This window comes from Bidens hawaiensis, unplaced genomic scaffold, assembly GCF_021521415.1.
Source record: "Bidens hawaiensis isolate Kalapana, Puna unplaced genomic scaffold, B.hawaiensis_p1.1 tig00045464_1, whole genome shotgun sequence".
NCBI classification, from domain to species: Eukaryota; Viridiplantae; Streptophyta; class Magnoliopsida; order Asterales; family Asteraceae; genus Bidens; species Bidens hawaiensis.
The window spans coordinates 18,174-83,863 of record NW_027498094.1 but is presented as its reverse complement, the minus strand read 5'-3'; the positions used below and the strand labels follow the sequence as shown (position 1 = coordinate 83,863).

The window sequence follows — 65,690 nt, the reverse complement described above, 5'->3', positions numbered from 1 at the left end:
AACCCAAGCATGTCCGAAGGTGCATGAGTTCAAACCCAGACCCGGTCGACAACAGGACCCGGATCTGAACCAAAGAATCCAAGGTGTTTCTTGATTCTTTGTGATGGCCACCAACAGCTCAACCCATGACCGGAATCTGAGTTCCGGTAAGGCGCAACTCCGGTGGATAGGAAGGGTACGCGAAACCCGAGACGCGACATCAGTAACTCAGATCTGGAAGCTCAATATCATGCGAAGTTAAGGTACGCGAAGTTCAGTTTTCGCACGACATGAGAACTACCGTGCGAAACCCATGTGAAAAACTTGTATGCGAAACCCATGCGTAAAACTTGTATGCAAAACCCATGCGAAATCCTTGGATGTACGTGGCCGGAGGTGAAGGAAAGAGGGACAAGTGGCGTGGTCGGAGGTGAGGGAAGGGGGAGGCGCAGGTTGCCGGAAAACTGTTAGGGGCGGCGGTGGTTTAGTGGGGTGAAGAAGCCAAGAAAGAAAAGTGAAAGGGATGGGGAAATAGGTCACGGGTCTTAAGGAATGGGGGTAGTGAAGTGGTTGGTTAATTAGCTCTGCTTGCGGTGCGCACATATGATGCATATATGTGTGAACCCTCGGGTGGGCAAAAGTGAAATTGCACTAATTTTGACGTTATTTTACTAATCTCGTGAAAATAACGTTAAAAGTGACGGACGGTTAATCAGGCATCATGTAGTGGCGTTGATAGCTGAAAGATAAGGGTACATGCACCGATCAGCCGGTGTCCCGATGATTGAGTGCTATGTGCCTTATGTCCAAGGCTTGATGCAAAACTACTATCGAGCCGGGGGTCTCACCGGAAGCAGCCTCTCTATCCCTATGGGGTAGAGGTAAGGCTGCCTACATCTTACCCTCCTCAGACCCTACCATAGCTTTGCTATTGGTGGGATATACTGAGTACGATGAAGTGGTTGGTTAATATAATAATAATAATAATAATAATAATAATAATAATAATAAAAATATGATAATATATATATCTATATAATAATAGGATAATGGGGATAATGATAGATGTTAGTAATAATACACAACAAAAAGAGTTATATGGATGCAAGACATGAACGAAACTCGAACCCGAGACCCGACTCGTCTATAACCCGTAACCCGCCCTACGCTAGACCAAGAATTTATGGGACCCGCTTAAGTAACACTTGAACATAAAAGCTCGTCATATCAAGGAGAGAATTGAAAGAAACACACGGACGGAAGATAAACTATAAAACATTATCGTGATATAATGCAAAGTGTGAAGACGAGGACTCAAGACAAGTTAAGAAGGTGGACTAAAATAATAAAGAAATAAGATAATAATAAATACAAATACAATAATAATGAATGCCGTTAAGAATGCAAACTAATCAAGATGATTCGTTAATAGGATAAAGTTAAGTGCATTAAATGAACATGAGCAGTTAAGGATGGTTACATGTTGGTTGGTTGACTTGGAAGTTAACCCCGTTAACTTAGAAATGAATAACAAGGAATTATAGAGGATTAATACATGTACGTTATTAACAGTTAGTCGAGCTCAGTCGAAGAAAGGCATTACAATTAAATCAGAAAGGAATCATCTACAGGTGAGTTCTAGCCCCCCTTTTTCCTTTAAACGTTTTTGGGGCTGTATGCATACTCCTATGTGAAAGAATAGATATATGTGACTTTAGTAAATGACATGTATCTTGTAAGAATGTGTTTATATATATTAATTTATTAATATATATATATATATATATATTTGAATGTTGAATGATAGCTAGAATAGAAAGAGTTAAGGAATATATCCTACTAATGCTTGTGTAGAAGGTTATACGAATATCAATGAGTATGAATGCTATGTATAGAAGAATGTGTATAGCTTCATGCGTAGAGCCTTCGGCCTCATGCATGCAGAATAAGTTAGGATGGCAAATTCCTCTAACTTTATAGGGCTCGGTTAAGAGCAAGGAAGGCTCGGTTATGAGCACAGATAGGAAGGGCTCGGGTATGAGCAAAGATAGGAAGGCTCGGTCATGAGCAAAGATAGGAAGGCTCGGTCATGAGCAAAGATAGGAAGGGCTCGGTCATGAGCAAAGATAGGAGGCTCGGTTATGAGTAAGAGTAGGAGGCTCAGTTACGAGTAGGCATATAAGAATATAGTTATGAAATGATTGATAGACAGACATAGAAAAAGTAAATAAAGAATTATAAACGTTATGCTATATATAAATGTATGAAAGATGTGATTTGCTTATACATCGTATGTTGTGAAAGTAAAGAAACGTTAGAACTCACTCAGCGTATAGCTGACTTTTAATATGCATGCAGGTATTGTGATGACGTGGCAAGCTTGAGGCGCATACGAGGCTATCCATATTGAAGATCTAGTTGGAGTTAGAAGTATTTTTTAAAAAGTTTAAATTTCCGCTGCAATTTGTTTAGACTTCCGTTGTAACAAACTATGTTTATGAGTAAATCCAACGCTAAAGTAGGGCACCCGGGCTAGAGGCCTTACAGTATTTATTTCCAATTTGCCATATATTTATTACAATTAATATCACTTATATTTGGTTATTCTTTTATAACTTTAAAATACAAACTTTTACAAAATGTCAAATAAAATGTTGAGACATCCTTATTTTTATCTACTTGTTGACATAAATTTAAATCAAAACGGAGTTGGGTCAAATTTTTATTGAATGTTTCAATATAATTTTAACACGACTCGATTTTGAACAAAATTTATGTCGGCACGTTGATAAAAATAAGGACGTATCAACGGTATATTCGATATTTTATAAAACTTTATTCATTAAAAGTTATTCAAAAAAAAGTAAATTATGAGTAAATTTAAATAAAATTATATTAATATTAAAAAATCAAAATCTATGGATCGAATGGGATGCTGAATGAATTGAGTTGAAATTGGTCTGAGACGACGGAATTGAGTTCAAAAACAACTAGCGTTGTCTAAGCATTTAATACAATAACTTGTTGGGGTCGACCGATTTGGTTCCAAATTTGCCGGAACCAACGAGTTTTGAAAAGAATATTTCTTTTAATTCTTAAAACTTATGGATATTTTAAGTTTCATTCTCTCTTCCAAATGGTCATTTTGAGAATTGTCTCTTTTATCTAACAAAAAGAAATTTGAAATTATATTCAATGGTAATACAGAACTAGCTTTTATAACCTCACGCGTTACGACAAGACTGTTAAACCGAACAAAAGCCAAACGGAAAATGTTGACCCACGCATAAGCATTGCAACGTGTTAACTCTTCAAAGCGCCACATTGGGCCCATCGCCCGTACGTATCGGGTGCTTTGCACCCTCGCTTAGACCACTGGATGCGTATTGTCATATAGAAATATTACTATGTGAACTCTTTTCCTTGTAAAAAGCTCACAAATTTTGTAGTTTATCAATATGTGGGAAATTTCTCTTTCATATTTATACCCATGGGGAATGACTTCACTTTCTTCTTTCTTTCAATATGGGATGATCCCACTTTTCTTATTTCATCTTATCTATTGTATATTTTTGGAATTATTGTAAGTCTCTCATCTTTGCTAAATTGTCAAATCTGAACCAAAATTTTTGAGATGTTACACGCAGCCTTATCTGTTCTTCTTGTATTCTCTACTTGCACCTGGTGCAACCTGACGCATTGTATTGCCTCATATTTTGCTACCAGATACTAGTTTAGGGAGGAGTCCTCAACTGCGTGCAGCGCCTACTCATGGCCCTTGCTATGGGGCTCGGTTGTTTTCCGAATCGCATTAAGCGTTCAATGACAAAGAAATACGAGCCGGATCTGAATGGTAAGTAGACATACGGGCTGATGAAGATCACTAATAAGGTTGGGAGGTAGATTCGTTTCATTGCAGTGCGAGGGCCAGAGTCAGAGCATGAGTTAGAGCCAGAGCTCGAGTACCCGACACCACACTATCATGTGACTAGACCAATGCCGCTGATCCCAGTAGACGCGGATGATACGTTACGTGAGCTTGTTATTACCACTCATCGTAAAGAGACTAGGGTCGCGTGGATGATGGATTGAATGATTGTGCGGGTGAGGGAGGAGGGTCATACAGTTCCAGCACAACTGGGTATACTTGTTTCACCATCGCCAGAGGCACAAGAGCCCTCACCACAGTAGTCGTTATTTTATTATCAGATGTTTAGATGTTGATGCATTTTGGACTTTATGCTTTGGACCTTATGTTCGGGACCTTACATTTTGGATCTTATGTTTTGGTCCTTATGATTACATGATTGTTTGATTGCTTAGTTGCAGCCTTGCAGGGCCGGCTTCGAGAATTTAAATGCCTCAGCCGAGCCGAAATAAAAAGGCCCATATGCCCTATAAGAGATAACGAAATATATAAGCTAATTTTTTTAATGACGATTATTGTTATGGTTAGATAAAAAGTTTGGGCCCAATATATTTAAGATGATTAAGATTCATACATATTTTGTAATTTTGTTTTCAAATATATATATTGGCCCCTGAAAATTACGGGCCTCTGATAAACGTCTGGCTCGCACTACCCTAGGGTCGGCCAAGTTGTTTACCATGTTACTAGAACTCCAAATCTATTAAGAAATGGTAACAATATGTATGCGTGTTAATAAAACTGAGAAATCTTTTAATGAGAAAAATATTGTTAACTAATAATTCAATTATATATTTTGTTAAAAGTATAGATAATGGTTAAAGTAAAATCGAATATGAATTAGAAAAGAAATTTCTTAATTTTCTATTATGTTAAAAGGATAAAAATACTTTATAAAAATCAAATAGAATTTTTATTTTAAAATTTATTACAATCCTACTCATTTCCTTTTTCCATTAAAATTTTATGTTAATATGTAAAGAATAGTAGCTTATAGCTTATAACCTTAGGGGGTGTTTGGTACAGAGAATTGGGGGGTGAGAAATGGAAATGGAAACAATTCTCTTGTTTGTTTACGAAAGAAAGAGGTGAGAAATGGAAATAAACCATTTCCATTTCCCTGATTTCTTTTCTCTAAAAAAAGCGGAGAAATCATTTCTCCAGGGTTTCATTTCTCACTTCCATTCTCTTCCGATTAACAGATCCCCTCTCATCGCTATCTCCATGAAACTGGTGGAGAGAGAAACAACAAACCCCAAGCCCTAAATCCAATCGAATCGGATCATCCAGTTCTCACCAACTGTCAAATGCTCACAATTTGCTCCCAATTCACACCGATTCTCGTTCCGGTGAGTGATTCTGTAACTGATTATTGTTCCGATGACCTAATTCCGCTTTGATCCATCTCGATTGGTGATTGATTGTTAGTTGTTGTGATTGATTGTGTAGATGTGGATCTGAGTTATGGTGAATTGTTAGTTGTGCTGGTTTATTGTTGTTTTGATGATTAATTGATGTGCGATGAGTGATCTTATGGGGATTTTGATGTGGTTTTGTGAAATCTAGAGTGTGATAACGTAATTGATTGTGGATTGTTAAATTATTTATGATGTAGGTTGCTTTATAGTAAGAGTTTGTTAAAGGATGTGTGACATTAATGTGATTATTGCAACTTCAATGGCAGCTGAATGTTATATTCTGGTTTTTAGATGTAGCTTACTTTGAAATTGTACATCATATAATGTAATAATGCCTCTTGTAGCATACTGCATACTGAAACTAGTGAATTATTTGTTGGAGATAATTAGTCAAAGGTGGAATAAGGAGTGTATGGTTTTGTTATTACTATTTACAGTTCTTAGAAGGAATATATCTTACTGATTTAGTAGTTTATGTGCATCGTCATCTTGTTTTAGCATATAAGTTCGAGTTAGTTTAACACTGAATGAGGTTTTGGGAATAGTTCTGTGATAGAAGCATATTTTCTTCAGTGGTTAATATGTTTGTTCATGGGAATTGTGCTCTATCTAGGGACTTGATTACTGCTTTTTTAATGCTTAACTCTTGCCTAAAGAGGAAAAGTAATTAGATGTGTCTTGTTTGTGACCATGGTAATTTTACCCAACCTTGTGTGCAAAAAGGATGAAGATAAAAGTTAATGTATTTGTAGTGCATCTTCTTTAATTTTTGTTATTGTAGTGCATACCTATGCAGGTGTTATGTGAAACCTCATTGATTATTATTTTTTCAGGAACACATGTTTGTTGGTGAAATAACTTTGAGGGTCCCAAAAGTGTTTGTGGAGGGTGACATTCATTAGAATATTTGGTTCTCATCAGGCTTAAAATGGCCTCTTCCAGCCTAGGACATGGTGGAGTCGGTACATCAAGAACTGTTGGTGGATTTAATGAATCCTCTACTGCAATAGATCGGTTGGGAAGGGGAATGCTTGAGATGAGACTTAGGGATAAAGTGGAACGTGGCGATGACAAAGTGAGTGTAAGTATAATCGTTTTAATAAACAGTTAAACGGGTTAAAAATATATTCAAAAAATCAAGTTTATTGTTCCAGGATAGTGAACCAGAGATTGTGCATGGGGCGAGTACTGAAGCTGGACATGTAATAAGGACAACAATTGGAGGGCGTAACGGTCAATCTGAACAGGTAGGAAGTGATGAGTTTAAAGAATTAGGTTGTCTGTTTTAGAATTTTGATATGTGCCTACGCATGTAAACGAACACGAACAAAGCATGTTTTTGTATGTTCGTTTAACTTTAACTGAACAAACTATTGTGCACTATGTTTTGTATGTGAATTGGTTTGATCAATGCATATTTTGGTTGGAATTTATGCATCTTTTTATATGTTTTTTATTTTTTAATAAATATTTGTTATGAAAAAAATACTTGTGCTAATAATAAAGTTGATATAATTCTCTGTTTATTTTCTATGTACCAAACAAGAGAAATGATTCTCAGCTATATTTCTCTACTGAAATCTCTGTACTACCAAACAGAACAGTCAATTCTCATTCTCCAGACCAATTCCCTTTCTCTGCAATTCCATTTCTCTATTCAATTTCTCTACAATTCCATTCTCTGTACCAAACACCCCCTTATTGGTGAGAGAACCATTTCCATTATTACTTTATCTTCACAATATACCTTATTCTTTTCATAATATACCTTATCCTTTTCACGGTATAACCGGTTAAAACGGTCAGTACGTACCGTTTTTTAAAACATTTCAGTCACCGGAAAATTTTCTGACTTGTCTTTTTCATTTTTTTTCTCTTATATAGATTGAAAGGTCAAACTACCATAACGATGCCAACTCTCCGGTGGTTCCAACGTGCCCCCGAAAAAGCCGTGCCCCGGCCGGGTGTCCGGCTTGCACCACCCTAGAGCCGGCCATGCTTAGTTGATTATCGCGTATGGATTATTATAACTTTCCTTATTTATGTCTAAGAAGTTTTTCTTTACAAGTGTCATTAATTATAGTAAAAAATTAAAGATAAAATCTTTAAACACGCTAAATAATTCATCACCCAACAACTTCTATTTCACTCGTCATGTATCTATAAGGCGTTGAACAACTATAGTTTTATTATAAAGGCTATATTTCAAAAGATGAGTTAACACGAGTCAAAACATCTATATCAACAAAATAAATTATTTTTATAACAACTATATTTCAAAAGTTTAGATAACTCATACAGGTGTCAATCAAAACAGATAGCATGACAACATCTAACAAACTGTTACCCCGAAACGCTCATGTTGTTCGTAGGTTGTTTGTATGGAGCAAAATGTTTACTTTTAAATTACGTTTTTAATTTTATAACCAACTCGTCTGTTATTTTCAATATTCTGTAATTGTAAAGTAATCTTAAAATAATCCAAAAAAAAAGAGCCTATACTCGTACAGCCTCTATACGAGTCGTATAGCCCTATACGGCTCATATAGGGGCTATACGAATACAAGGGAACAAAACCTAACACTCTTGTCCATATAGCCCTTATACGAGATATATATTTGAATAACTTAGCTGGTGTGTATAACCCAAGCCAAATTAAAAGTTTAAAACCACCGGCCTTGTTAACGGATGATCCCAATTGACCCACGACCCGGCTCGTCAACATTTTAACGAAAACAGATTAGTAGATCCAAATCCACCCACAAAAAAATACATATATAATTCATCAATCAATACGACATCGTTTGACTCGCCGAAAGGAGCCAATAACTAGCCGTTACACAGAGCGTCCATATATCACTAACGTTCACCAGTTAACTCCACTCAGCCGCCACGTCGATGATCATCCATTTCCGTTAAACTCAAACACACACACAAACGCCAACTTTCTCTCTCTACATTCAACTTTTTCGATGGAATCCAACGTTGCCGTTACACCGTCAAAGTCAAAACTACCGGAGGAGAATGTAAACCCTAACGTTACAAGCCCTAATTTGAAGCCTTCGAATTCACCAGCACTCAAATCTGCAATTAAGAACAAGATCTATTCACCGTCTCCGAAGAATAGGATTCGCGAGAGGAAGTTTGTGGTGGCGAAGAAGAATTCGAATAGGGATAAGAGCGAAACCCTGGTTTCGGTTAATTGTAAGTGTACGGCGGGTGCCGATTCGAGCCGGTGTGTGTGTGTGGCGTATGAGACACTTAGGGCTTCACAGGAGGGGTTTTTTAAGAGTCAGATTGAAGGTAGTGTGCAAGAGGAAGTGATTGGAAACCCTAGTTTGTCAATTGAGGGGGAAATTGAGGTTACTGATACCGAGACCGAGACGTCGGGTGAGAAGAGAAGGCGGGAGAAGATTCCGGAACCGGGATCGGGTAGAGTGATGCATTTGGTCAAGGCGTTTGAGAATATTCTTGTGTTACCGAAGTCGGGTGATGAGGATGATGAGAAGGAGAAAAGGGATTCGAAATGGGAGTTTTCGTCTGCTTCGTTTGAGGCGAATGAGCTTTTGCTTACTGTGGAGAATTTGGGGCTGTGTTCGCGTGTTTCGTCGTCTTTGGATGGCAACCGCGGGAGGTTTGTTGTTGTTGGTTAATTGAAATGAACGTGTTTAAGTTTATGTTAAATTTGGTTAATTTTGATTCTGAATTGTTTGTTCATTTGTTTGATAATTGATATAGCTTGGGGAATAGGACAACAAATGGTGGGAGGCAAAGCAGACGCAATGTAAGTGTCGTTATTTATTAAAGTTTTTTATAGAATTGGGATTGTTACTTTTGGTCAGTGCAGTCGATATTGACGATATATCACCAATATAGCAGTGATATATCGGTTATTGGTCCCTTAGCGAAATATCAGTCAAAATATCGGTCAGAATATCGATACCGATAATATCAGCGATATTGACCGATATTGGACTGATATTTGACCGGTATATCACCGATATTCCCGATATTAGTGTTTTAAGTCTTAATTATCAACTTTAGTGTTCAATGTTATTGTTTTAAGTTTTAATCAATTCTTACTTGCCATGATTGCTAGTGTTTTGCAATTTGCAAAAGGTTAACTAGTTAATGATAGGAGACTATATTGAATTATTAGTGTTAAAATGTTATATATATGAATTTTACATGATATTAAAATTGTCGATATCCTACCGATATCTCACTGCAATAACCGATATCCGATATTTTTCCGCATTAACGGCTTAGCTTTTGGTGTATGTTGATTTGGTAACTGACTTTTATCACTCAGAGCTCTGAGTCAGCTTCAACTTTTGGTGGAGGCAGATGGAGAAGGAGGACAAATAGGGCTACTTCCCAGCAACCATTCAAGCTCAGAACAGAGGTTAGCATTTACATTTGCCTGTTTGCCTATGACTGTGACTTTGAATCATTTAGAACTCTAGAGTTGTTAAGAAAAGCCAAGTATATGGTGTTCTCTAGTTAGGATTATTGAATATACACAGTACACTCAATTTATGTTCAATTGCTCTTTATGACATATTTTCATACTTGTTGAAAATCATTTACTATTATTGCATATTTGCATACTATATCCTTTGGCATCTTGACAAGAACAATATTTGGTTAGTATCAGTAAGCCAAATCTGATGGTTACAAGAAATCAATTTTGTGATTAGGAAATAGTGTGCTCTCTAGTTTGGAGGTTAGAATATTTTCTGTATAATTGCTCTTTATGGACATACAGTTCCGTAGTATTTGAAAATGATTTATTATTGCTTATTTGCATACTATATCCTTTGGCATTTTGACATGAACAAGTGAACAACTCCATAAAAATTCATAGAAATTTCCGGTTTTTAACTTGAGTTGTTGAAGCAGATAGCAATAACATTGCCGTTTAATTCATCTTTTAAACATCTTCCTTATTCCTCCCTCTTGCAGAACTCAACATTCAGTAAATTGATAACATTTCTACTTCTGGTTATTTGTCCACCATTATCCTTATTAAGATATACAAGAACCATTATTTTTGCCTCCATTAAGTGAGCATTTTTAATTGTATTTTAAGAGTCAAAACTCTAATATTATAGAACTAGAGTCGAGTGTCAGTTCAAATAATGCAATACATCCACTATCACAGTATCATTGATGTATTCAAAGAGTTCTTACTGCTGTCATTAATTAACAACAATATTTATTACTTATCTGCAGCAAAGGGGAAGGTCGAAACAAGAAGAATTTATGAAAAAGGTTCAGGAGATGATGATCGAGGAAGAAAAGCAAAGGATCCCCATTGCCCAAGGCCTGCCATTCACCACGGATGAACCAGAGGTTAGGAACTCTTCAACAACCATTGAAATCATCATAGGATTTTCTTATATCCTTTTGATCAATTATCATAGGATTTTCTTATATCCCACTACTTTGTATTAATGCTTTACATCCTTTTGATCAATTATCAGTGCCTGGTGAAACCACCCGTTAAGGAGGTTACACGACCAATTGATTTGGTGTTGCATAGTGATGTGAGGGCTGTTGAACGAGCCGAGTTTGACCATCAGGTAAAATAACACTAAAACAGTAGGTCCCGCTCGATTAAGTTCAAAATGATATTACTTTTGGATAACTTACTGTGTTTTTTAACGCAGGTGCAAGAAAAAATATCTTTTATTGAACAATACAGACTGGAAAGAGAGAGATTGCAGAAGGTAAGCTGTCATAGTTCTATGTTTTTATCATTTTATGTTATTCGTGCTTGAAACCGAGCCCGTTAATGATGCGTCTTTGTCTTTGTTGTAGTTGGAAGAAGAGGAAGAATTAAGGAGGCTAAGAAAGGAGCTTGTACCAAAGGCTCAACCTATGCCTTACTTTGACAGACCCTTCATCCCAAGAAGGTAAGAAAAACATATTGATGATTACTGTCACCAAACAAACACATAAATGGCTGTGCAACGGTAAACTTACAGTTGTTTTGTTATGCCGCGTGATTTGTTTATGTTAGGTCAGAAAAGCAACCCACAATACCAAAAGAACCAAAGTTTCACAACCACCCTCAGCATAAGAAGATCAAGTGCTGCGGCAGCATGTTGTCTTGGAGTGATGTGTGTGCTCAAGCCCAGTGACATAGACGGGCTCTTTTTGGGAACTGCTGCTGGTGAACAAGCTTCTTTTTTACTGAAAGAATAATTTTATGTAAATGATGCATAACCACCCTCAGCATAAGAAGATCAAGTGCTGCGGCAGCATGTCGTCTTGGAGTGATGTGTGTGCTCAAGCCCAGTGACATAGACGGGCTCTTTTTGGGAACTGCTGCTGGTGAACAAGCTTCTTTTTTACTGAAAGAATAATTTTATGTAAATGATGCATAACCACCCTCAGCATAAGAAGATCAAGTGCTGCGGCAGCATGTCGTCTTGGAGTGATGTGTGTGCTCAAGCCCAGTGACATAGACGGGCTCTTTTTGGGAACTGCTGCTGGTGAACAAGCTTCTTTTTTACTGAAAGAATATTCTTTTCTATTCAATTTTATGTAAATGATGCATAACTAAAACTGGCTGCAGTTTTGGGTGAACGAACAATGTTGGATTTATTGCACAGGTAATTCGCCTGTGTCATTTTCTTAATGAATCTGGGTTCCAGCTTTCTTAATGTTTTTTTTTGGTTGCCTTTAAATGGTATTTGTGGCGGGAAGCTCAGACCCTATGGACTAATCGGTTAAAGATCACACTACAATTTGCCAAACTAAAAACTCACAAGTTTCATTTCAGTAAATAGGTCTTTCGACTTGTAACAATGGTTTGATTGGGATCATACTTATAAAAATGAATTTCTAAACTGATTGAAGCAAAGTTCACCATGTCCTTAGTTTTGAATCTTTGACATGATATGGCCAGAAATTAGTACAAAGGTGGTCTTTTGACTTGTAACAATGGCTTGAATAAGGGTGTATGTATACATGGAAAAATGAAATGCTACGCTGATTTAAGCAAAAGTTACTGAGTCCCGAGTTTTGAATCTTATACCTGATATGACCATAAATTAGTAAGCTCGGGGTAATGAGCACAAAAAAGGTTACACTATGTTTGGCTTTCTAGCTGAAAATGTGTGACTGAGGCCTTTTTTTTTTATTTTTTATGTAGCAATAGTTACATGAATGCATATCATAACTCTATAGAAAACATATGAATCTGAAAATAATATATATTTATAATATATATAAAAGAAAACCCTAAAATCCTATGTGTCGCGATGTGGTCGCCCCCCCTTTTATGGAAGCTACCAGATTGCTTGATTTTTAATTGGAGGTCTCTCATTGATTTAACCCAAATTCATGGGTATGAGTCTTACCAAAACCAGATAGCTCTTAAACGGGTTATAACATCTCATTAAATTAAAAATTAATCTTACCAATTATTTGATATGAAAATCCTATAAAATAGGGTTATACAAAAATTTAATATCCAATTTAAAAAGAAAAATATATTATTTATAATTAATAAAAAATTTATAGTAAAAAACATAAGCGGGTCATGGGTCACAAATCCAGATAACTTTTAAACGAGTTATAACATATCATTTATTTATAAAACCCTTTCATCATCAAACACTAAGTATATTATTAACTTTCTTACAATAAAGAAAATTAAAATTCAAAAAATAAATATTAAAAAACGAAAAATGTAAAACAACCAATCTCTCAAGCCATCAGATTGTTTTATTTGTAAATGGAGGTTTCTCACGCATTTGACCCGAATTCATGGGTATGGGTCACACCAAACCCAGATAGCTCTTAAACGGATTATAACATATCATTAAATTAAGAATTAATCATACCAAATATTTGATATAAAATCCTATAAAATAGGGATATACTAAAAATTAATATTTGATTTTTTAAAAATATTATTTATAATTAAGAAACTTTTATAAACGGGTAATGGGTATCACCAAACCCAGATAGCTTTTAAACCGGATTATAACATATCATTTATTTGTGAAACCATTTTATCATCAAACCTCACCTATATTAATTATTAACTTTCTTACAATAAATAAAATTAAAATCCAAATATAGATATATAAACATTAAAAACAAATAATGTAAAACAACCCCCGTAATACGGGGGATAAAATCTAGTATATATATATATATGTATTAATATAACTTGCTATAGTTATAAAGACTGTTACATTCATTCTAAATGTATAAGTTTTCTAGCTATTGATCTGACTATTACCATGTTTTAACGAATTTGAAGCTTAATACAATTTTTTTCATACCAGATAGAATACCAAATATTTCTGAACTCTCTAAATTGACCAATTCTATTTTGCGATAAAAACTCGCATGATCTATATAAATAAAGTTTATTATTTTAAAATACAAATAAAGACCGACTATTACCATGATCTATTTGGCCATGGTTGAAACATGGTGGAATTAAAATAGAAAGAACAGGTCTCATAATCATAATCATAGATGTGCGATATTAGGTGGTGTTTTGGTATGTAGGAATGAAAGACGGAATGGAATACCATTGTAAGAGATTAAAAAACTATTTGTTTGGTAAATGAAATGAAATCACCTATTACATAACAAATCTCATTCCTCTAAACACATCAAAATCATTCCTCCACGTCTCTATTTTTTTTTCTTCATTCCATTCTCTTCTTTTACCATACTTTCTCGTCAAAACCACCTGAAAAGCACCACCATCACCACAGCTTGAGCACCACCACCACTACTACTGTTATCATTTTTTATTTTTTATTTTTTGTAAATTTTCTTTGTTTTGAGACTGATATTTTTGTTATTATTATTTTATTATCAAAGTGGAATGGTAAAACAAACCCTCATGGTTTTGATGAAACATGGTGGAGGTTAATGATGTAGTATGGTGGGGCAGTAGAGATTTGGGTTGGAGTCCGTAAAATCTCTAGTTCAAATTCAATCCAACCCACTACACAACTCTGTCTACTATCGTGGGCGTACATGGATTTTTTGCCATTGAATTATTCCTAATAGCCTGATTATATTCAAAAGAAAAAAAATAATAGAAGATTAATGAGATTATTATTATGCAGAGGACTAGAGGTGCACAAAAAACCCAAACCCGGAACCGGACCCCAAAAAAGAACCCGGAAATGGTTTTTTATACTCTGGGGTTAATACCCGAATCTGTAGCCGACCGTACCCGTAGGGTACGGATAGAGTATGCATTTCAGTACCAAAACCCGTACCCGAACCGGACCCGATTTGTACTCGGTAATACCCGAAAACCAAAACCGGGTTTTTTTTAAATACCCGATATAAACCCGGAAAAAAACCTAAAAAAACCCAAAAATAGGATTTTTGCAATACCCGAAAATAGGATATTCAAATACCCGATTTTAGAATGCCCGGTTCTATACCCGGCCCGAACTGAATACATAGGGTATGGTTTTTAGAGACAATACCCGGACCCAAACCCAACCCAAGTATTGCCAATACCCAATTTTCTAACACCCGGTCATACCTGAACTCTGAACCGGGTATTTGAAAAACCCGATGTGTGCACCTCTATTGTTATGTGTTGGAAGTTAAGCCCATAACTTGGCTGAAGAGGCTGGGCCGTTCAAGTCATTGCTTTTCAGTCTAACACCGGCCCAAATTCCGCAAGCATAAATAATAAAGACTGCACCACCATAGAAACCCTAGCCAGTTGGTATATATCTTCTTCGCTCAGGGTTCAACGCAGCAGCAGCAGCAGCAGAAGACACCATGGCGACGGCGAGAACAGTGAAGGATGTTTCACCTCATGAGTTTGTCAAGGGATACGCCGCTCACCTCAAGCGATCCGGCAAGGTTAAATCCATAGCATCTTTTTTAAAACTTTATTTCTTCTAATTTTAGAGTAAGTTAACAGCTTCCTTTTGAATGCATTAGTCTGTAATCTAGTTTCGAGTTACTTTGAAGTTGTGCTTGTTGAAATCTAGTTTTTAGCCATTTTATTTTGTATTTCAGAGTTAGTGTTTATTAGGTTAGAGTCATTGATCTGTTTTATTTAAATAATTAATCAAATGCATATAAGCTGCTTTTAGTTTATTTTTGTTTTTCATGTATTGATTGAACTCTGGTCTGCATATGCAATTTTGTGCTGCTAGTTACTTGTGATACATAAATTTATGTTTTTTTTGGTTGAGTTCACTGTAAACAACATAATAGTTGCATTTTTTAAAAAGATAATCTGGTTTTTGAATGATTTAACTTGAAAATGCATTGTTTTGTAATATTTGTAGACATCTCTAAGCGATGACTTAGGTTTATCGTAGCACTGAATAGAAGAAAGATGGTTCATGGCATGTGGAAGTTAATAGACATGCAATGTTTATTGTTGTCTATGCGTTTGCTTTATGTTTATATATGAAGGGCTTTTCATGAGTCGAGCCCGAGTCGAGCAAGGGTGGTTTTGAGCTCGGGTTTGAAATTAAACGATCAACTTACCTAGGCTCTAGCTCGATTTTTAAGTTAAACGAGTTTAAGATCGAGCCAACAAGCAGAGCCATGACTCGAGCTGAGCCTGGGTCGATTTTGGCTCAGTTACAAAAATGATCCAAATCAGCTTAGGATGTTTCAAATCAACTTTTAGCTAGTTTTGTTTGAGCTTTTATCGAGCGAGCCCGAGCTTCGAGCCTCGAGCTTTTTGAAAAGCCCTATAATAATATGACAGTGAGTGTTTTGTGGTTTTGAAAGCGTATAATTTGTGTTTATTATTAATGAAAATGAAGTTAGGAGTCTTATAAAAGGCGTCTTTGACCTTTGTCGAGCGGCTGAGTGGCTATTGTAGTTAATCATGGTCTGGTTTGTTAAAACGTTTAAGCATTATAAAGAATGGCTGCCAAAATAGTATGTTAAGTTTCTTAATATTTTAATTTTTAAGCTGATTTTTTTGTGATTTTATATTCTATAGATGGAGCTTCCTGAATGGACTGATATTGTGAAGACCGGTACCTTTAAGGAGCTTGCTCCCTATGACCCTGACTGGTATTACATCAGAGCTGGTGAGTTTAGCTTATGCCAATCTAATAACTCATGCTGGATCTGTTTATGTGAATACTTGATTAAAGTTATTGCATTTTTTTTTATTTTGCAGCTTCTATTGCTAGGAAAATCTACTTGAGGGGTGGTCTTGGTGTTGGTGCTTTCCAGAGAGTTTATGGTGGACGCAAGAGGAATGGTAGTGCTCCACCACATTTCTGCAAAAGCAGTGGTGGTATCATTCGCCACATTCTTCAACAATTGGAAACCATGAAGATCATTGATATGGATCCCAAGGGGTGAGTAAAAACTAGTGAAATGATCAGTTCTTGGTTTAAAAATGTTAGTTTGGTATTTTAAATGTTTTTATTTTGTCGTGTTTTAGTGGAAGGAGAATCACTTCCAATGGCCGAAGAGACCTTGACCAAGTTGCTGGGCGAATCGTTGTTGCACCATGAAGAGCTGAATCATTTGATTCTGGTTATTATTTTTGATGTTATGTAGCTTTTTATAAACTTAGCAAAATGAACAAGTTTTTGGTGAATTTTATTTTGAATTGTCTGTTTGTTTTCTTGAATTGGTTGGTACTGATAATTTGAGTTAATCGATAAAATTGTCTGCGGTTTTAGATTCTTCTAGTAGTAAAAATCGATTTTTGTTAAACATGACATGCGTGGTTTGGGATGAACCATCTGCACAGACCAAGTCTTATGGTTTAAACTCAAAAAAGAGTTTATTAAAAGTGTCATGTCATTGCCCTGCATGTAGGCGGTAGGGGTGTTAACGAACCCCTCTTCTTATATGTAGTATTGTAGTGGTTTAACTACAAAGGTTTGAAGTGGTGGATGCTATCATGCCCCAACTAAGAAGCCTTTAGCGCCCCTTGTTGGCCACCACACGGCAGCGTAGACGTGCACAAATCGGTTTTTTTTTAAACCCGGAACCGGGTAGGAACCTGTTTTTTAAGAACCGGGTACAAAATAGAACCGGTTTCTATCAGGAACCGAGTAGGAACCGGACTCGACTTGGTAGGCAAATATCAGGAACCAGTGGAACCGGGTAGGGTAGGAACCGGGTCCGGTTTATACCCGAAAACCGGTTCCAGCGGGTTTTCCTAGTTTAAATCATTTTTGACCGTTGGAAACCGGTTCCAACGGCTATTTTACCGTTTTTAGACCATTGGAACCGGTTTTGAATGTTTATAACCACCCCCACTTACTATATATAGACATACTAAGTTTAGAACTTGTTAACCAACTCCCCTAACTTGTGTAACACTTCAATTTCTTGTTAAACCACTTACCATTACCAATGGCAACCAACGACGAAGTTGTTATGGTTATCGACACCCCGAGATGCCCCGAGGTTTGGGTTCACTATGACCCGTGTGTCATGACCGACACACAGGAGATGGCGCGATGCAAATACTGCGGAAAGTTTTTGAAGGCGGCATCAAATTCCACCATTCGAAAGCATACCAATAAGTATTGCAAGGAAAAAAAGCATTTGGATGCCAAAAAAGGAGAAGCCGGGGAGTCGTCCGGCTTTACAAGTCAAGCCCCCGCTGCCGGTAACAAAGCTTGATGGTCGTGATGGCGGGACGAAAACAACGAACAATGTTTGTTAATTTTAGTTTTATGTTTAATAATGTTTGTACTTAATCGTTTTGCAATAATGTTCGTTGTGTAATGTTCTATAATTATATATATATATATATATATATATATATATATATATATATGTTTAAAAGTAGTTTAAGTGTTTAAGACAAGTTTTTTATTTAACACAAACAAATAACACTTTAAAAAACTTGTTACATTAATTAATTGATTCGTGTTACATAATACATAAATGATTAGAACAAATACAAAAATGATTAGAACAATTACAAAAAATACAAATTAAAATTAGTCGAGTTCTACGACTTCGTCTTCTTCACCCGAAGATTCTTCTTCCATCTCTTGAATTGGATGTTCAAGTGGTATTTCTTCTTCAAAGTTTGCCTTGTCTTATATACGATCCACCGCGTCCAAATGATCCTTTAGGCAAATGCACATCTCTAAGGACTCGGGAGTGAGTTTGGTTCTTCGCATCGATGATATTCTTCCACTAAGTGAAAAAACCGATTCCGAAGCAACCGTTGAAGTTTGGACGCTTAGCAAGTCACGAGACATGGTGGAAAGAATAGGAAATTCGTTTTGCTTTCCTTTCCACCATGCCAAAATGTCAAGGTTGCGAACGTCCTTGACCGTTGCACCTTCTACATAGTTTGCTCTACTATATCGGCCAAGTTCACTAGTTGGTGTGTTACCTCTTTGCCGCTTAGCCGCCGACTTACGAACCGCATTCATCATGTTTATAAGCTTGTCCTTGCATGGCTTACTTGATGTTGCTTGCCTCACAAAAGTCGACTTTGAGCTTGGACCATATATTTTGAAGTAATGGTCATAGATTTCTTGAAGGGATTTGTTGAAAGAATCCTTTGCTTTCGTCGACGCCATCGGATCGATCTCGTGCGCACCTATGTTGTCATATATTTCCTCGATCAACGCCTCAACCCCTGCAACATTTATGTAGGGGTTTAAAGCGCGACAGAAGTAAACACGGGTGGTATTCCTTCAAAATATTTTAGGAACTTCTTCTTTATTGGGTCAACAATGTGCTCGAAAAGGTCATTTTTGTTTTCAAAGTCTTTGAAATTCAAAGAGATGTATAATTCTTGCAAAACCCAACAACTAGTAGGATAGTAAACCCCCGACAATTTAGTTGTTGCGGTTTTAAAAACATCAAGATACTCCAAGAAGTAACCGATATTATCCCAAGCACCGTTTGGAAACATATCGGCTTCGCAACGATCCACAAGCGTTCTATGAAACGCTTGTATAGTTTGTTTTTGGGAAAAAGCACAAGCGAGCATATTACAAGTCAAGTTCCAACGGGTTGGAACGTCCCAGTTCGGCCCCAAATATTTTCTATCCACCGACTTGCAATAGTTTTTGTATTCAAGATGTCTTCTTTTTCCACTTTTGAAAATATCTTGTAACATCAACCTAAATAATCTCAAACCGCCCTCCATGGTTTCGTTGTCAAGACCATCTTGAACAACCAAATTGATAATATGGGCAACACATCGAGTATGAAAAAACTTTTCGTAGCAAAGTGGTGTATATTTTATATATAACTTCTCTACCGCTTTTGTATTGTTAGATGCGTTATCAAACGACATTGAAAAATTTTTTTTCCTCAAGTTAAAAGTGGTTATTACCTCATCCAAAATTTCAAACAATTTTTCGACGGTATGTGAAAACGGAAAGTTTTCAAACGTGATGGTGCGTTTCATCATTTGCCAAGATACCGGATCGATCCAATGTGCGGTCACACAAAGGTACGATTCCGGTAACCCATGGGGTGCCGACCAAACATCACTAGTTAAGTTGACACCCGTTTGTAAAGTGTCAAAAAAATCAATCAAATCTTTTTTGGCACATTCCCACAACTTTAGACAATGACGTCGAAGAGTGGTACGACTTACATGGGTGTAGCGCGGTTGAAGAGTCTCTCTAATCAAGGCCGTCAATTGAGGGTTGTCGAAGTGGTTAAACGGCAAACCTTGTTAAATCACGAACTTCACCATCCTATCGTGAACCGCTTTCACGTTGTAACGAAATATTGCCCCATCTTTACCCAATTCGGCTTGGACCGTGGCGGGAACTTCTTTCAACGCCTTGCAAAATTTCTTCTCGATGTGCTTCTTTAAAGTAGAGTTCGAATCATGCTTTAAATAAGTGCCACACAATTTGCAACGAGCCTTAATGTCTCCATTAAGCAACTCAACCAAATCCCAATTCCGCCATATTTCTTCGTTGCAGTTATGAGGGAGGATCTTTGCAACTCCGGCGTCATCTTCGGCACAAACCAGGTCAATAAAACGGAGTCGGTAGCCGCCGCCTTTCTTTTGCCCTTGTTTTGGCTTGCCATAACAACTAGTTATCGAGTGGTGGTGGAATGGAAGTGAAAAAAATTGGAGTGTAAAGTGTAAACCGATAAGTTTTCTTGATGCTTTTGAGTTGGAGTGGTAAAACAAGTGATCATCCAACCCTTTATATAGTTGTCTAGTTCAAAAACCGGTTCCATAGATAATATAGCCGTTGGAACCGATTCCAACGGCTATATTACTGACGAAACCGGTTCAACGGCTTTTTTTAGGAAAAAACCCGGCGGAACCGGTTATTTCGGGTAGGAACCGAAATCGGGTTGGAACCAGTTCCGGGTAGGAACCGATTTTTTGTCAAATACATGGGTCCGGGTAGGGTTGTCCAGGTATTATAATACGCTAACCGGGTATGCGGTATACCGGGTACGAACCGGAACCGGTTCCGGGTTGGTTCCACCGGTTCGGGTCCGGAACTGGTTTTTTTGTGCACGTCTACGGCAGCGTTTGGTGTCCTATTAAGGGTTTAAAACAAAAGCCCTTTGCCCCTTTTGGCCACCACACGGTTTGGTGTCCGGGCAACACCTGTTACACTCAGTCTTCGTACTATTGGAGTTAGCTGAAAAGTAATAGCAATATAATTTATTTTATTAAACCTAAGAAAAATTAAAACCGGCAGTTTATTATGGTTTGGTTGGTATCTGGTCGGGTGTGAATGAGCTTGAGCTCGACTCCTTTTGACTTACAAGAGCTTGGGCCCGAGTTTAGCTTGTGGGTTCTTTTTACAAGCTTGGACTCAACTTGTTTATTATTTATTAATATTTATTAATTAACTTATAAAGATTTATAAATACTTTTAGGTATTTTGTGAAAAACCTTAAACGAGCCTAAGCTTGACATGAGCTTGTATAGTATGTTAAATGAGCCTAAACTTGACCTGAGCTCTTACAGGACGCACTATACTTATTACTTACCCAAGCCAGAAAAGATAGATCAATTACTCCAATTTTTTTCCAGGACTTTGACAGCATTCAAAAAAACATAAAAGGACAAGAACTTAATGACTCGAAACATGGATCATCGCTTCACACCAAAGCGACCATCCCGCAACACCTCACAGTCTCCTTATTCAGCGACTTGCCTTGAGTGCATTCAGTCGGGATTATAAATGTAATTTAAACAAAAAAAAACCCAAATCTGTAATTAACTAACTTTTATTCCACACCATTGCACATTACCAACAGAACCAAACATCAACAGTAAAAAAAAAACACAAGTTTTAATTTTTAAACACCAACAACATATACACGTCCCAGATACAAACGCTGAATCAAACTCGAAACCTACTTTACTTCCAATCAAGCATATCCAACAACCAGAGCACTTCCTCCTCAGAATTCGCAGCATCACAGAAATCCATTTCAATCCCAAACACATCAATGTCACCGTCATCACCATCCTCAATAAACAACAAAGCAATCCAAGCACGAATCCCCGACACAAACGGGTAAGCAGGCGAAATCACAAGATAATCATACGCTAGTGCCCGACACGATGACCGCTCAATATAGTCAAACGTCGCGTCATGAATTACAGACGCAACTTTATTAGTATCTTTTCTCGCCACAAGCACAGAAACACTAACTGATTGTGAATAAGGAACCGAAAACTGTGGTTTCACAGGCAGTGTTAGTTTGTACTCTGGACTGATCCCAGGTGGCGGGGTCCAGTTGCCCTTCTGGAGGGCAGGCCCCGGGACAACCTGTGAGAAAAGTAAATTCCCGTCCGCCCAGAAGTCGATGTAGAACTCGAGGTCTTGTAAGGAGATTCTTGGAGGAAGAAGGGTTCGGTTGTTTTCACGTTTGTAAAAAGTTTTGAATAGTTTTTGATAAGTTATAGGAGGCGGCGAGTTCTTACAAGTTGACGGCCATTTTTTGGCACATACACATTTCCAAAAGTAATCATCTTGAGCTATGTTTTGCCATTGTTTACATACTGCCATACACGCAGCTAAATCAGTGCCTTCAAGTAACGGGAAAACCGCCTTTAGTATCTCATCAGACGCCATGTCAACGAAGTTTGCGAAAAATCATGAACTCGATCGTCCTTCCTGCAAATATATATATATATATATATATATATATATATATATATATATATATATACTCCACGTCAAAAATGTGCAAAGAGAGAATATTGTGTGGCATTTTAGAAGCTAAAATTCATGTTTAATTGTTCCAACCTAATTGTAGCTGAAAGGCATAATCTATAATGGTTGTAAAAATCGAACCTAGGCGCTGATTAGTCCCCGATTAATTGCTATCATAGTTATTAAAAGCCCTCGCTTTTTGTGCCTAGGCTCATTTTTCAGGCAAGGCTCAATAAATGCGCTTCTAGTGCCTAGGCGAGCGCTTCGGTATTGTCTATACCAAGAACATGAGAACATAAAAGCCGAGCAAAAGAAATGCAAGGCGTGCTATTGAAACTTAGATCTAGGAGTCAAAGGCATCATACTGATACATTTTGTTATTCAAGTTTTGGAATCACATTTGAATCTTGACTATTTTAGAACTTTTGGTACTAATTAAATGATATTGTTATATAATAGCTTTTGTTCATTTTATTTGAAGAATAGTATTATTTTTCATATACATAATATATTTTAAATGTTTTATTTAAGTGCACATATTTTTCCTCAGGCCCTCTAAATTTCCCCCCCTTGCGCCTAGTCCCTAGGCAAGGTTTACGCGCCTTGAGTGCGCCTAATGCTTTTGATAACTATGATTGCTATGTTGTCAAAATCGATCAAAATTGAAAATTTCATATATAAAATTCGGTGCACGTATGTATATTTGACAAACTACGTATAAACTTATTCAATCCGATTAATACATATTACTCTCGATTAACTGCTAGTCCCTACTCCACCGCGCCTGGCGATTTTAAAGTGAATGAGAGCATAAGATTACAGAATCAGGTGAAATAATCAAGTACAATAAATTGAATAACAAGCTTTTGGAATAAATCGTGCAACTTTTAATGATTGAATTAGAAGTGAAGACCTAAATTATTGATGAGTAGGGAGTTAGGGCATATCATAAAACACAAAACTTATTGTTGGATCAATTAACTAAACTAAAATTAGGGAAAATTACAGGAATTAGATAAGATTACACTCAGCATCGAATTCGGTAACGTGTTAATAATTACTTTATCGGATCGCAGACAGAAAACCCTAGAAATGTTTATTATGAAACAATTGTGATTAATCAGGAAAATGAATCACTAACTATTTTGATATTGATGTAATAATAATAATAATAATAATAATAATAATAATAATAATAATAATAATAATAATAAAATCACACCTGAAAGAAAGTTGCTATGGAACCTCAGGTTGGATAGAGGAAGAAGATGACGACACAGGACGGAGAGTTGATGGTGAAAACGCCTAAAACTAAAATAATAATAATAATAATATTAATCACTATTCATTTTTCCATAAATAATTATGCAGCCGACGCAAAGCGGCCCGTTTTATTTTTAATTAGTTTGTACATAAGTTGATTAATATTAGTAACTAGGATGGGTTAGTACTCAAGCATTATCGGTCCCGGGCGTTGAAACGGTAAGTCGACGGGAATTCGGACGATTTCGGTTACATGCGTTATGATATATCATAACTAAAACAAAAAAAGCAAGAAGGAAATAAAAAATGAGGCAGACAACGGGGTGGCATCGGTCGGTAAAATTCAGACATTGGTATATTCCTGGATGTTGAGTCTACGCAAATTTGGTCGGTCTTTGTCATGTTTTTTACAATGCCAGAACTAAACCTTGACAAAAGAAAAAAACAAAAACAAAAACAAATTGGCATTTGATCAATTTTCTTTAGTTTGTTACGATATCAGAACTAAAACAAAATATTGTGAGTCAGCGCGAATTATGTCGTTTTTCGTCGTTCGTTACGGTATCAAAACTAAAAAAAAGAAAAAACAAAATTTGCATCTGGTCAATTGGTCGGTATACTAGAACATAAAAAGGAAAAAAGACAAAAAAACAAAAAATCAAAAACAAAATGTTGTTGACCATTAAGGTGCCGCAAAGTGACCCAATCAGATAGTTGCGACACCAAAGTCGTGTTTTATTATATATAGTAATTACTCATTAATGCTCTTTATCACAATTTTTTTCAACGCAAAATACCTTTGTGTTTGTTTGTGTTACGTGTGTGTATGGTGTGGAGTATATATAAGGACTTGGAGATAGAGGAGCCTTTGAACTCAATAATTCAACTTTAACCCCATAAGCCATAGATAGACCTCTCTGTGGCGTCTAGGGTACGCGTTGACAAATAATTTGTTACATGCAGGTTATCGTATACCCAATCAGCCACGGATAGGTCTATCAGTGACCTATATGTGGATAGTATGGTCAACCTGTGAATACCAAATCATATGCCAGGTTGTATCCTATACGCCACGATAAGACTATCCGTACACATAAATAACAAATGAACTTTTTTCTATCTAACACCATTTCTTTGCACTTTATGGATCATAGAGCCCATTGCGCACATAACCTTACTTAATACATTGAGCTTGTTATAGATACAAAAACAGTCTGTGAAGTCCTCCATTTATTATTAGAATGATAGTCAAACCATGCATCTCATTCCTGTATCCAGTCAATAAAACCATTGAGATTTATATCAGAATGACCACCTTTGCTAACAGCAACTTTAACCTTTTCTTTAAGATCAGTAGCTCTAAATTCGCATTCCGTGTTTTCCAAAAGCCGCTCGATTTTATTCCTGATTTCTTCTCCTGAAACAATACCCCTTTCATCTTTTTGTAACTCAAATCCAATATTCCAAACTTCACAAACGTATCTTTGGTTAGTAAACTGATCAGCAAAGTACGGCCAGCACATAAATGGTATGCCACTACTAACACCTTCCAAAACCGAGTTCCAACCACAGTGGCTCACAAAACAAGCCACAGAAGGATGGCTCAAAACCTGTTGCTGAGGCGCCCAACTAACTATCCGCCCACGATCATGCATTCGGCTCATATATTCTGTTAGATAGTTATTGATCATTTCTCCAACCATGTCTTCGCGTACAACCCACAGAAACGGTCTGTTGGTCAGTTCAAGTCCTAGTGCCAGTTCATGAAACTGGTTACGGTCCATAAGTGTGAAGCTGCCAAATGCAGCATAGATGACCGAGCGGGCTGGTTGTCGGTCTAGCCATGTGAGGCATGTTGAGTCTTCTTTCCAGAAGTAGCCGGTTTGTTTGGCTAGTCTGTTGCCCTTGCTAATAAGGGGCCTATTGGTGTGATCTCGGGTAATGTGGTTAATGTTGCAGGCTCTAGCTCGTAAGCTAAATTGCAAATAATGCGATCTACGAGTTTTATAAACTCATTTGCTTTGACCATCAAATTGAAAAGATCATTTTGTGTCTTTAGGTCACCAATGCAGACCCATGAGAAGTGTGCAGGGTTTATTGCATTGCAGGGTTTATTGCAGGCATGGTTGGTGCTAGATGAACCATCTCTTTTTTCACGGGAGTGCCTGCAATCGACAGGGGTATCAATCATGGACCATCTTTCGAAAAATAGGTTGGGCCGATTTGGGTCGACTCAAATTATACAAAGGGTCAATTTGGACTACTCAAATTTAAGGCCCGTTTGTAAACAAGCCGACCCAAGCTGGATCGGCTTGTAAAACAAGCGAAGCCCGAGTCAAGATCAGCTAGGCTCGTGGCTCGCTTGTTTAAAAAAAATTTCTCGTTTTAATGAAAAAAATTATTTAAAAAATATGTGTATGTAAAATATTCTGCTATATTATTAAAAAATACTAAAAAAAAATTTGTGTGTGTATTTTTAACTTAAAGCCATAATGACATTTTTAATGAAAAAAAAACTTATTGAAAATTCTCATTTGGCTTGTTTAAAAGTAAACGCTGCATTATGTGTATGTAAAATATTATGCTATATAAACTTGTGTTAGTAAAAATAACTTTTTTAAACTTAAAAAAGTTTAAAAATAAACGGGCTGGATCCACGAGCCAGGAGTTTGTAAATGAGTGCGAGCCCACCCTGGCTCGAGCATCGGCTCTTCTCAACTCGTTTACAGCCCTACTCAAATTATACAATGGATCAAACCGTGTCAATCTTATAAAGCTTGCTAACTTAAAACGGGCCCCAATGAGTCAACACCACCCACGGAAACTGTTTTGTCGTCACCGTCACCAACATATTGATACTTTTCTAAAAGACCTTTTTTGGCCCGTTACCCAATCCGACCCTCCCCACCCGTTTTGCCAGGCTTAGTGATCACCCTTGCTGTTAATGACACCATCTTCTAGTAACTCGGGGATGCTAAACAACGTTGCCATGATCGCAGCCGCTGCGGGCCGGAAGGCTGCTCTTCTTATTTTCATCTTCTCTGCAACTCCAAAGGCCCAACCCATACAATGGTCAGCAACAATGCATGTAACTTCATCACCATCATTTCCATTAATCTTTTCAATTAGCTCTTCAAGCTTCGCAGGCATGACTTGGAATATTGCATCCGTTGGCTTACCAAAATCGTTCCTATCTTCTGCAGCTTCCACGCCATCCGGAAGTGAAACAAGACTTACTAAATCAGTAACACACTCATCATTGGATGCTGCATTAGTGACCAGGTTGTGAGTGAAATCTGTGTTAACAAATGCCACTTTGACACCATGCTCGACTAACCGATGCATAAGCTCCATCATCGGGATGACATGGCCTTGGGCCGGATAAGGTACAAGTACAGCATGCGGCTTTCCCATATTTATTTTTATTATATGTTGTATATAACTATATATTCATATCTACTGCTATTTTTATAACTAAGCTCAAGTTTGTCCTGCCTAACGCGTTATAGATTCTTGTAGCAGGCATACTCAGTTTGTATCATTTTCTTTGTTTTATCTGTTTGTGTTTGTATCGTCTTCGTATTTTTTTTATTCATCTTGCTCTTGTCACATTGTCTTCTTGTATTGCTGCTGATATGCTTGAGGTATTACGCACATCGGTTTGCATCATTGGTACATTTTTGTTTAATAAGACTAATTCTAAAGCATAGAATTTGAAGAAGTGATTTATGCCTGCAAATGCAAACAATGCCACAAAATGCCAAAACACTATATTGTATATGTTGAATGGATAATTTCAATATGTTTGTTTTTCATGATCAGTTTTCACAATTAATAGGTTTGATTTCTTTATTAACTCTTGGTTTTATTAAAGAGAATTGGTACAAGATATCGAATAGGACATGAACCGAACTCGTATTTGGCTAAACACCCAAGCACCTTTATTGAGAAATTTCACAAAACTCAAAATACAATAATGAAACTCTGCACGGTTTATATAGACCAAATCTAAACACGTTCGAGTCTAACAAGGATTCCGAGGTATCACGAAAACATTTTTTGTTTCTGTTTGTGTTTCTAGAAAGATCGTTATGTTTTGCACTTGTGTCGATGACTTCTTTCTCAATTTTATGCGACATGTGGTACATAAAAACACCCTTTATTCTCTATTGGTGATGGCATTGTAGTGGCCGGGTGTATTTGTAAAATGTAGGAATCAAGAACGGCTTTATGAATAAATATAAATGTTGAAAAACGATTCCAATATTTACCACCCTCAACTTCTCAGGTTGGAACCAACAACCTCCTTAACCCGAGCCCGAAGTGGGCCAGGTTTGGAAAACCACAAAAAGAAAAGGTAAAAAAAAAATATGTAATTCAAAAATATTATAAGATGACTTAAATAAACTCATGTATAATTTATTTTTATACCAAATCAGCCTATTATTTCATAATAGTGGTCATGACTAATGATTGCCACTTGTAGTCACTTGATAGGTAGATAGGTAGGGACAAACGATAACTTAGAGAACCCTTTTGATATTACATACTGTAATTTCGGTCATGGCGAGTTAACCATGGCAATATTGAGTTGTCTCATCCTCTGGTCGTAAATAAGTATACCTATCATTAAGTTTGCTAAAGATAAAAGGACATGGTTTAGATGTCTTGATTAGTTTTAAATAGCTTAATGCATTGGTTTAGTCGTCTCACTTTGAGCATGTTTTGAGTTTCAAAACAACTTATTGACTTATTAACTTTTTTGAAAAGTCAGGATTTATGACTTTAAAAAACAACTTTTTAACCCTTTTAAATAGTAAAAATAAGAAAGTTTTTTTATAATTGTCAAACAATTTTTTTTATTTTTTATTTAAAAAAAAAGCCAATAAGCTGGTTTCAAACGTATCCCCAAACTAGCCAATGATGAAGTGTAGCCATTGTTTTTGACAAATAGTTTCCCTATTATGGTGTTTGGTATGAAGTAGACGTGACAAATAATTTTAATATTTGGTGTTAGGTGGGACCATATAATGATAAGTTGATAAGTTAGGTTTTAGTATTAAATTCATATGACATTCATTAGGATGTGTCAACAAAACCCAACTAGATGTAAACTAGGAAACTTGAAGATTTATTTTATCTTAAATATCTCGAGTATTATTTACTTTCATATTAAACTAGATTATTGACCCGTGCACGACACGGGTGAAAATATAGAAATCGTCTAGTAAGCATACATACAATTTTAAACGACTAATTATTTTTTAATATATTTTTTATAACAACATGATTTTTAATTGCAATGCATATTCATGCAAACAAAGTACTTAAATTCATAAACTTACAAAAAATGACTTTATATAGTATAATGTTTACGAAGAAAATTTAAAACTTTAAAAATAAACTTCATAAATTTTAAAAACTAATATTAATATAAAACAAACAAACTTCACTAACATTATTCTGGAAAGCAAACAAATAAGAAAATAAGCATCCAGGGAAGATTCCCGATAAGCATCCAAGAATGATTCAGGCTTCTTTTATTCCTGGACCGGGAACAGAGTTGACGACATAAACATTCATATACCAATCTAACAAACATAGTGACTAACTGATTACGAAAACTGGTTTTACATTTCATGTGAAAAGTCCTGCACCCTCATAAAATGAAGCACATTCAAAGCTCATTTAAGAACCAGAACCAAATCTAAACCTTTTTAAAATGACATGTTTTGACCAGAACCAAATCAATGCGATTTTAAAATGACCCATTGAAACCAGAATGAAATCGATGCCTTTTTGTATTGACTCGTTGACCCGAACTAAACTGATACCTTTTTAAAATAACCCGTTTTGATCCAAGCCAAAGCAAATAAAAAAAAAACATTTCTAAAATGACCCATTTTCATAAATGAAAATAATAACACACTTGCAGATTAAGAAGAAAATGAAGGGTAACACATATAACGTTCTTACCTTTTGAAATCCTTTCTACCAAATGCGAATTCATTATTAGTGACTGTGAAGATTCAAAAAAATATAAAGCTTCAAGAACTTCAAAACACTTGAAAGTTGAAACCCATGTGAACCTTTCACTTATTTTGTGAACCCTTCATATTATTTCATTTTTCAATAGATACTAAAACCAAATAGATACTAAAACCAAATACTGAACAAACTAAATAAAAATTGAAACGAAACTAAATTGAAAAAAAAAAAGTAAAACCGAAAACCTAAATAAAACCAAATACCAATAAAACTAAAACAAAAACCGAAATGAAACTGAAAAACTAAAACCGATAAATCTGAAACCAAACCAAAAACAAAAATTGTAAAAACCGAAACAAAAAATGAACAAAGTTAAACCCGTCTAAAACGAAACTGAAACGAATCAAATTTATAAAAACTAAAACCGAACAAAAACCAAAACCCGAAATGAAACCAAAATAAGAATAGCTACCATGAAACTTTGAAAAGAAAAACATGATAGTTTTTAATTTATATTGAATTATATATTGAATGTGATTAAGTTGAATGTAATTTAATTTAATTTTAAATTATTTTATTAGTAAGAAATTATGAGAATAAATGTTATTTTTGAAAATAGTTATTGTTTTAATGGTATAGTAGACTATTTTCATTATATTTTAAAATTCTTTAATTGAATAATTTAAAGAAAACAAGAGCATGCAATTATGTAGTTTTAAATAGTGTATGGAAATATTGCTGGGTGTTCCGGTTGAGTTAGTTAAAGCGTCATGCCATGTCACTGTCACATAGGCTTTAACTAACTCAACTGATAGCTCGTGTTTTGTGGTTTGACTAGGCATTAAATAAAAGAAGAAGAAAAATGTGATTAGTCATTTGAGGTGGTCCCATCATCAAGCTTGTGCCCACGTTAACATCCCAACCCGGCGGCGTGATGTATCCGGCGTTAAGGGTCAACCATCTAAGCATCACGCCGATTTAACAAGTTTCACAACGAGCAGCCCTTATAATTCAATGGACCAGGACTTAATTTGGACATGGAGGTGATCCTTAGACCTTAGTAGTGCGAGAAACAGTGAGCATGAAATAGAAATATCAAGTCTTAAGTCAAAGCTTTATGATAAAAGATTTAGGAAAACTTAAACAAACTTTTTTGAGATTAAATGTTGAACTTATTCGATCAAACGAATGAAGAAACCAAACCCGACTTGCATAAACCTTATGCGACTCTTTTTATTAATTAATAATAAACGAGAATGGAATAGTAACAAAACAAATAAACTACGTCTTATTTATATAAATAAGCTACATGAAACTTAAAGAACAAGATAGACTCAAATTAGAAAACCTAAACCACTTCTAATTCTAAGTATAATAAATTCCATAAATAATAACGTAGACACCAAGTCATTCAACCTGGTCCCTGAACTTTAACCACTTTTTGAGATCTTTCGTACCACCCTTATAATTTTTGTATTAATCATTCGGGACTTTCAAATTGGTATTTCATCAAGTTTTACGTGGCCGGATATAAAAAGTATTCATTGACCAAGTCAATACATGCTTTGTCCTCTTATTTACACAGCCTCCTATAAGTTAAAAGTGTCCATCGTCCGAGTCAATACATGCAATCTCAAGGTTGCTTTAAGGTTTACTTAGATATCTTAAAAGTTCACTCGGAAAAAGGATTTTTTTTTTTAAGAAAATTGAGTTTTTGAGTTAAAAGGGTATGTAGACTCTAACTAGGAAGATGTTTTTTTACTAGAAAGTGTGTTACTGTTTTTGCATATTTTTAGGAAACAATTTAATTTCCTAGAAAAGCAAGAAACCAGACATTATTTGGTTGTTAAAATTTTTGAACGATTTTCTTGTGGAGTAGAGATGAGCAAACGGCACCCACTTATTAAGGCTTTGGACCGGTATTTTAATGAATTTTTGCTTTTGATACCGGTACCAATTTTTGTAGATTTTTGGTATCAGTGTTTTTTTAACTAGTGCTTTCACTAGAGCTCATCCATAGTCATAAGTTGCTTGTTAGCTTGTATTGTGAGTTGGCGACACTAAAGCAGCTACACTAATAGCTGCAAATCGTGTATTCGTGATCGAACTAAATATTTTGAGATTGACTTACATTTCTTAAGACAAAAGATGATGGTTTCTGTGGTGAATCAATCTAGATAAAACTGCTAATCTTCTTAGAAAAGGGTCGTCGAGGGAAAGTCACGAGTGTGTAAAATCATCTCTTGTGGACTGCACAATAGAAAATTCTAACATTGAACAGTCCGAAGCTAAATTGAGGGGCCGTGTTCAAAGGTACGATTTACTTCCATATTTAACTAAGTAGTGACCATGTTATTAATTGTTCTTTAATTATTTTGTACCTTTGAACACGGTAGAGGCATTTACACTCATTTGTTTGTGATTGTAATGGCGTAGATTCTAGTTCTTTGATTTTGTTGTTTTTGATAATCTGTAAATAAACAAAGTTGGTCTTAAATAAGATTGGGAGATTTTTTAAATCAAGGTTTTGTACAATAGGCTTCTCATAAGGAGCTCTAAAGCTTTGCTTGGATACAAAGCTTGCTAATTATACATACATTTAAAAAAAAAGCACCTGATTGGCAATATCGATCGCTATGTGCTAAAGACCACATAGGACCAGTTGACATACATTCAAACACATAGCAAATATACTAATTTGACCTCTATTAAGGTCCACTCTGTCACTGTCAGATTCCTAGTACCATAACTTTATTACCAAGTTAAATGAAATGCATACCTGTCTTGAGCCTTCATCGCGGCCTTTAATCGCTCATGTGCACAAAAGAACGTTATATACTATGTTGTCAAAATTAGCTAAAGATGGGCCAAAAGTGCAGTTAGACAAGCAAAGATAAGCCAAAAGTGCAGTTAGACAAGCAAAGATAAGGCAAAAACAAGACTTGTAAAAATAACTGTCAGAGGGGAAGACAATTATGCCCTTGGGGTACTATTTTGGGCATTGGGCTAGCTGTGACATATCTTTGAGGATGTAACTTAGGAGCACCAGAGGATGACGGGTCGGGTGCAACCATTTGAGGCCGGGTATGGAACTTTGCAAACCGGTTGATCACTGAAAATCTCTCAAGATCTTGTGACTCCATTCTTATTTCCACTACTGATCCTCCATTCTCCACCCTTAACCAATTTCATGTAAAAGAAAATTACAAGCATGCCCTTCACAAAAACATGATTAACAATATCCCGTATTCTAGACATTTAAACTAATATCAATTTTCTTTTTCTTTTTTTGTGTTAAGTGAGAGTAGCCTCTCTTTCTCCTTGGAAAGAGGAAAAGTCGACCTCGAGCCAACTCGTTGCTCGTCAAGCTAGCTCATTAACTTTTTTTATATTAAGAAAAAAAATCCACACGTAGATATACAAAAGACCGAAAAAATATAATTTTCTAGCATGTACATAAGATAAAATTTATATAAGTAGAGAATTATTAAAATTATATGTATTATTTTGTTTTTCTTTTTTTAAAATGAGGCAGATTCAAATATTATATGTATTATTTTTGTTTTTTGTTTTCAATATTTTATTTGTTTCTACTATTGTTATTAAATATATTAAAATTTCGGGTTAAATTTAAAACAAGTCAATCGAGCAAGCCAACAAGCCGAGCCAACACAGGCTCGGCTTGTTTTTAAACCAGCTTTTTTCAAGCGAGCCATGAGCTTATTAAACAGCATTATTTGCTTGTTAAGTATTTCAAGAATGTTGGTTGTGTTTATACCTTAAAAGTTCATCCTCCAGCTTTTTGGCTCGGTCAATGAAGTTTTCAACAATTTTGGAGAGATTTTGATCACCACTGCCCTTGGATATTGTGCCCTTCTCTGACAACCTGGACCGCAAAGTTGAAGAAAGAATCTAATCAAAACAATTGATAGATCGATGGTGCTAAAGTTTGCAACTTTGTTGTATTTCAAACAAATGAAAGAAGGAAAATGAACTTTGATGTGTAATTCTTACGAGTGAGATGTATCAGAAGGCGTGTGAGAATGGTTTGCCAAGCTACATGCATCACCAAGTGCTAATCTAGCAGCAAAATATGATATGGTATTGTAGCATGTACTAGCGTCATCTGAAAGAATTGCAGCTGGTGCGGGTCGAAACAGCACTTGCATAAGCTGAGTTGTTAGTATTATTCTTTTCTTTGACATAATGCGAAAAATCACATAATGCGAAAAATCACACCTTTTCAGGTACTCGTTTGGCAGCCTGTGCCCATTCTAGTTCAGCAATGCTACATAAGAAATTTGTCACGATTAGGTCATAATCAAGATGCCACATGTGCAACAGGTATACAGAAAAAGTAATAGGCATGTGGGGCCCACCTTGTATTGTGAGGCCTTGAAGAACCCTTTGTGGCTTCTTTGTGCCACGGCAGAAGCTCGTACGTAGGAAATTTACGTTTCTTTGATTGAGAAAGAAGCAAATCTTGATTAACAGCAAGTGAGCTGGTTCCAGTTACTGGCCAAACACTCCCATATTGACTTGTGCTGGTTAGATTCATTTGCGCAAATGAACTGTTTCTATGCAGTTGAGAACCATCTTGAAGAAGAGGGTGAGACACATGTTTGCCTAGTTGACTTTCTCTAGATGATGGCCCAAGCATGGTTTTATAGTTTTCATATACTGAACTGAGCTGTGACATGGACATTAGTAGAGGAGCTTTAATGCCCGAATCAACTTTTTCATTCTTCATTGCACGTCCTGAAAACGATTCTTCCTCAAAATGGATTTTACCTTCTTGCCCTTTTGTGTAATCAAAACCTTGAGAATTCAGCACATGTCCACTAGCAGCTTCTAATAACTCATTGGCTCCTTTGGCACACATCTGGTTGTCTGGCTCCTTTGGAGCTTCAGAAGCAGTTTCTATCCTGCTATTTGCCACGTCAGACGTTGAAGGGGACCCACTTGGAGCTTTTTGCAATCCCATACCAGAAAGATTCTGCTGTACCCATGTGTTTGACTGCCTTGTTGAATTAGCCTCAAATAATGATGATCTTTGACCATCTTCGCCCTTTAATGGAAATAAGAATGAATCCGTAAGTGTGATACAAAATAATAATAATAATGTTTGAAAGTGGTACATACCACTTGTTGGGAGAACTGAGATAAGTCAAAGTAATTTATGGGGGGCCTTTGACTTTGTGGGCCCAACCTCAATCCAAAGTATTGAGGGGTAGAAGAATTGCTGGATGGAGTAAATGCATCTGTAGTTTCAGTTTTAGGCGTCTCGTTTACTGGGGGCAAGTCTGTGTATGCTGACTGTGTACCATGCTTATACTCTTTGAATGTATTCACCTTGTGAAGAAGCTCAAGCATGTGGCGACTATCATGATAAACCAAAACATATTATTTGAAAAGTAGTTTAGATAATTGAAAAAATCGTAAATAATACACACCTAGTCTGAGAATTTAAATCAGCTGATCTATCCACATTCGCAGATATACTATTAAAAGTTGTCACATCTGATGCAGATTGTCTCTGATTATCAGGCAAGAAACCCTATAAAAAGATAACAGAAAAACAGTTTATTAAGTATTTTGGCATTGCAATATAAGTTATACCATACACATATCAAATGCTGCTTATTTACCTTTTCAAACTCTCCACTCAATCCTTGATGCATTTGTAAAGGTCTTGAACTTAAAGACGGTGTGCTTTGAAAAATGTTATTCTGCCATAAAGATGGATTTTTTCCATTTTCGATTAAATTAGACGGCTGATTATTATCATTTGATAGTTCTGGATTCTGAAAACTCAAACCACTCCATTCTTCTTGCACGCCTGTATCAGTACTCGAGGTTTCTTCAAGTGCAGACTGCATAAGCGCACTCCAACTGCCACTTTGAACCGAAGGAAAACTTTGCGTATTATCATTATCCTCAAACATACTCCCAAAACCTCCCACATTGTCATCTTCTGTAAACAAAAATTTCTGTTCCAATGGATCCAAACTAGAAAACTCCTGAGATGGGTTGATAATGTCTTGTTCTTGATCAATTCCTGTTTGATACAAAGCATTAAACTGATCATTCACCTGTTCGCCAGTGGGTTCACGAGTTGGTCCTTGAAATTAGAAAACCGGTTAAAACTAAGTCCATCAACTGGCTGAGATGGAAGACTCATTGACTGCAGGATTTGACTTTGAGCCTGTGAATAAGGTGATCCGTTTTGAAACCCGTGTACCAAGTTTGTATTACCAAACATAAACATTTGGGATGGATCACGAACCGGTGTTCCATTAATTAAAGGTGCGTATTGAGCCCCGGAAGCTTGCTTATTTTGTAACAAAGATTGTTGATTTAAAACATTTTGTTGTCTCGAGTCATTCAACTCTTTAAGTTTCTTTTGCCGCTGGAGTTCTTCTAGCTGCTTAAACATAATTTGCCGCTGCAACATTTGAATTTTAATATAACTGAGACTGATGTTTATTAACCACTGCTTGTAATGAATAATCAAACCCTTCCTAAACTATCTTATGACAGAAGTTAATGTTTATGTCGCCAGCCGTTTATACATCTTGGATCAAGAACCTGTGGATATAACTTCTGCAAAGTGCAAAAAAAAACAAGCATGATGACTAGTATAATGAAAAGCATGAAGAAATGATAGTTAAATCTAGCCACATTAATGAACCAAGACTTATGCTTAATGATGCTGGAAGAAACCATCATTGTAAGCTAAAGTAAGAGCAATAATTACTAAAGCACATACTACAAATCATAAGAATTTTTAAGCTTACACAGAAAGGAAAGCCTCAGCTACTCATAATCAAAAGATTCAAAACAAAACAAAACAAGAAACTCCCAACTCCATTCAGACATACTACACCCGATCATAAAGGAGTTGTCGACCTTTTTGACCACGGTAGCTTGCTTCTTTCTTGCAAAAAACATAAAAAAGAAGCACCGCATCATGATTAAACAGCCACTTTTGAACAAAAAAAGTCCAAAGTACAATAATATTTTTTGCATTCACAATCTCATACTCAAAAGTCAAAAAACACTTCAATAGTTCAAGTCTCACAAAGCATAAAAAGCCAACCAACCACAAACAATACACCTCAAATCTTTATGCCCAACAATAAGCACAAATTAATTTTACAAAACCCTAATTCCAACAAAACTTACACAACCACGAACACACATTACAAACAACTCCACGGCCCAAATCACCACCACAAATCAAAAAAACAGTGAATTCAGACCTCAAACCCTAACATCACACCTACCTCCAAAATCCACCAATAATGCAAAAGCAATCATTACCAATTCCAACGGCTGCCCACTAATCAAACCCTAATTTAACGTCACAGATCAAAAATCAGCTCAATTCAAGTCCAATTTGAAGCTAAAGCTAAAACTAAAACTAAGGGTTTCAAAACAGTGATCCAATTGAAAGCTAAAACACACACTTACTTACTTGAAGATCAAAGAGAAGCAGTAATAGTAACAGTAGTAGTAGCTGAGTCCACCTTCTTCCTTACTGATACATACATATATCTATATATATATATGTATGTATAGGTATACATGTATTGCAACTATCAACAACACTCTTTCTCTCACTAAAACCGATGAGCGAGAAAGATGGACTCTTTTTCTTTCTTTCCTTCAGACATTATTATTATATTTTTATTTATTAGCTTCGGTTACGAGCCTGAGGTTTGGAGGTGTAGATGTGTCGGTGTGGTTGCGGTGCAGTTGTGTGCAGGTTTTGTGGGATGTGATTCGTTGGTTTGGGGGAATAGATGGATCGGACGGTGGTGGGTGGGTGTAGCCGTGGACGTGAGGCGTAGGGGATTGGGTCTTGAATGAAGACAAGGAGTGTGAGATGATGGGTTAGCTGAACGCGAGTTTGTGCGCGTGGGGTAGTGAGGAATCTTTTTCCTTTTTTCTAAGCTTCTTTCGTGAAAATTTTACAATATGATTTTTTATTTAAAAATATTTTTTACCCGTTTTTTTAGAACGACAACTCTTTTATTTAGACGGCCGTACTATTTATGTTCAGAGATCTCTGATTCTCAACTTCGGTCAAACTATGTTGTCTTAATCAGGCTCACGTTGGTTTCAGAATTTGGCTTTGACGTTCCCCCGGGAAACCATACCGCCGACTGCCACTTGGCAGTCGTTGTGCCACCACAAAAGCAGAACTCTTTGACGTAACACACAGCGGGGACGAAGACCCGGGTGGGCTCAGGGTTCTAACTGACAAATTAAAAAATTATTAGAGGTTTGTTTTTATGGTTTTTTTTATTTTTATTTATTTATTTATTATTATTATTATTTTGAAACTATACCGCTGACTGCCACTTGACAGTCGTTGTGCTACCACAAGAGCATAACTCTCTGGAGTATCAAACGGTGGGACGAAAACCCGAGTGGGCTCAGGGTTCAAACTGACAACCTTTGCATAAGGCCTAGCTCAAATCTTTAATTGCCAATATCCATCCAAAGTGACAAAGGTAGGATTCGAACCTAAGCCTCCTACTGAAGAATCTAAGCATCCTACCACTAGACCACAAGCGGGGGATTAAAAGATTTATTTAATAGAGGTTAGTGTTTATACTTTTTAACGCCTCCGTAGTATGGTGATATCACACTTAGGTCATACACAAAATGAATAATGATTATTGTGAATCTTATGAACATTGCACGATGCTAATATAAAATAATTCCATGACGAGTGGTATGGTGTGTACATGTGAAAGGAGACACTTAAGGTAAGCTAGTGTGTGCTATAATATTGTTATAACCGTTGTCCTGTAGGATAGGATGAGGAGGCTCGGTTGCGTTGGTGGACGAGATAATTAGCACGGGATGTCACTTAAGGTAACATGTTGCAACATTTGTGGCGTGTGATCCGCTAGTTGAATGTTTGTCATTCCGCGTTATGGTAATGAACTAGCTCGTGTGGTAGGTATTATGGTCATGTGTCTGCAGGTTAAATTGTTGTCATTCATAATGCATGCATGATTTTGGTGGTAGGACAGCGCTTATACATGGGACAATTGACTAAGGCTCACCCTTGTAGATCTCAAGGAGAAGACAGTATGCTTGTAAAGACATGCTCGTGAATCGTAATAGGAGATTGAGTATTGATGTTGGTTTAAATTCAAAACTATTATCAGTTAAATATTATAAATTCTTTCACCTTTTGTTAATTATTATTCATTTAGTGCGAATTAGTCTTTTTCTTTATACGACTATCGACAAGAGTAATGAATTTGTCTTTCTCTGTTCATGTTTTATGATTAACTCAATTAGCAACATGACAAGAATTGTTTTAATTGTGGTAAGTAGTTTAAATTATTAACCTTTTCTTAGTTACTAAATAGTAAATATTATATACTTAATGTTAAAACTTTATATGTGTGTGTATGTAGGTGTGCACCGACGTGTGTGCGTGCACATGAGATTGTTTAAATAAAAAGCGCACCTATATTAACATCAAAAAATCAAATACTGAAGAAAATAAAGGTTAGACCTTCGGAGAAAGGTTGATGCTCGAATCTATGCCAAATTGAAAAGTTATTAGTTCAATTTACAAGTCAACATTAGTTTTTATTAGCTTAGGATACATTCAAATCAAGAGTAAACTACAAGGGGTCATTTAATTTGCCAAATTCTTTCATGGACATTTTCCCTTGATAATCATGTTTGTTTCACACTTTGATAAAATTGAAATTTGAATGTTTTTCTATAAATTCCCTCATTCCTAAGAATGTTACTTTCATTCCATTTGGTCAAGTGAAAGTTTACTTTCCTTTAGAATTCATTAACGGGGTGTTTGGTATTCCTTAATCCTCTTATAATTTTTCATTAAGTTAATAAGTTATAAAAGTGTAACTTATGAAGCTTTTTCTCTCATAATATAAGCAATCACAAAACACCCCTTAACTATCACTAAATTGCCCTCGTTTTTTTCTTGTAATATTTGTTGAGTGTCCGTTGCATTCCAGACCAACACACAAATCACAAATCAGTGTCATCTCAACTGAAACGATCAGAGAAAAATAATTATGGAAGAAGGAATTTGAAGTAAGAAATCTCCACTAAATTGAAAAGATGTGAAGAATTTTCAGAAAAAGTCCAAAGCTTAAAAGACACGGATTTAAGGTTCTTCAAAATATTAGCATCAGGGTCCTCAACCTTAGGCTTGGAAGGGTTCAAGGCAAGCTCATGTTTTCGTCACACCGGAGAAAAACGTAAGATATGGGCTGAAACATAGAAGAACATCTTTCCAAGAGAAGGTAAGACCAACCGTGCCTAAAATCAACCAGTTTCGTAACAGGTTTTCTCAACGGTGAACCGGTTCCCGTTCTTGGCAAGTTAAAAAATCTTTGATACATCAGTAATATAGGCTCGCAACCAAGGGAGCGACAAACAATCTCAAAGTGTAGTATCCTAGCAACACCAACAGGAGCCAATTGGCCGAGACAAACACCATGATATTCAAAAACATCGAGGAAGAACTTGAAAAAAGGTTATTGGAGTTTGGATTGGTTGAAGTATCGGGTGTAAAGGGCAACCTTGCTTTGAGGGCAACTGGAAACAGGGGTCGAAGGTTTGAGTAATTCTAGCTTAAGCTCAGCTCCTGTCCCATATTCCAAACAAAAAACGGCCGAGTTCCGCTTGGGTAAGCTTGGAAAACTGGGTAGTCATGTCTGCTTTGGAACCCATGACGGAAAGAAGAGTAGAAGGAAGAAGGATCATACCTTTCTTAAAGGAAATACAATGGTTTAAACCGTCGGAAGAACAAGTTATGATCCGAGGGATTAAAGGCGAAGAAAGTGGAAATGTTGCAAATGGCGGTTCTTAAGGAGTTATAAATAAATTTTTTGAATTTCAAACCCCCAAAGTATAGGGGCAGATGGAAGGATGTGATCAACTATAGGGCTAGCTGTTACCTTAGGTGATATGATGAGCTCTTGCAATAAGTATCAAATCAGTCAGTCACAGCAGGAAGCCGCCACCAAACATAAAGTAACAATAATTGATGCAAATTCGATACGAGAAGTTCCTGGCTTCTAGTCCTAAGCTTCAGACTATAAGCTCCTAGCTTCCAAACCATATGACGAAGGAAAAATTTTCCAGCTTTTGGGCTTCAATAAACAGGCCCAAAATAGCAAAATGAGTATATTCATTGGTCTATGTCCATTGTGGGATTGGCGCCACTGAGCCCAAAAGCATTAACTACCCAGGGGGGACATCATGAAGAAAAGATTTAAGTCACAAGCATTCATACTTACTCTTACCACCTCATTATTGTAGCATATCATTGATTCTCACGTCGGAGGTTGATCGTAGGAGACCCCCTCCTACGATGAGACTAGCTAGTCGTGTTTTCTTTTGATCTTAGCAGGTTAGGAAGCCCTATTAGTGACATACTCTTGGACCGCCGTACCTTTATTGTTATCTATACTCGTTGTAGCAACGAGTGGCGTCCATCATGGGACTGGCGCCACTTAGAACAAAGATTCCGGTAGTTTCAGTCATATTGTTCTCAAGTATTATTTTTGTATGGCTGGAAAAAGTAACCTTAACAAGAGTGTTCCTCCGAACGATGATTGGCCTCAAGCTAACTCCACGCCGGAGGAGGATATCGACCACGTCAAGTACTGATATTACAAATACAAAGCGTCCACCCATTGACAATGCTGATGATTTCCACTTAAACAGTCATTTCTCAACAATTTCCACCATTTAGGTCCCAAACTTTTAGTAAGATTCATTCTCTCTGATAGAGACCGATTCTAGATGGTCAATCTCCTGATACACCCGTAGAGTGGATTAGGCTCCAAGAACAAGAGAGAAGAAGAGAAACCAAACTTGAAATAATTTTCTGATTATTTTTCTTATTAAAACGATTACAATTTATAGAAAAACAAATACATAAAAATAGAAAAAGATAAACCTAGGAAAACCTAGTTATAATATAATATGGAAACTAAATAATAAACAAACTTAATTAAAATATTAAATTCAAATAATATAGAATCATGTATCGTATCACTCTCCCACTCGGAAGCCGGCACAATATTTACCTACTTTGCAATGTATCTTACTAAAGTAGATAATTTATTAAAAAAAAAACTTTTTTTTCAAAAATTTTGGGGTTGGGATGTAATATTCTGAAAGAAGAAGTGAAAAAATGTAAATGTAACGAAGTCTAAAACCCTGATACAAACGTGTGCTTCTTCTTCTCCGTTGGTTAATTAAAACCCTAGGGTTCTGTTCGCCGATTTCTTCTACAGAGTCCTTTGAAGATGGATATGGATCGAGAAGATGAAGACGCTCTTCGAAAAGTACAAGTGCGATTCGTCACGAAGCTTAAGCCGCCGTTCAAAGCCCCTGAAACCTCCATTGCTCTTCCTTCTAATCTCACCAGGATGGGCCTCTCTGCCGTCGTTAATAACCTTCTCGATTCAGGTTACTCTCTGTCATTTACATTTACATTTTCATTATTACGTATATGTGCTTTAATTTTGCAAATTAGGCTTCTAGGTGCTACTGTTAAGATACTTGATTTTGAAGCTTTTGATTATTAATAGGTTTTGAAGTTATAGATTATTATTAGAAGGCAAGGTGTAAGCTACAAATACAGCAAACAAAAGCGAGTATCAAATGAAGTTTGATGATGTACAGCAAGTAAACATTAAAGTTAAATAAAACCATTTCTTATCTAAATAACTTATTAACATCAACTAATGTCTACTCTCCAACCAGCGGACATTCTTGTGTTTGGACGGGCGGGCGGCCCAGGGGGAGCATGCTTGTGTGGACCTTACTGGGTGTCCCCTCTTGTCGAGCTTAGGGGCACTGGGTTTGTTGCTAGGAAGGCCGTGTTAAAGGCAGAAACAGGAAAAATTGCTAAGCACGAGAAGGCGTGTGTTGAGAATCAACACGCCTTCATTCCTTTTGCTTTCGATACATTTGGGTCTCTTGCCCCCGATGCTGCTACGTTAACGAAAAGAGTTAAGCGGGTCATGCACAGCAACTCAATGACGCTGAAGAACGATAAGTTTGTTTTCAGTAGGATCGGTTTTGCTGTTCAAAAGGGGGTAGCGGCGCAGCTCGTTGCCCGCTTACCTGCATCTCTTGTAACTGGATCCTTTTATTTTTCATAAAGTTGAATTATGCTAAAAAACTAATATATGGAGATGATGGATCTGAAACAAACACAAGTTTGGGAATATTCACTTGACAAAACAAATTCTTTGATGTTAAGCTGGTGAAGGAATTAGTGATCATGCTATTATAATAATGAAAGCATTAAAACCCTTGCAAAGCAAAATTTACCAAAAATCCCAAGTAATCAAATTCAAATTTTCAGCAAAACAACATTTTCACACAATCAACAGACTTGACCACATAATCAAACAAAAATGGAAAGCAAATCAAATTAAACAAAACATTGCATACCTTTTGGATGCAAGTTCAACGATGCGCAATAATGGTTTTTGTTAATCGAAATACATGTTGCACGGGATTAAAACTTAAAAGAGACCTAAAAATAAGGCTAGTCATAAAGTGACGTGTATGAAGTATGAACCAAGCCCTACACTCTCGAAACATATTCAGTAAAAAAATCATGTAAAAAGCGAGGATCAAACGCAACAAGGACATCATTCAGTTAAAGAATATTCTCACAAGAAAGAATCGAACGAGCTACTTTTGCTTTATCAACGCTGACATCTCATCAGTGAACTAGAACCGTGTGTTTGACATGATAACCGTGATCATTCAATGGCACAGTTTTCAAAACTGCATGATTAATATAGATTATAATTAAATCTGCGTCCACTTGTATGATGTCAGGAAATGATGATTGGAAACATGAACCGTTTGATTTTCTTATCGGTGGCGAGTTTATAAGGATGTCACTCAAAGATTTTCTTCTTGCCAAGGGTATCTCAGCGGTATGTTATTTATCAGCATGCTTGTTTTTTAAGAAGCTAATGATTCTTTTAAACTGTAATGATATATGATCGCAAAATGTGTTAATCTACAGGAAAAAGTTCTAGAAATTGAATACATAAGAGCTGTAGCTCCACGCAAGGAAGAAGATCCTTTATTACACGATGATTGGGTTAGTGCAGTTGACGGTTCAAGTCGGTTTATTTTGACTGGTTGCTATGATGGGTTAGGAAGGTAAGAGCTAAAATGTTGTCATAGGTTTTTTATTTCTATAATTCTATGACGATTTAGTTTTTTCTCTATATTATTATAATAAAACTAAAAAAGTGTGTGTGTGTTTTTTTTTTAAATACAATTTAGAATATGGGAAGGCGCTGGCGTTTGTACACATGTTTTGGAGGGACACGGTGATGCAATTACATCAGTTGGTATCGTGAAGACAACAGGTACGATATGTTCTGCAAAGTTATAAATTCATTATATTGGTTATTATGTACTTGCTGAATAATTGAATATATACAGTTTTATGAATGTTATTGCTTACTGAACATACAGAAGATGATGACACCAATCTTGTTGCCACTGGTTCAAAAGACAAGACTGTGAAACTTTGGAAGGTAATTTTGTAATTTCAACATTTTTTTTCACTCATATAACAGATTTTTGGAATTAACAATGTTTCCGCTTTATAGGTTTATGCAGAGCCACAAGCAGAGAACATGAAGATTGCAGCATTTAGAACTCTTCGTGGGCATACTGCTGCTGTGAAAAGCGTTGCAGCACAACCGACTGCTGATATGGTTTTTTTCTTTTTTTGTTTTTCATATTTTTTTGTGCATATATATGTTTACATATGATTTATAGGAGACTTATTTTAATGATTATGTAGCTGTGCTCTGGTTCTTGGGATTGTAGAATCAATTTATGGAAGACTGAGCCCACTGAAGGAGACACTGTGTCAACAAAGAAAAGGAAGAAAGGCAGCAAGGAAGAAGATATTCAGTCAGAGGTAATTCAAATATTTAATAATTTCATCTTTTTTGGATTATTGTCAACTTAATTTCTCTTCTGTGTAGGGAGAAGCTGTATCTACACTTGTAGGACATACACAATGTGTATCATCAGTTGTTTGGCCCGAACACGGAACCATTTATTCTGGATCATGGGATCACTCGATTAGAAGATGGGATGTGGAGACTGGGAAAGATACATTAAACATGGTATGCAATTAAATTTCTTTTTGTCTTAGGTTACACAATTCACTTTTGATCATGAACATTTTTATTACATGTGCAGTTTTGTGGGAAAGTGATTAACTGTATCGATGTTGGTGGTGAAAGTTCTGCTCTTATTGCTGGTGGTGGGTCTGATCCTATTCTTAGGATTTGGGATCCTCGAAAACCTGGTACTCTATATTATTAACATGCACACACAAAACATAAATTTACACGATCGACCCTAAAGTAGTAGTTACAAATGTAATTTAGGCACGTTGGCTCCAAGCTTTCAATTCTCATCACACACATCTTGGATAACATCATGCAAGTGGCATAGCAAGTCTTGGTTTCATTTGCTTTCATCATCTTATGATGGGAAAGTCATGTTATGGGACTTGAGAACTGCGGTAATTCTTTTTTAATATTCTTCATTAACTTGTCACAATAATATGTATACCTATACTTATGATCTTTCATCTATGATACGTGTTATAGTGGCCAATGGCTATAATTGATTCGCATGAGGATAAAGTGCTATGTGCTGATTGGTGGAATGGGGACAGCGTGGCAAGTGGAGGGGCGGATTCAAAGCTAAGAATTTCTTCTGAAATTTGTATCGCGTGATTTGAAGGTATACTCAAGTATTTGAATAATACTAAGTTATATTGGTTGCAGCATATTATTTAACTGACTTGCATACATGTTTATTTACAGGTTTTATGGGATGCAAATATTGCACAACCGACATGGAATCGGAGATGTTGTGATGCAAGTATTTTGAATGTCAGTCATGTAATACAACTAAGAATTATTTTCTTCACAATACAATTTTGCATATTGATTAAATTTTGAATCATGGCTGTGTTGACAAAACTTCTCTCATGTACCAGTTATACATTTATATCTTTATATAAGACAAAACTTGTTATCTATTTAATTTTGCCCAACTAGAAAAATGGGAACATGTTTTAAATGTCAAGTATTGTTTGGTTAAATAAGTACCAGCATTATCCTTACGATCTTCAATGATTTTTGTAGTGGATTGCTTGCTTATTTGATTTTTTTTTCCGACCGTTTGTAATTTTTGGCATGATTTATACAAACAAACTTATATAATTCTTAAAAGTAGAGGTTCCGACCAGATCAAAATAATTGGAATAAGGTTTTTTATTAACCTGTTTTGAGTACTTAAACCCGGAATCGACCCTACCGATAGAGTACAAATAGGGTATATATTTCAATGTCAAAATCCGTACCCGGATTTAACCAGATCTGTACCCAAAAATACCCGTTAAGTCGTAAATTGGGTTCAGTTCAATACCCAAAAATACCTGGAAACTGGATTATTTAATACCCAAAAACCGGGCATTACCGCTGATGTCAGGCCTGGCCGACCAGACCGTTTTCCAATGGCTTTATAGCCGTTATAAGGTCCCGTTTTCCAATGGCTCGTTTTAAGGTCCTTTTTGACCGTTTTCAGCTGTCCAAACTATATATACTTATCAAAAACTGTTTGACTAAACCGATCAGATTAAAAGTTAACTGTTTGACAAAAACTAAACAGTATATTTTACTTTTAAAACTAAAATGCAGGTTTTATTTTTATAACTAACCTGGTCAAATTAAAAGCCAAAATTTTGTCAAACATAAACCCACATATAATGCAATAACTTTCAGGCAGCAGCATGTAATTACCATATTACCAAATAACAAAAATGATCGTGCAACTTAATTAATTATACCCAGGGGTAGTTCGGTCACAGGTTTGGAATTTTTAGTAGACTTGTATCGGTTGACACAAACTAGTCAAACGGGTCAGTTTATGTCCAGGGGTATTTCGGTCACAGTTTAGGAATTTTTAAAAGACTTGTATTGATTGACACAAAAAAGTCAAACGGGTCAGTTTATTTGTTTATATGTTACCCATATTGAACTTTTAAGTTTTTATGCCAAAAAAATGGACTTGAAACCAGAAAACAGAAGTGCAGCCCCAGATAACCAAACTGGGTTTTGAAAATAACCGACCGGGCTTTTATATGCCCGGAACCGGGCATAACCAGTTTCAGATCTGGATTGGGTTTTTCTACACCTGAAAATCGGGTATTAAAATGCACGGGTATAGGGTACCCGATTCTATACCTTACCCGGTGACACCGGGTATGGTTTTTCAAGTCAATAACCGGTTCCATTCCGACCAAGTTATAGTCAATACCCGGTTATACCCGGAACCGGGTATTGGAAAAACCCGCAACTTGCATCCCTACTTAAAAAGGGTACCATGCCATGTTATATTCATGTGTAATTCATTATTTTTGCATTTATTCGTCTTTAAAGAACTCAAAAGAAACAAGGGCATATTACATAACATATCTTATAATGATATAAAAAATTATGTTACAAAAGGTGTGCAGTAAACGAACCAATAAGTTCTAGAATACATGTGAACCCGTGGGCCAGAACACGGACTTCCACGGGTTCACGAGCCTGGGGCTCGATCTATATACCCGAACCACAAATACAATATCACCTTCTATGGAAGCTGTGTAATGATTTTGGAACCCCCTCGAAGAAATCCAAGATATAGTTCTCAAGATCATCAGCTGAATACCTAATATACTTCTCACTTATATGATTAACATGCCTACCAACAAAAGTTCTATAAGCTTGAATCACCTTAAGCGACATCGAGATCCTCACATCCTCACGAAGTTGACTATTCGGTATTGACCATCCGGTTTGACTTTTGTAAATCTCTTCAAAGGCGGTGTAAAATGCTTGCAACCTATCTCTAAGCAGATTTCTCAAAGCGGACCCCGAACTACCCGAATTAGATAACCCATCTTCTCTAAGAAAGTTCAGAATCGAGCTCCACGTGGCCCGTTCATAACTCATTGCGTATTGTTGAAACTTCCAGTTGCGTTTTCTAATCCAATCGTCACCGAGAACATTTCTTAGCTCCGAGTTTTTAACCTTTTCCGCCATGTAATTAATATTATTCATCATGAAAAGATGTCCCAACGCCTCGTCTTTGTATAACTTTGACTTTTCTTCGAGGTTACATTCGAGAATCGACACTAACGACCTAAAATGCAATGCCATTGGAGTTGAAGGCGTGCTCCCGTTATCTGTATCATCATTACCATTATTATTCCCAGGACTTGTGTCGGGTGAAGAAGAAGAATCTTGGCCGTTGACCGCTTGATCATGGTCTTTCAAACAAGCGTTTAACAAGTCGCTGTAATCGGTTAACGCTTTGATGTAATTCATAACATATCGAGTGAGATGGTGGTTCCCGCCACCCGGGAACGCGTTATTCGACGTGTTGGACCCAACTGCGTTCTCAAACTCGATAAACGTCGCTTTCACACATTCACCGACGCGTATCAGAACATCTTGGAACTCGGTTCTAATGTAGGACCCGCTTTCATCCGAGTACAAACCCTCGATATCGGGCATAAGATCCGCTAACACTTCATACATGTCAAGAATCCTTAAAAGTTTCTCGGGTTGGTGGGGCCCAATCGAGATCGCTTCTGCAAAGTTTAAAAGCTGCAACATTGAAGCTTTTGACGACTCGGAGAAACAAATCGAGCTCACTGGCTCGGATTGAATTTGACCGAAAATCTGCTCACATAAAAACTTTTCACTTGCGAGATACTTCCGTACAAAGACCCTTATACCCTTCGTCCATCTTCGTATTCTCGAGTTTAACGAAACCCATTCCATTTTCAAAACATCTTCAATGCTCAATTTCTCAATTTCAAGAATACGAAGACAGACATCTAACGCATCTTTACGAGCACTAATAAACGCTTGAGAACATTCTTTCCCATAATTCGAATCAAACATCAAACTAGCAATGCTTCTTAAATCAGGAATCACTTGTGGATTAACCAAATCCATAATAAAAACCTCAGACCCACGGCTCACACTATCTCTCTGAACCAAATCATCAAACGACTCATCCCCAAATGAGACAAGTGAGTTTTCATCTAGACCATCATCTTCACTAGACCGAAAAGATAAATGCTCAGGCTCAAAGTTTTGCCTGTTATGAACAAGCATATGCCTAAACTCCTCCTCAATCCTAGCCATAGACATTTGAATAACCGTGTTAACAGTCCTCAAAAGGTCGTTTCCGTCTTTACTCAGATTCAAACTCTCCAAACTCTCGGCTAGTTTTCGAGCCTCGTCGACCGTTTTTAAATACTCTTTCGCTTCTTCAGGATCACACTCCCATATCATCGATTCATCCGCTTCCCAAGTCATTATCTTTTCCCGAATCGAGTTAACCCGTGCCCTGATATCACTAAACTCTCCATCTTCTCGCTCTTCATCATCTTCATCTTCGGTCGCAGTAACCCTCATCACAGACGCCAACCGAACGCTTAACTCCACCAGGGTTTTCCTTGCTTCATTACTTATTCTCTTGTTGTCACCCAATACCTTCATAATAAGCTCGGCAGCCGCAATCAAACTCTCGTCTTCGGTTGCTTCCATCATGGGTTTACACCCTCCCATAAAAATATAACCAAAAACAAATAAACAACACACACAAAGACACACTAACCACTTAATCAACAACCAAGAAAACCCTTAATAATCATAAAGAGGATTTTCGTCGAACACTTGGTGTGCAAACTGCAAAGCCAAAAACAAAACAAATGATTTCACCTTTCAGCTCAAAGCTGAAAGATGAATATTATCAAACACTTGGTGTGCAATCTAAAAACCAAAACCCTAAACAAAATCATACCCAAATCCCAAATGAAACAAATAGACGATCAAAATCAAGAGAAGAAAAGAATCGAAATCATTAACTGACCAATTTGAACACGAAACGAAGTACGAAGACTATTGTTTTGTTGTTGTTTGTAAAAATCGGAGCTTGATTTGTCTTGGGTTCTTTGTAGCCGGCTGTCTTGAAATGATTATTATTATTATTATTATTATTATTATTATTATTATTTATTAGCGTCTTCTAATTTGGGAAATTACGTAATTGGGGTTTGACCTTTCAAACGGCAGTCAAGTCTAAGGCTGAGGGGTGTGGGGCGCTAACCGGGGCGCTAGAGCCCCTCCGCTCGCGCCTCGGGGCGCTAACCCCACACCACCGGGGCGCGAGCGCGGAAATCCAGGCAGGCGTGAGCCTGGTCGCGGGAGAAGAGAGAGAAAATGGACGTTGGGAATGGAGAAATAGCCATTGGGACCCGGTTAAATTAAAAAAAAAATATTTTTTACCTAAATAATACCCCATTTCATCTATAAAATACCCCATTTCACCCATATCAATCACCACAACTTCAAAATAAAACCCAAAAAAAATAAAAAAAAAATTCGCTGGAGCCCCTGCTGGAGCCCCTCCACACCATGGCCAGGGGCTCCAACGGGGCTCCAACACACCCCTTATTCAGTTTCTCTCTCTGCCACACGTCATAATATTATTGGCTGGAGCCCCCACTGGAGCCCCCATTAGAGCCCCCCACACCCCTTAGCCTAATAACAAGCAGACTGCAGCCGTTTCCGATGTGACTGACTGCTGGAAGTCTGCCTACGTGGCGCTTGTTTATTTACCATCGAATTCACATCTCCCAGAAATTGATAGTTGGACCGGAAAGTCAGACGTACCGGATTACTACCAGATCTTTTTCATATTGGCTTTTTAACTTTTTTTTTTCAAGTTAGTAACTTTAGTTAATATAAAAATAATGGTGTTTAGGTATCTGACACGGGAGTAAATAGGATTATGTGTCCAGCTATCTGAGATGACTGGATTGGGTTCTTCTCTTCTAGTGGCAGTCCACGTAAGCAACGATGTGAAAGTGTACGGTGACTGGATTAGCCATCTGAGATTGCTAGATCCAACCTTATTCCCTTACTGACACGTGATAGCACCATATGAGACCAGCTATTTTTTTAGAACGTCGACTTTCTTGTATTTAGGCAATGAAGGATTTGAGCTAGACCTTGTACAAAAGGTGTTGGTTTAAACCTCGAGCCCATTCGAGTTTTCGTCCCGCCATGAGGTGGCACAACGCCTGTCAAATGGCAGTCGGTTGGTTTTTCGGGGGAACACAGAAGCCAAACTCTGAAAGCTAGCGTGAGCCCAGTGAAGACAACATAGTCTGGTTAGAGTTGAACAACGAAACTCTCCAAATTTGGAGAGTGTGGTAGCTTAATACAAGAAAGTCTGTTGTTTTAAAAAAAATAGTTGGTCTCATATGATGCTATCACATGTCAGTAAGGGAATAAGGTTGAATTTAGCCATCTCAGATAGTTGATCTAGTCACCATACACTTCCACGTCGTTGCTTATGTGGATTGCCATTAGGAGTAGGAGGGAGGAATCCAATAAAGCCATCTCAGTGACTGGACACCTAAATCCTATTTACTCCTTTGTCAGATACCTAAAAACCATTCTTTTTATATTAAAGCTACTATTTTGATAAAAAAAATCGCTTTTTAGTGTTTGCTTCAACGCACATGTTTATTCCAAATAGGTCTGTTCAAAAAGCTTGAGGCTCGAAGCTCGGGCTCGTGGCTCGTTCGAAAAAAGCTCAATTAAAACTAGCTATAAAAAGTTAATTTGAAACATCCTGAGCTGATTTGGATCATTTTTGTAGCCGAGCCAAAATCGACTCTGGCTCGGCTCGAGTCATGTCTCGGCTCGTTGGCTCGATCTTAAGCTCGTTTAACTTCAAAATAAAGCTAGAGCCTAACTAAGTTACCTCGTTTAATTTTGATCCCGAGCTCGAAAACACACTGGCTTGACTCGGGCTCGACTGGTGAACATTTCCAAAATGGTTCTAAAAAATCTTGAATTTTTTTGTTTACTAGTCGTACAAGAAACAAAGAAAACATAAAACGATATCACATAATTGTAGTCATGTTTATAAATTATTTCAATTAAATCACTTATGCATTATGCTATATTTAAAATGTAGTAATTATATCAAAATAGAAGACATAAATAAAATAGAGAAGATGTGAGGGGTCGGGTTTTCCAATATACATAGTTATATGAAAAAAAAATAATAATAACATGATAATTGTATTAAAATACCTGAAATCTACGTCACAAGTCTATATCAGCAAAAAAAAAATGCTAAAAAAGCCATGTTAAAACTTATAATTGAAACTAGAACATGAAAACTGAGTAAGTTAATTGAGACGTTTTTAAAACTTGATGGCCTAATTAAAACACTTTTAAAACTTTGTTGTTATTTATAAATAAATGTGTTATGAATAAATGTAACTATGTTGCTGTTTTAAATAGTTGATACTAGTGTATACACTTTAATATGTAAAAGTAGAGTTTATACAATTTTTGTCCATGTGGATATTTTCTATTCGTTCTGTAAACCTCAAATAAGAATCTTTGGGTGTTTTAGAGTTTGTAGTTATTATTAACAGGTAACTTTGTAGGTATTTAGAGCCGTATATAAAATCAACATGTCGAGGTTTAAAATTTAAACCACATGGTTGAAAAGTTGTTTTTTTATACTTAAAATCAACTATGCCAGTGATGTCAATAATAGGTATTAGAAAAGCAACACGCATACCATATGTTTTGTTTTTTAAGTAGGATCATAATAACAAGATTTGGAGAATAATATAAAAAACTAGGGTACAAACAAAGAGTAAAATGTCCCACAATTTCTAGTTTTAATTGGAGAATATCACTAAACTGGTAGTATGTTGATTCACTCACAATAATAATTTCATTTATCGTGCTTATCGTTAATTACTTTTATGTTACATTGGGATTGTCCACATGACTTGGAACATATTGTATATGGTATTGAAAAGAGATGTGATAGTAGCTAAGCAGTTAATGTGGAAAAATATCGGATTCGGTCAATGACCGATATCTGAGATATCGGTTATCGTAGTAAGATATTAGTGGGATATCGGTAATTTTAATATTATGTAAAATTCATATATATAGCAATTTAACACTAATAATTCAGTATGGTCTTCTATCATTAACAGATTAACCTTGTGCAACTTACAAAACACTAACAATCATAGCAAGTAAAAATTGATTAAAACTTAAAAAACTAACATTAAACACTAAAAGTTGATAATTAAGACTTAAAACACAGATATCGGGAATATCGGTCAAATATCGATCAATATCGTTGATATTATCGGTACCGATATTCTAACCGATAATTTGACTGATATTTCACCAAATGACCGATAATCGATATATCATTGACATGTCTATGATATAACGACGATATCGACTGCATAGCTATCACGAAAACAAATATTACAAATAAGCGTTGTTTGCAATCAATGTTACATTATACCATTAACATCAACTGCTACATTATAAATATTATAATATATTTTAGACATTATTAACTTATCAAAAAGCGATGACATATTAGTATATTACGTACCACCAACAAACATATTTATTTAAAGTTATGTTGGAAATGTACAAACTTCTAGAAACGTGTGGAGGATGATTGAATATTTGAATCGTTGTCACCGTGGAGACGACTTTTGGCCACCGGCCCGCACCAATCTCTAGTAAAGTGCCAAAACCGTCCCTGAGGTTTAGTCAGTAATGCGATTTTAGTCCAAAAATATTATTTTTTGCATATGAACCACTAAGGTTTCCAACTTCCTGTCAATTGTGTCCAAACCGTTAATTTCGTCAGTTTTTTAATGTAAAATGAAGGGTAAATTTGTCTTTTTAAGATAGTTATTTGAAAAAATAATAAACAACTATATAAGCAAAACCTAATAAAATAATAGAGATGGGCCCACCCCATTCATCTTCTTCAAAAACTCCCGCCCTCTGTCATGAATGTCAATCTTCGACTACTTCGGTTGGCCGCCTCCGGCCTTAATCTCGGCTTGAAGAGGTAGATCCCAGCAGAGCCCAGTTGGTCCCGCAAGACTCACCTTAAACAGGGACGTCTGCGCAAAGGCCATCTGCTTCCGCAGGACCCACCATGCTCAGAGAACCTTACGCGCAGTACGCAAGCTGTACACGCAGGGAAAGCCTCCCAATGGTGAAGTACCCCGCCTGTTCCCGCAGTTGCGGATACAAGCCATCAGGGAAGGCTACCCGCAGACAGCAGGGCTACACGCACAAGACAATAGATACTTCAGTAGTCACATGAATGAATGAGCAAGACGGGAACAATCCCGCCAAAATGAGCCAGTCCGTATGATTCTGAAAGATCTTCTGTACTATACCTACCAAGGTATGGATAGGACAGACAATCTGACCAGAACAGCCCATGAGCCAATCACAGGGTGACAGCTCACCGACAACAGTACGAGGAGGAGCACCCTCTAGTACTGTTTGTCACTATTAGCCGCTGCCTACTCACCAACCCTTACTGCAGGGCGTGCGCAGCCTACAGTTGGTGAAATAGTGTTACTGTTGGCCGTAACCTATTCACCAACCAGCATGGCCTGCGCATAATCCACAGTAGGTAGGACGTGCATAATCTACAGTTGGAGGAATAGTGCAGCCGACATAGTTACTGTTGGCCGTAACCTATCCACCAACCAGTATGGCCTGTGCATAGCCCACTGTTGGTAGAACAGGAATACTATTCAGCCGGCTGTACCTTCTAGGAAACCTACCTTCGGCTATAAATACTCCAACATCTTGGAATGGTAAGATCATCTGCTATCCAGTTATCTAGCAATCTCTTAATATACACTTATATTCAGAGCAATCTAGTCTGATTCTCACGCCGGAGGGTGGTCACAAGGAGGAACCCCCCCCCCCCATTCTCAGTGACGAGCTTACGGTGTTTGTTTTGCAGGTCTCCTGAAGAACAGCCTTCTCAGCTAGACCTCATCCGTGGGAAACATTACTTAAACCCCAGATTATCTATAATCTATCCAGGGTTCTCTTAGTGTTTCTTCATTGGCGCCATCCGTGCATAAAAGCTAGAACTAATTTAGTTTTTTCGAATTTTCTGAAGAAATGGTTAACGTTACTCCGGTCCAAAGGCCAGTAACCGACCAAGAAACCCCGGTAACAACCCCAGCAACTGGGGGGAACACCGGCGGTTATACAATCCTTACGAACACTACCCCGACTACCCAAGCCGGGGCAAGTGGAGTAAATATTCCACTGGGGTTCACCGATACCCAGCTGGATAAACGAACGAGGGTCCCTCGCCAAACACTAGACCAAGTGAAGGCGTGGGCCGAAGAACGTCAGAAAGAGTTCCAAGCTGAGTTGGAAGAACGCTTGCGTTCAGTTCAACAGGCTGACGAATTCGGCAGTACTCGCCAACACCTCATTATGAACAGCGAGGGCGAGTACTCAGACGAGAGGGAGGAGTCCGATACCGAAGCAAACCCTCGCCATAAGGCGAAAGGGAAGCGTAAGGAAACGGACTCCCAGCCAAAAAGGAATTTTGGGGAAGCCTTTAAACCAACAAATGCGGAGAAAAACCCGCGTGACTTCTCCAAAACCTTTAGACCAACTGCTACGAATGCAGGAAAGTCAAAATTTGCAAGGGACATTGCGGAAGCAATTGCCCCAAGAAGTGCCAAACAAATGTCCAACATTGGCACTTATGATGGTCTATCCGACCCAGATGACCATTTGAACAGGTTCATTGCAGGGGCTACCGTCAGTAACTGGACGGAACCCACATGGTGTTACATGTTCCAGATGACTCTGGTCGGAGCAGCCAGGGCATGGTTCGACCGTTTACCGGTCCACCACATATATGACTGGGCGGACTTTCAGAATAAGTTCAGCCAGCACTTCAGCCAGCAGAGGAAGTATACTGAAGAGCAGTGGACGATCCTCAACTGCGTGAGAGAGGAGGATGAATCTTTACTAGACTTCATCACCCGCTTCAACTCCAAGAAACTGAGTCTGGGCAACGTAAGTGAAGATCTCGTTCGCAGCCGCTTTCATCCAGGGCGCCGAGTACCCAGAGCTTATCCGCACATTAATGGGTAAGGACGGCATGCCATCCACATGGGATGCCATCATGACGGCAGCCAAGCGCTTTGCCGAGACGGAGAAGCAGCTGGGAAGAGATCTTCCCCAGAGTACTCACCTCTACACGCAGAGGACAAGGGAGAACAACGTTAGGACCGCCCGGCAGAACAAAAAGAGGCGGCTAGGTATTTGGCAGTCAAGGGTAAACTTTGACACCTCATCCAGCTCTCGCCCTCTTGTTGGTGGAAGGGACAACACACACCCTTCAAACCGAAAACACCGGTGGACGCCACTCACCAAGAGCGTCACGGAGATATTTGCCACGGAAAAATTGCCATGGCCAAAAGCCCCATTGATCCGGCAGAAACCTAATGCGGATCAAAGCAAATCCTGTGATTTCCACGGGACAAAGGGTCATGGTACTGAAGAGTGCACATCCCTGAAGGATATTGTTGAGACATTTGTGAAGGATGGAAGACTTGCACATCTCGTGGCATCAATCAGGAAGGGAGGAAGAAATGACAACCGGTACAGAGGTAACGGACGAAAGCCCGTCGACATCAGCATTAACATGGTTCATGGCAAGGTCGGAGGAAGAAAAAGACGAGCGACAGAACCATGCGCGTGGAAGGAAGCTGAGGTGCGCTTCCCGCGAGTGCCAGGAGGCCCCAGCAAAGAAGGCCCCATCGTCATCAAAAGCCAGCTGGGGCATTACATCACTTCCCGCACTCTTGTTGACAACGGCGCTTCGTCGACGGTGATGTACAGGCAGTTCTTTGACAAGCTGGATGATGAAGACAAAGAACGCCTGGAAACGGTCTACGCTTCAATGGAAGGGTTTGATGGCAGCACAGAAACCCCCCTGGGTATCCTATCTTTCCCCGTTACTCTTACCGATGAGAATCATTCACGCACAGAGGACGTGGATTTTGTCGTGATGAGAAAACCACACCACACGTACGACATCCTATTCGGAAGAGACGGGATGGCAAGATTCAACGCCGTGGTATCTTCAGTCCACGGCATGATGGGATGGCCAACAGCTGAGGGTGTAGCGATGATCACTGGCATTCCCCAGGTATGCATCGCATCTGTCTCATCTAAACCCAAACCAAAAATGGCCAAACCAACCATTACCAAACCGGAAAAATGGGCCTTCAATGGCAAATACCCCGACCAGGCCGTTACCATTGGACCAACAATCGTTGATCCCACCCGCACCTTACTCAAACGCCTACTGCAGAAAAACGCTGACATCTTTGCGTGGACACCAGCTGACATGACTGGTGTACCCCGAAGTAAGGCGGAGCATAAGCTCAAGTGCGATCGGGCTGTTACGCCAGTCGTACAAAAGCGCAGAGTAATGGGGCCTGAACAAACTAACGCGTGTAGAACCCAAGTCAAGGAACTCCTTGACGCAGGCATCATACGCGTTAGTAGATATCAAACATGGGTTGCAAATCCCGTAATGGTACCGAAGAATGACAAACAATGGCGCATGTGCATAGATTTCAAAGATTTGAACAAAGCATGCCCCAAAGATTGTTATCCGTTACCAGAAATTGATCTTAAGGTGGATTCGTTGGCACCATTTCGCCTTAAATGCTTCTTGGATGCGTATAAGGGGTACCATCAAATCCACATGGCCGTAGATGACCAGGACAAAACCGCGTTTCGGACGCCCGATGGTACATTTTGTTATAAAATGATGCCCTTCGGACTTAAGAATGCAGGGTCCACGTACCAACGCCTGATGGACAAAGAGTTTCATGCCCAAATCGGGAGAAACTTGGAAGTCTATATGGATGATTTGGTCATCAAAAGCCCCGAGCCAGAAGCGATGTTGAAAGACATTGAAGAAACTTTCAACACGCTCAGAAAGATAAACATGAAGCTCAACCCGAGCAAGTGTTCATTTGGGATGGAAGAAGGGAAGTTCTTGGGAGTCATTGTTACTAAAGATGGCTTCAGAGCGAACCCTGAAAAGGTCGAAGCCATTGTTAAAATGGAATCACCTACCACCATCAAACAGGCCCAGACACTGAATGGACGACTAGTCGCACTTAATCGCTTTTTGGCAAACCATGCGGATAAGTCGTTTCCTTTCGTGTCAACATTGAGAAACTGCTTAAAGAAAACGCACTTCCGCTGGACACCAGAAGCGGAAGCAGCTTTTCAGGAGATTCGGTCACGCTTGATCGAACTCCCAACACTTACAGCACCACAAGCGGGAGAGGAGTTAATCCTATACCTTTCCGCAACAGATAGAGCAACCGGGGCAGTACTGCTAACAGAACGAAAAGGCATCCAGATGCCAATCTATTATGTTAGCCGTGTACTAACAGACGTAGAAACCCGGTACTCTACCCTCGAAAAATTAGTCTTAGCACTTATACACGCTTCACGCAGGTTAAGACGATATTTCCAGGGCCACCCAATCACCATTCTCACCAACTTCAAACTCTCAAACGTTCTAGGCAAACCCGAATTATCGGGACGTCTAGCCAAATGGGCAATTGAATTGGGAGAATATGCAATTAAGTACAAGCCAAGACCAGCCATAAAGGGCCAGGTCCTGGCCGATTTTATTGCAGAAGTCCCCGCTACGCGGGAGAAAGAGTGCCAGGAGGAGGCTCAACCCTCCCCAGCACAGGACATCAACGATATCTGGCGACTCTATACTGATGGAGCAGCCAACAACGAGGGTTCAGGCGCAGGGTTAAAATTAACCAACCCAGCGGGCCAAGAATATACTTACGCTATTCGGTTGGATTTCCCAAGTACGAATAACGAAGCCGAATACGAAGCATTCTTGGCCGGATTGAGAATTGCGCGTAAAATGGGAGTGAAAAACTTGGAAGCCCACGTGGATTCCATGCTGGTGGCCAACCAAATAAATGGGACGTACACGGCTGTGAACGACACAATGGCCCTGTACCTCGCCCAGGCAAAAACCCTTATGCGTGATTTTAATGATTGTAAAGTCATACACGTTAAGCGCAGCGAAAACAAATCTGCGGATGCGTTAAGCAAGCTTGCATCACTAGCCTTCACCCACTTGGGAAAGGACATCCGCATTGAACTCCTCGAAGCACCATCAGTCCCGCACAAGGAAATTTGTGTCATCCAAACCGGTACAGAAACGTGGATGACACCAATAATAAATTACCTTGCAGCAGGAACACTACCAGAATCAAAAACACAGGCAAGAAAACTACACTGTAAAGCACTAAATTATCAACTCATCAATGACAACCTTTACAGACGTAACTTTCTTGGCCCACTTTTAAGATGCGTGGACAACCAAGATGCTGACTACCTCTTAAGGGAAGTACACGAGGGCATCTGTGGAGTTCACGCAGGTCCCCGCGCTGTTGTGGCTAAGCTGAACAATGCGGGATACTTTTGGCCGGGGATGCATATGGATGCACTGGCATACACTAGAAAATGCAGGTCTTGCCAGCTTTACGCACCCAACACGCATCGCCCGAAGAACGAACTTGTTCCAGTCACTTCTTCGTGGCCATTTCAGAAGTGGGCCATCGATGTGACAGGCCCATTTCCCACAGCAGCAGGAAATGTTCAGTTCCTAGTGGTAGCCATCGATTACTTCACCAAGTGGATAGAAGCAAAACCTTTAGCCCAAACAACCGCAAAACATATCAAAAAACTTATTTGGGAATTTATTATTTGTCGTTTTGGACTTCCACAGAATCTGGTGAGCGATAACGGCACCAACTTTGCTGACAAGAAGCTACAGCAGTGGCTGAAAGAACTTCAAATCACCCACACCTTTACCTCAGTGGCACACCCGCAAGGTAATGGTGAGGTGGAAAGAGCAAACAAGAGCATCGTCGATGGCATAAAGAAAAGACTCTTGAAACACAGATCCGGCTGGGTGGACGAGCTCCCGCACGTCCTTTGGGCAAATAGAACGCTGAAAAAGGCCAGTACGGGGGAAACCCCGTTCAGTCTCACTTATGGCACTGAAGCCATGGTCCCAGTCGAAATTGGTTTACCCTCACCAAGGGTCTTGATCCAGCCAGAAGACAATGATGCGGAAAGACGGTTAGACCTTATGCTAACCGAGGAACGCAGAGACTTAGCCGCAGTGCATGAAGAAAATTACAAAAGACAAATGCAAAAGTACTACAACACGCGGGTAAAACTCTGCAACTTCAATGAAGGAGACTACATACTACGTAACAACGAGGCTTCAAACCAAGAGCGCCCAGGAAAGCTGGCCCCGGTCTGGGAGGGGCCATACATTATCAAAGAAGTCCTGGGAAAAGGCGCATACCGGCTTGAAAGGCTCGATGGCACTCCTATCCCAAGAACATGGAATGGAGCTCAATTACGCAAATGTTATATGTAGATCAATTCCAAACTTGTAAAGAAAAGGCCTAGAGCCACTTCTAATGGAAATGATTCTCCTTACACAATGTGTTGATAGCCTTACCTTTAACTTATGAACTTCCCATGTGCCGGTATTCACCGCACCAATGCGTGAAGAAGTAAGTAGTTGCGTGTGGAAGGCGGCAAAACCCGCATAAACACAACGCTAAAAATGTTAAAAAGTTCTAAGGAAAACCTACACGCAGGTCAGTGGTAAGTAAAGTTTAGCCATCCTTGTAAGTGCAAGTGACGGTCTTACCCGCACAATCACAAGCAAGGAAGCAAAACTTCAACCTATCATCTACCACGTTCAAAGGTTAACTTACTCTGAACACTTAGAAAATTTCAAGGAAAAGATGAGGAAAACTTCCACGCAGGATAAATGTAAGTTTAGCCATCCTACTAAGTGCAAGTGACGGTCCTACCCGCACAATCATGAAAGAGGAAGCAAAAATAAACTTATAATTTACCACGTCAAAAAGTTAACTTATCTAAGTACTAAAGAAATTGCTAAGTGTAAACATGCGTAAAATAAACAAAGGACAAACACATTCTTTATTTCATCAACTTGAATATTACAAACATTGCTGGGTATATACCCGCATACAAAAGAAGTACAAGAGCAAATATCTACGCTAGTGGTGGAAAGGGATCTTTTGGATCATGCTTCAGGACCACTCCCACTTGGACCCGCACCATCGGCAGAGTGTGACGGTTCAAGGAAAGCTCTAAGGACAGCAAGCCCATCATCAGCAGCAGCAATTTCATTCACCTTCTCCACCACCGGATGCGGGAAGGCAGCATACTGGTTCACTGCTTAGTCATAAATAGTTTCGGTATCCGCATTATACAAAGGGAAGTTGGAAGGCGGGACGCCTTTCTCAGCAAACCCTAGACCAAGCCGGAAGCCGGTCCGTTCCCCATCCTCATGAGAAGCGTTGAGGGCTGCGCTCATAGCATCGTTGTAAGATGTCTCTGAAAAGACCCGATGCACAACCTACAAAAAGTGTACAAGTATAAGAACTTCTATCCTACAAAGGAAATCGTGACGACATAAAGCTAAAATACCTGAGGCAACGCTTCTCGAAGAAGCCATTCCTTGACAACCAGAGCTTGGGTGCAGGCGCGTTCAGCTTCGTTCATATTAAGATTGGCGAGAAGCACATCCTTTGCAGCGGCCTCTTCAACGCCCTTAAGCTTCCGCTCGGTGTGCGCAAGCACACCCCTCTGGTCCAGGATCTTTTGAAGCTTCTTCGCATCCTCCATAGCCAAGGCATCATGAGCCTGTTGAAGAGCCTCTAACTTAGCTTTAAGTTCTTCATTCTCCAGGCGGAGAGGCTCAGCAACAGCTTCAGCCTTGGTGGCCCTCTCGGTCGCGTTCCTCGCAGTCTCCTTAGCTAGCCGAAGCTGTTCGTTAACAGCTTGGGCAGCCTTGGAGCGGGCCTCGAGTCGCGCTTGAACCTCAACCTCGAGGGCCTTGAAGGCCTTCTCCTTCTCCGCAGATGCTGCGGTTAGTTTTTGGTTCTCCTCCCGGAGAGCACGCGCCTGAGATACTTCTTTAACGCGAGCTGCTTTCAACTTGTCGTTTTCACGACAAAGCAGCTCGACGCGTGGCTGCATCCGGGCCAGGAGAACCCGAAGCTCGTTGGTTAGCCTACCCTCCTGGTAGCTAACCATGGCTTCCCCCAACGCACCATGGGGAGCAGCGTGGCGAGCCCAGTCCACGCACTCCACAGGTGTGCGAAGGGTTGTTCCTCGGCGAATGTTCCATCTTGGAACATACACTTCATTGGAATCCGACACTGCAAAAGAAACAAAGCAGTTAGGAAAAGATGATAAAAATTGCATAAAGGACAAAAGAACCCTACGCACCTGTAGGGTCGATCACAGGCCGATAGCCACCGAACCCATCACCTGAACCTAAGGGAAATCCATCCAAAAGGTCAGGCAGATGGGAAGGTAACAAAGATCGGCGAGAAGCCCCGCGCGTACCTGAAGGTCCAGCCGTCGAGGCCGATGGCGGAGGCGGCATGGTTTCCGCCGCAGTCGATGGCGGAGGCATGGTGTCCGCCGCGGACGCCGCCGAGGAGTCAGCAGCAACAGTAACCGCCGGCTCGGTGAACGATGCTGTAAAAATTGCACTCACCGCCGGCGGTGACGTCATCTCGGCTGGAACAGTTGGCTCAAAGGATTGAGCAACTGGACCAGCGGAAGCAGGCGAAGGTGCCTGGGTCGACGCCTCAGGTAGGCTGACCGAGCCTACCGTCATTGGCGGAGAGGTACTCCCCTGCGCTCCACCCTGGAATGCGTCAACATCCACGCCTGCAGAAAGAAGACAAGTGTTAATAAATTTATGAAGTATGATAAATCTACAAAAAGAAGAATGTTTATACTTACGGGTTTTCTTGAGCCTGAACGTACGGACGGGCGGGGATGATCCCGATGGAGCCGGTCTCTTGATGCCGGTCACCGTCGTCGTCGGTTCTCCGGAGGTAACAGTCGTAGCCTCCGGAGCAGTGGTCTTCTCACCACCGGGGTTCCCCGCCACCTCTTCATTATCTGACTCGGTGTCAGATAGAAGCACCGGATCAGCTGTGGAGGCCACCTTCTCCTTCCCTTTCCCGCCGGCAGCCTTCTTCTTCCGCACTAGCGGGGACCATCTGCGGATTCCTCAGAAGAAGACAGGATGTAAGGAATTCCAGCAGCGGGTACAGCATTGAGGGGTTGAGGATAGAATATCGCCTTACCTTGCCGCCGGTGGCTCAGGATCTCTTGGCCCGGCGGATAGACCTCCACAAACCGATCCGCCATTTGTTCCAGGATGGGCAACTCGTTCTCGTCTAGAGCACGAGTACCCATCCGCGCGGGACCGTCAGCTTCCCGCGGGTACAGGAGCGACTCCAAGTTGTTCCCCTCTGAAAGAAAATAAACAGTTAGAAGATAAACTCGTATAAGCAAAGAGAAACGGAGCATACCGTAAGGGATAGAGTTCGAACCGTATTCGAGGACGATTGGAACCTTTTGCGCGTCAGCCTCTTTCCACACTCGGCTCATCCCCAACATCACCATCCCGGACTCCAGAAACCGGAAAACCGGAGATTGGACCCGGGATATCCTCGAAAACCATTCCGCCTCCTGGTAGTTGGTGGCGTGAAGGCTCGGAATTGCTTTGCCATTTTTAAACTTCATGGCGATGGGGATGACGCGGGCAGAAATGTAGAAGAACTCCTGCTTCCACGAACGGAGACTGCGCTCGGTTGCACAAATCTTCAAACCCTTGATACGGGTTGTCAGTGTATACCACCCCTGGATGCACCTCCAAGTGTAGAAGGTCATCAAGCGGTCAACATGGGACTCGAAGCCCAAAATCCGGCACACCCACTCGAAATGGCGAATCTTGGCGATCGCCATAGGGTGCAACTCGGTCAGATGAACACCGTGCCTCTCAAGGACACGGTAAACAAACTTTGTCAACGGGAACCTAAGATTCCCGTAGACAAAGAATGCTGCATAAACCCCGATCTTGCCTCTGGGGGCATCGTACACGGTCTGATGGGGTTCAGGAAACTCAGGCTCGAAAGGATCGAGCATGAACTTCCTAACAATGTACCGGTACTGATCGCCGGGCAGAGCACACTGGCACTCACCAGCAGTACTCTTGTCATCGGCCGAAGACTCAAGATCACGAGAAGACATTGTGCAGAAAAAAGAAAGTGATTTCGGGAAAATGCTAGCCTGAAAAGGGGAGTATTTGCCGGAAATCGCTAAAGAAGAAGAAGAGAAGGGTGAAAGTGTGGATTGCAAACAGCCCTCTCCCCCTTTATATACTAATCGCAATTAATGCGATGAATTTAATGCGGAGGAGAGAGAAATCGAAGGTGCAATGAAACTATGACACGTGGCATAAAGCAGGCTGGCAACAGCTGTTGACAGGACGTGTGCCAGTAATTTCGCGGCCACGCGCCCGAAAAATCGCGCCCACGCGCCTGAAAAAGAGACTGGAATGACCATATAATGTCACGTCACCATAACTTCCTGCACGTCCTGACACAGTCAGAAGAAACCGTCGCACGACGTTTCAGACGTTTGGACTGTTCCTATCTTTCTACCAACTCTTCGAATTTTGAAATTCAAAATTCAAAAAAGATTCAAAAGTAAGCGGGAAAACACCCCTTACCTTGGCAAACAAGTAACCGTAAGACGGATGCAGGTACAGTGTTAAGGCAAAACCCTTCACATACCTAGCACCCGCAGGGAATTGAAGCCAAGAATACCTTGGCAACCAAGTAACTATAAGACAGGTGCGGGTACAGTGTTAAGGCAAAACCCTTCACATACCTAGCACCCGCAGAGAATTGAAACCAAGAAGGATTTTCTAGGCAATGCTTGCGGATAGAGGAATAACATCCCCGCATAACGGGAACGTCGAGAATTATATTGTTTGAAACTCCGTAATGGAATTGGTGGTCTTAGCATAATTGATCACTATGTTGAAAACCACCAGAACCTCATGGAGACTATATACAAGTGAGACTCAACGCTCCTGCCTTGCGAGAAGGTTACATACCTACCCGCATCATACCCAAAGATCAAGAAAAAAAAATCGGGAATTTTTGCAAGTGACACTAGGAAACCCGCGGGAAGAATCCCCACGGAGAACCTTAAAACTAAAAAGCCTTTTCAAAACCCCTTGCTCAAAGTCCAAAAGTTCACCTTACTTTATTAAACATTCATGAGAAGAACATTGGACTGGGGGGACTTGAAGAGGTAGATCCCAGCAGAGCCCAGTTGGTCCCGCAAGACTCACCTTAAACAGGGACGTCTGCGCAAAGGCCATCTGCTTCCGCAGGACCCACCATGCTCAGAGAACCTTATGCGCAGTACGCAAGCTGTACACGCAGGGAAAGCCTCCCAATGGTGAAGTACCCCGCCTGTTCCCGCAGTTGCGGATACAAGCCATCAGGGAAGGCTACCCGCAGACAGCAGGGCTACACGCACAAGACAATAGATACTTCAGTAGTCACATGAATGAATGAGCAAGACGGGAACAATCCCGCCAAAATGAGCCAGTCCGTATGATTCTGAAAGATCTTCTGTACTATACCTACCAAGGTATGGATAGGACAGACAATCTGACCAGAACAGCCCATGAGCCAATCACAGGGTGACAGCTCACCGACAACAGTACGAGGAGGAGCACCCTCTAGTACTGTTTGTCACTATTAGCCGCTGCATACTCACCAACCCTTACTGCAGGGCGTGCGCAGCCTACAGTTGGTGAAATAGTGTTACTGTTGGCCGTAACCTATTCACCAACCAGCATGGCCTGCGTATAATCCACAGTAGGTAGGACGTGCATAATCTACAGTTGGAGGAATAGTGCAGCCGACATAGTTACTGTTGGCCGTAACCTATCCACCAACCAGTATGGCCTGTGCATAGCCCACTGTTGGTAGAACAGGAATACTAT

The 65,690-nt window shown here is 38.8% G+C and overlaps 5 protein-coding genes, 1 long non-coding RNA gene and 2 pseudogenes across 7 annotated transcripts; 4 read left to right on the top strand and 4 right to left on the bottom strand.

Annotated features, from left to right (window-relative positions):
* Window positions 1-5,106: 5,106 nt before the first annotated feature.
* Window positions 5,107-6,654, top strand: LOC143595680 (uncharacterized). The gene is made up of 3 exons (XR_013146565.1): window positions 5,107-5,256; window positions 6,159-6,406; window positions 6,480-6,654. It is a non-coding gene; the product is annotated as an uncharacterized LOC143595680 (long non-coding RNA).
* Window positions 6,655-8,297: 1,643 nt separating this feature from the next.
* On the top strand, window positions 8,298-11,471 carry LOC143595675 (microtubule-destabilizing protein 60-like). Its single transcript, XM_077074636.1, has 8 exons — window positions 8,298-8,959; window positions 9,064-9,109; window positions 9,638-9,730; window positions 10,561-10,680; window positions 10,812-10,910; window positions 10,998-11,057; window positions 11,149-11,243; window positions 11,351-11,471. The coding sequence occupies exons 1-8, from the start codon at window positions 8,298-8,300 to the stop codon at window positions 11,469-11,471; spliced, it is 1,296 nt and encodes a 431-aa protein (XP_076930751.1).
* Window positions 11,472-15,046: 3,575 nt separating this feature from the next.
* Window positions 15,047-16,985, top strand: LOC143595679 (small ribosomal subunit protein eS19z). Its single transcript, XM_077074640.1, has 4 exons — window positions 15,047-15,192; window positions 16,298-16,388; window positions 16,481-16,664; window positions 16,751-16,985. Exons 1-4 carry the CDS (start codon window positions 15,109-15,111, stop codon window positions 16,821-16,823), a joined length of 432 nt encoding a protein of 143 aa, XP_076930755.1. The 5' UTR covers window positions 15,047-15,108; the 3' UTR covers window positions 16,824-16,985.
* Window positions 16,986-21,492: 4,507 nt separating this feature from the next.
* Window positions 21,493-22,389, bottom strand: LOC143595678 (F-box protein At5g39250-like). The gene has a single exon (XM_077074639.1). The coding sequence runs from the start codon at window positions 22,362-22,364 to the stop codon at window positions 21,645-21,647; it is 720 nt and encodes a 239-aa protein (XP_076930754.1). The 5' UTR covers window positions 22,365-22,389; the 3' UTR covers window positions 21,493-21,644.
* A 2,531-nt stretch (window positions 22,390-24,920) lies between these two features.
* On the bottom strand, window positions 24,921-27,122 carry LOC143595674 (UDP-glycosyltransferase 83A1 pseudogene; annotated as a pseudogene). Its single transcript, XR_013146564.1, has 2 exons — window positions 26,642-27,122; window positions 24,921-25,873 (listed from the first exon to the last, which is right to left on the bottom strand). The product of XR_013146564.1 is annotated as a UDP-glycosyltransferase 83A1 pseudogene (transcript).
* A 5,469-nt stretch (window positions 27,123-32,591) lies between these two features.
* LOC143595672 (uncharacterized) lies at window positions 32,592-36,293 on the bottom strand. The gene is made up of 8 exons (XM_077074635.1): window positions 35,345-36,293; window positions 35,150-35,253; window positions 34,839-35,076; window positions 34,076-34,764; window positions 33,936-33,984; window positions 33,711-33,892; window positions 33,475-33,582; window positions 32,592-32,873 (listed from the first exon to the last, which is right to left on the bottom strand). The coding sequence occupies exons 1-8, from the start codon at window positions 35,639-35,641 to the stop codon at window positions 32,654-32,656; spliced, it is 1,887 nt and encodes a 628-aa protein (XP_076930750.1). The 5' UTR covers window positions 35,642-36,293; the 3' UTR covers window positions 32,592-32,653.
* Window positions 36,294-42,006: 5,713 nt separating this feature from the next.
* On the top strand, window positions 42,007-45,523 carry LOC143595677 (ribosome biogenesis protein WDR12 homolog). The gene is made up of 11 exons (XM_077074638.1): window positions 42,007-42,182; window positions 43,572-43,672; window positions 43,765-43,904; window positions 44,031-44,116; window positions 44,226-44,287; window positions 44,363-44,470; window positions 44,560-44,679; window positions 44,747-44,890; window positions 44,967-45,075; window positions 45,158-45,294; window positions 45,383-45,523. Exons 1-11 carry the CDS (start codon window positions 42,020-42,022, stop codon window positions 45,509-45,511), a joined length of 1,299 nt encoding a protein of 432 aa, XP_076930753.1. The 5' UTR covers window positions 42,007-42,019; the 3' UTR covers window positions 45,512-45,523.
* Window positions 45,524-47,200: 1,677 nt separating this feature from the next.
* On the bottom strand, window positions 47,201-49,514 carry LOC143595676 (exocyst complex component EXO70E2 pseudogene; annotated as a pseudogene).
* Between the last annotated feature and the right edge of the window lie 16,176 nt (window positions 49,515-65,690).

What these genes read in the sequence shown, in the direction of transcription:
- LOC143595677 (XM_077074638.1), top strand. Translation starts at nt 42,020, where the DNA reads ATGGATATGGATCGAGAAGATGAAGACGCTCTTCGAAAAGTACAAGTG. An exon ending in CACAACCGACTGCTGATATG is followed by an intron (nt 44,471 to 44,559) that starts GTTTTTTTCTTT and finishes ATGATTATGTAG; the next exon opens with CTGTGCTCTGGTTCTTGGGA. An exon ending in GGAAAGATACATTAAACATG is followed by an intron (nt 44,891 to 44,966) that starts GTATGCAATTAA and finishes TTACATGTGCAG; the next exon opens with TTTTGTGGGAAAGTGATTAA.
- LOC143595672 (XM_077074635.1), bottom strand. Translation starts at nt 35,641, where the DNA reads ATGTTTGAGGATAATGATAATACGCAAAGTTTTCCTTCGGTTCAAAGT. An exon ending in CTCAGTTCTCCCAACAAGTG is followed by an intron (nt 34,765 to 34,838) that starts GTATGTACCACT and finishes TTTCCATTAAAG; the next exon opens with GGCGAAGATGGTCAAAGATC. An exon ending in TCAAGGCCTCACAATACAAG is followed by an intron (nt 33,985 to 34,075) that starts GTGGGCCCCACA and finishes TTTCTTATGTAG; the next exon opens with CATTGCTGAACTAGAATGGG.
- LOC143595675 (XM_077074636.1), top strand. Translation starts at nt 8,298, where the DNA reads ATGGAATCCAACGTTGCCGTTACACCGTCAAAGTCAAAACTACCGGAG. An exon ending in CATTCAAGCTCAGAACAGAG is followed by an intron (nt 9,731 to 10,560) that starts GTTAGCATTTAC and finishes ACTTATCTGCAG; the next exon opens with CAAAGGGGAAGGTCGAAACA. An exon ending in AAAGAGAGAGATTGCAGAAG is followed by an intron (nt 11,058 to 11,148) that starts GTAAGCTGTCAT and finishes TCTTTGTTGTAG; the next exon opens with TTGGAAGAAGAGGAAGAATT.
- LOC143595678 (XM_077074639.1), bottom strand. Translation starts at nt 22,364, where the DNA reads ATGGCGTCTGATGAGATACTAAAGGCGGTTTTCCCGTTACTTGAAGGC.
- LOC143595679 (XM_077074640.1), top strand. Translation starts at nt 15,109, where the DNA reads ATGGCGACGGCGAGAACAGTGAAGGATGTTTCACCTCATGAGTTTGTC. An exon ending in ACCTCAAGCGATCCGGCAAG is followed by an intron (nt 15,193 to 16,297) that starts GTTAAATCCATA and finishes TATATTCTATAG; the next exon opens with ATGGAGCTTCCTGAATGGAC. An exon ending in CTGGTATTACATCAGAGCTG is followed by an intron (nt 16,389 to 16,480) that starts GTGAGTTTAGCT and finishes TTTATTTTGCAG; the next exon opens with CTTCTATTGCTAGGAAAATC.